General features: G+C 51.2%; 2 protein-coding genes across 3 annotated transcripts in view; one reads left to right on the top strand and one right to left on the bottom strand.

Moving 5' to 3' along the window:
• The first annotated feature begins 15144 nt into the window (after positions 1-15144).
• ssr1 (signal sequence receptor, alpha) lies at positions 15145-41585 on the top strand. Of its 2 annotated transcripts, XM_078413811.1 has the most exons (10): positions 15145-15331; positions 22083-22201; positions 24998-25103; positions 26675-26802; positions 28360-28494; positions 29435-29511; positions 30734-30812; positions 32931-33024; positions 35629-35643; positions 40548-41585. In XM_078413811.1, exons 1-10 carry the CDS (start codon positions 15250-15252, stop codon positions 40610-40612), a joined length of 900 nt encoding a protein of 299 aa, XP_078269937.1. In that variant the 5' UTR covers positions 15145-15249; the 3' UTR covers positions 40613-41585. The 2 variants fall into 2 exon arrangements, with proteins under 2 accessions (XP_078269937.1, XP_078269946.1); XM_078413820.1 differs by lacking the exon at positions 35629-35643 and having other exon boundaries at positions 15147-15331.
• A 26536-nt stretch (positions 41586-68121) lies between these two features.
• The window catches only part of rreb1a (ras responsive element binding protein 1a), a 61159-nt gene continuing 57900 nt past the window's right edge, over positions 68122-71380 (bottom strand). Inside the window, 1 exon segment of the mRNA XM_078413832.1 lies at positions 68122-71137. Within this exon segment, the coding sequence (XP_078269958.1) occupies positions 70740-71137 (398 nt within the window). The 3' untranslated portion in view covers positions 68122-70739.

Here is a 71380-nt window from a genome sequence, read left to right on the forward strand (position 1 = left end):
TGTGCTGGGTGGGTTGGCCATGTGCTGGGTGGGTTGGCCATGTGGTGGGTGGGGTGGCCATGTGGTGGGTGGGTTGGCCATGTGGTGGGTGGGGTGGCCATGTGGTGGGTGGGGTGGCCATGTGGTGGGTGGGTTGGCCATGTGGTGGGTGGGTTGGCCATGTGTGTGCTGGGTGGGGTGGCCATGTGTGTGGTGGGTGGGGTGGCCATGTGCTGGGTGGGGTGGCCATGTGGTGGGTGGGGTGGCCATGTGGTGGGTGGGTTGACCATGTGGTGGGTGGGGTGACCATGTGGTGGGTGGGTTGGCCATGTGCTGGGTGGGTTGGCCATGTGGTGGGTGGGTTGGCCATGTGCTGGGTGGGTTGGCCATGTGCTGGGTGGGTTGGCCATGTGGTGGGTGGGTTGGCCATGTGGTGGGTGGGGTGGCCATGTGGTGGGTGGGTTGGCCATGTGGTGGGTGGGTTGGCCATGTGGTGGGTGGGGTGGCCATGTGGTGGGTGGGGTGGCCATGTGGTGGGTGGGTTGGCCATGTGGTGGGTGGGTTGGCCATGTGGTGGGTGGGGTGGCCATGTGCTGGGTGGGTTGGCCATGTGGTGGGTGGGTTGGCCATGTGGTGGGTGGGTTGGCCATGTGGTGGGTGGGGTGGCCATGTGGTGGGTGGGTTGGCCATGTGGTGGGTGGGGTGGCCATGTGGTGGGTGGGTTGGCCATGTGGTGGGTGGGTTGGCCATGTGGTGGGTGGGGTGGCCATGTGCTGGGTGGGGTGGCCATGTGGTGGGTGGGGTGGCCATGTGCTGGGTGGGTTGGCCATGTGCTGGGTGGGTTGGCCATGTGGTGGGTGGGTTGGCCATGTGGTGGGTGGGGTGGCCATGTGCTGGGTGGGTTGGCCATGTGGTGGGTGCGTTGGCCATGTGGTGGGTGGGTTGGCCATGTGGTGGGTGGGGTGGCCATGTGCTGGGTGGGGTGGCCATGTGGTGGGTGGGGTGGCCATGTGCTGGGTGGGTTGGCCATGTGCTGGGTGGGTTGGCCATGTGGTGGGTGGGTTGGCCATGTGGTGGGTGGGGTGGCCATGTGCTGGGTGGGGTGGCCATGTGGTGGGTGGGGTGGCCATGTGCTGGGTGGGTTGGCCATGTGCTGGGTGGGTTGGCCATGTGGTGGGTGGGTTGGCCATGTGGTGGGTGGGTTGGCCATGTGGTGGGTGGGTTGGCCATGTGGTGGGTGGGGTGGCCATGTGCTGGGTGGGGTGGCCATGTGGTGGGTGGGGTGGCCATGTGCTGGGTGGGTTGGCCATGTGCTGGGTGGGTTGGCCATGTGCTGGGTGGGTTGGCCATGTGGTGGGTGGGGTGGCCATGTGCTGGGTGGGTTGGCCATGTGGTGGGTGGGGTGGCCATGTGCTGGGTGGGGTGGCCATGTGCTGGGTGGGGTGGCCATGTGGTGGGTGGGGTGGCCATGTGGTGGGTGGGTTGGCCATGTGGTGGGTGGGGTGGCCATGTGGTGGGTGGGGTGGCCATGTGGTGGGTGGGTTGGCCATGTGGTGGGTGGGTTGGCCATGTGGTGGGTGGGTTGGCCATGTGGTGGGTGGGGTGGCCATGTGGTGGGTGGGGTGGCCATGTGGTGGGTGGGGTGGCCATGTGGTGGGTGGGGTGGCCATGTGGTGGGTGGGGTGGCCATGTGCTGGGTGGGTTGGCCATGTGGTGGGTGGGGTGGCCATGTGGTGGGTGGGGTGGCCATGTGGTGGGTGGGTTGGCCATGTGGTGGGTGGGGTGGCCATGTGGTGGGTGGGGTGGCCATGTGGTGGGTGGGTTGGCCATGTGGTGGGTGGGTTGGCCATGTGGTGGGTGGGGTGGCCATGTGGTGGGTGGGGTGGCCATGTGCTGGGTGGGTTGGCCATGTGCTGGGTGGGTTGGCCATGTGCTGGGTGGGTTGGCCATGTGGTGGGTGGGGTGGCCATGTGGTGGGTGGGTTGGCCATGTGGTGGGTGGGGTGGCCATGTGGTGGGTGGGTTGGCCATGTGGTGGGTGGGTTGGCCATGTGTGTGCTGGGTGGGGTGGCCATGTGTGTGGTGGCCATGTGCTGGGTGGGGTGGCCATGTGGTGGGTGGGGTGGCCATGTGGTGGGTGGGGTGGCCATGTGGTGGGTGGGGTGGCCATGTGGTGGGTGGGGTGGCCATGTGGTGGGTGGGTTGGCCATGTGCTGGGTGGGTTGGCCATGTGCTGGGTGGGTTGGCCATGTGCTGGGTGGGTTGGCCATGTGGTGGGTGGGGTGGCCATGTGCTGGGTGGGTTGGCCATGTGGTGGGTGGGGTGGCCATGTGGTGGGTGGGGTGGCCATGTGGTGGGTGGGGTGGCCATGTGGTGGGTGGGGTGGCCATGTGGTGGGTGGGTTGGCCATGTGGTGGGTGGGGTGGCCATGTGGTGGGTGGGGTGGCCATGTGGTGGGTGGGGTGGCCATGTGGTGGGTGGGTTGGCCATGTGGTGGGTGGGGTGGCCATGTGCTGGGTGGGTTGGCCATGTGGTGGGTGGGGTGGCCATGTGGTGGTTGGGGTGGCCATGTGGTGGGTGGGTTGGCCATGTGGTGGGTGGGGTGGCCATGTGGTGGGTGGGGTGGCCATGTGGTGGGTGGGTTGGCCATGTGGTGGGTGGGTTGGCCATGTGGTGGGTGGGTTGGCCATGTGGTGGGTGGGGTGGCCATGTGGTGGGTGGGGTGGCCATGTGGTGGGTGGGGTGGCCATGTGGTGGGTGGGGTGGCCATGTGGTGGGTGGGGTGGCCATGTGCTGGGTGGGTTGGCCATGTGGTGGGTGGGGTGGCCATGTGGTGGGTGGGGTGGCCATGTGGTGGGTGGGTTGGCCATGTGGTGGGTGGGGTGGCCATGTGGTGGGTGGGGTGGCAATGTGGTGGGTGGGTTGGCCATGTGGTGGGTGGGTTGGCCATGTGGTGGGTGGGGTGGCCATGTGGTGGGTGGGGTGGCCATGTGCTGGGTGGGTTGGCCATGTGCTGGGTGGGTTGGCCATGTGCTGGGTGGGTTGGCCATGTGGTGGGTGGGGTGGCCATGTGGTGGGTGGGTTGGCCATGTGGTGGGTGGGGTGGCCATGTGGTGGGTGGGGTGGCCATGTGGTGGGTGGGTTGGCCATGTGGTGGGTGGGTTGGCCATGTGTGTGCTGGGTGGGGTGGCCATGTGTGTGGTGGGTGGGGTGGCCATGTGCTGGGTGGGGTGGCCATGTGGTGGGTGGGGTGGCCATGTGTTGGGTGGGGTGGCCATGTGGTGGGTGGGGTGGCCATGTGGTGGGTGGGGTGGCCATGTGGTGGGTGGGTTGGCCATGTGGTGGGTGGGTTGGCCATGTGCTGGGTGGGTTGGCCATGTGGTGGGTGGGTTGGCCATGTGGTGGGTGGGTTGGCCATGTGCTGGGTGGGTTGGCCATGTGCTGGGTGGGTTGGCCATGTGGTGGGTGGGTTGGCCATGTGGTGGGTGGGTTGGCCATGTGGTGGGTGGGTTGGCCATGTGCTGGGTGGGTTGGCCATGTGGTGGGTGGGTTGGCCATGTGGTGGGTGGGTTGGCCATGTGCTGGGTGGGTTGGCCATGTGGTGGGTGGGTTGGCCATGTGGTGGGTGGGTTGGCCATGTGGTGGGTGGGTTGGCCATGTGCTGGGTGGGGTGGCCATGTGCTGGGTGGGTTGGCCATGTGGTGGGTGGGGTGGCCATGTGGTGGGTGGGGTGGCCATGTGGTGGGTGGGGTGGCCATGTGGTGGGTGGGTTGGCCATGTGCTGGGTGGGTTGGCCATGTGGTGGGTGGGGTGGCCATGTGGTGGGTGGGGTGGCCATGTGGTGGGTGGGTTGGCCATGTGCTGGGTGGGTTGGCCATGTGGTGGGTGGGGTGGCCATGTGGTGGGTGGGGTGGCCATGTGGTGGGTGGGTTGGCCATGTGCTGGGTGGGTTGGCCATGTGGTGGGTGGGGTGGCCATGTGGTGGGTGGGTTGGCCATGTGGTGGGTGGGGTGGCCATGTGCTGGGTGGGTTGGCCATGTGGTGGGTGGGGTGGCCATGTGGTGGGTGGGTTGGCCATGTGGTGGGTGGGGTGGCCATGTGGTGGGTGGGTTGGCCATGTGGTGGGTGGGGTTGGCCATGTGGTGGGTGGGGTGGCCATGTGGTGGGTGGGTTGGCCATGTGGTGGGTGGGGTTGGCCATGTGGTGGGTGGGGTTGGCCATGTGGTGGGTGGGGTTGGCCATGTGGTGGGTGGGGTGGCCATGTGGTGGGTGGGGTGGCCATGTGGTGGGTGGGGTGGCCATGTGGTGGGTGGGGTGGCCATGTGGTGGGTGGGGTGGCCATGTGGTGGGTGGGTTGGCCACGTGGTGGGTGGGGTGGCCACGTGGTGGGTGGGTTGGCCATGTGGTGGGTGGGGGTGGCCATGTGGTGGGTGGGGTGGCCATGTGGTGGGTGGGTTGGCCATGTGGTGGGTGGGGTTGGCCATGTGGTGGGTGGGGTTGGCCATGTGGTGGGTGGGGTTGGCCATGTGGTGGGTGGGGTGGCCATGTGGTGGGTGGGGTGGCCATGTGGTGGGTGGGGTGGCCATGTGGTGGGTGGGGTGGCCATGTGGTGGGTGGGGTGGCCATGAGAGGAGATGAGGAAGGGCGGCGAGGAGTGTTGACAAAGAGATTCACAAAATCACGTCATCAAATCTTCCATCATCCAGGAGCACCAACCAATAGACAATAGACAATAGGTGTAGGAGGAGGCCATTCGGCCCTTCGAGCCAGCACTGCCATTCAATGTGATCATGGCTGATCATTCTCAATCAGTACCCCGTTCCTGCCTTCTCCCCATACCCCCTGACTCCGCTATCCTTAAGAGCTCTATCTAGCTCTCTCTTGAATGCATTCAGAGAATTGGCCTCCACTGCCTTCTGAGGCAGAGAATTCCACAGATTCACAACTCTCTGACTGAAAAAGTTTTTCCTCATCTCAGTTCTAAATGGCCTACCCCTTATTCTTAAACTGTGGCCCCTTGTTCTGGACTCCCCCAACATTGGCTCCGTCTGGGATAAGTGGATGAAGCCATGTCTCTGTTACTAAGAGAATGCAACAGTCCTCCACGAGTTTGTTTGCTGATATCTGTAGTTTTAGTTCGTCCATTTTGTTGATGATGGATCTGGCGTTGGTGAGAAACATGCTGGGTAGCGGTGGTTTGTGTGGCTGTCTCTTTAGCTTGGCAAGTATACCGGACCGGCATCCTCGCTTTTGCTTCCTGTTTCTCCTCCGCCTGTGACGCCTGTTCGCGCCGACAACTATTCACGGAGCGCCCGGTGTCCTGGCTATCTCTTCCGGTATATTTCGCGGGTGTGGAAATTCGCGCACAAGGTCCCGATTGTACTGGAATCCGATGATCAGAAGGTCCTTTCGGTTGTAGGTAGGATTTGCCTGGTTTTCCTGGTTTGCATGACTAAAATTGACTAACAGACATAACACAGATAACACACATAAAACGCACCGAAAGGGAGAGCTGTGAGCCGCTGCGTCCGTGCGCGCCGCCATCTTGGAAGGCCAAGGATGCCAAAGCGTCCTACAAGAGGAAGATTGAGGACCACTTTTCCAACAATGACCCACGGCGGGTATGGCAAGGCATCCAGCACATCACCAACTACAAGACCAGCAACCGCACGACTGCCGACGGCGACGCCTCGCTGGCTGAGGAACTTAACTGTTTCTTTGCTCGTTTCGAGGTGAAAGCTACAGTGGCAGACATAACACCCTCTCCAGCACCTGACAGCAACACCTTCACTGTGCAGGAGTATGATGTTAAGCGCGTGCTCAGAGCAGTGAATCCCAGGAAAGCTGCAGGCCCCGATGGTGTGACGGGCAGAGTGCTGAGGGAATGTGCAGACCAATTATCTGAGGTCTTCACAAAAATCTTCAACCTGTCCCTTTTAAAATCCACCATCCCTCCCTGCCTGAAGTCCGCCACAATCATCCCACTGCCGAAAAAGTCTGTCATCAGCGGTCTTAACGACTACCGTCCGGTAGCACTCACACCGGTCATCACAAAGTGCTTCGAGAGACTGGTCCTGCAGCACATCAAAGCCAGCCTCCCACCCACCTTCGACCCACACCAGTTTGCCTACAGAGCAAATAGGTCTACAGGGGATGCCATCGACACTGCTCTTCACACTGCACTGACCCACCTTGAACACCAGGGGAGCTATGTGAGGATGCTCTTCCTCGACTTCAGCTCTGCCTTTAACACGGTCATCCCGAGCAGACTGGTCACCAAACTTTCCGACCTTGGATTTTCCCAAACCATCTGCCAATGGATCAAGGACTTCCTGACCAACCGCCCCCAGACCGTCAAAATAGGCCCTCACCTCTCCTCCACCATTACACTGAGCACCGGCTCACCACAGGGCTGTGTGTTGAGCCCCATCCTTTACTCCCTCTACACTCACGACTGCGCCCCCACCCATCCCACCAACACCATCATCAAGTTCGCGGATGACACGACTGTGGTTGGACTCATCTCAGAAGGAGATGAGACAGCCTATAGGGATGAAATCCAAAGGCTGGCAGCATGGTGTTCAGTGAACAATCTGGTCCTGAACTCCTCCAAAACAAAGGAACTTATAATTGACTTTAGAAAAACCAGAGGAGATTACGACCCACTCTACATCAATGGGGTCTGTGTGGAAAGGGTACCAGCGTTCAGGTTCCTGGGTACGCACATCGCAGAGGATCTTACCTGGTCTACCAACACCATCACCACAGTAAAGAAGGCACAGCAGAGACTCCACTTCCTGAGGATCCTCAGGAAAACCAACCTGCAGGAGAAGCTCATGTTGTCCTTCTATCGTTGCTCCATCGAGAGTGTGCTGGCATACTGTATAACCACATGGTATGCCAGCTGTTCAGAAAAGGACAGGAAGGCCCTTCAGAGGGTCATCACGACGGCCCGAAGATCATCGGCTGCTCACTGCCCTCCCTGGAGCACCTGTTCAGCCTACACTGCCTCAGTAGAGCAGGCAAAATAATAAAAGATCCATCCCACCCCGGCCACCGTCTGTTTGTTCATCTGCCCTCTGGTCGACGTTTCAGGTCGATCAAATCCCGAACAAACAGACTTAAGAACAGTTTTTACCCCAGGGCCATACGAGAACTGAACACTACCTTTGCACTAGGCAACACCGTTAAAAAATCTTGTACTTAATATAATTGTATTTAATTGTATTTATGTATTTATTTGTTTTTGCATTTATTGCATATATGTTTGTACGCACCGTCAGGATTGGCTATTTTTTAAATTTCGTTGTACTCGTTGCAATGACAATAAATGAATATTATTATTATTATTATTATTATTGGGAACATGTTTCCTCCCTCTAATGTGTCCAACCCCTTAATAATCTTATACGTTTCGATAAGATCTCCTCTCATCCTTCTAAATTCCAGTGTATACAAGCCTAGTCGCTCCAGTCTTTCAACATATGACAGTCCTGCCATTCCGGGAATTAACTTAGTAAACCTACGCTGCACTCCCTCAATAGCAAGAATATCCTTCCTCATATTTTGAGACCAAAACTGCACACAGTACTCCAGGTGCGGTCTCACTAGGGCTCTGTACAACTGCAGAAGTCAAGTCAAGTCAAGTCAAGTCAATTTTATTTGTATAGCACATTTAAAAACAACCCACGTTGACCAAAGTGCTGTACATCTGATTAGGTACTAAGGAAAAAAATGAAACATACAGTAGCACGCAAACAGTTCACAGCGCCTCCTCAATGAGCCTCAAACGCTAGGGAGTAGAAATAGGTTTTGAGCCTGGACTTAAAGGAGTCGATGGAGGGGGCAGTTCTGATGGGGAGAGGGATGCTGTTCCACAGTCTAGGAGCTGCAACCGCAAAACCGCGGTCACCCCTGAGCTTAAGCCTAGACCGCGGGATAGTGAGTAGCCCCAAGTCGGCCGACCTGAGGGACCTGGAGTTAGAGAGGGGGGTTAGAAGATTTTTGATGTAGGGGGGGGGAATGTCCATTTAGGGCTTTATACGTGAATAGGAGGAGCTTGAAGTTGATTCTGTACCGTACAGGGAGCCAGTGGAGAGAGGCCAGAATCGGGGTGATGTGGTCCCTTTTACGGGTACCCGTCAGGAGTCTCGCTGCGACGTTTTGGACCAGTTGCAGGCGGGACAGGGAAGATTGGCTGATCCCAGTGTATAGGGAGTTGCAGTAGTCTAGGCGGGAGGAAATGAAAGCGTGAATGATTTTTTCTGTGTCGTCGAATTGGAGGAAAGGTTTGATTTTAGCTATGGTTCGAAGTTGGAAGAAGCTGGCTTTTACCACAGCGTTGACTTGCTTATCAAATTTTAATGCAGAGTCAAATATCATGCCGAGGTTTTTGACATGCGGTTTGACTAGGCAGGATAGACTTCCAAGATTGCCTGTTATCGATTTGATGGAGTCGGGGGGGCCGAATAGGATGACCTCAGACTTGCTCTCATTTAATTGGAGGAAGTTCTGTGCCATCCAACATTTTATGTCCTCAAGGCAGTGTAAGAGGCTGTTTAAATTTGACTGGTTGTTGGGTTTCAGGGGGAGGTAAAGCTGAGTGTCATCGGCATAGCAGTGGAAAGAAATGCCGTGCCTTTGAATGATTTGGCCAAGGGGGAGCATGTATAGAGAGAAGCGAATGGGGCCTAGGATGGAGCCTTGTGGAACTCCGCAGGAGAGGCTAGCTGGAGCAGAGGAATAACTGCCTATGTTGATGGCGAAACTCCTATCTTTGAGGTACGAAGCGAACCAGCTCAGGGCAGTGCCATCAATGCCAACCGCGTACCGGAGACGGTCAATAAGGATGGTGTGGTCCACTGTATCGAACGCTGCGCTGAGGTCGAGAAGGAGCAGGATTGCACAGTCGCCGGTGTCGATGGCGAGAAGCAGGTCGTTGTGTACCTTCAACAAGGCAGACTCTGTGCTGTGGTGGGCTCTGAAACCTGACTGGAAACTTTCCAGGATGGTGTATTGGTGCAGGTAGGGCACTAATTGGTTTAGAATTGCCTTTTCAAGGACTTTTGACAGGAATGGCAGTTTGGAAATGGGTCTGTAGTTGCTAGGCAAGGTGGGGTCTAAGTTAGGTTTATTCAGTAGGGGCTGGACCACCGCGTGCTTGAAACTGGTTGGAACAGTGCCAGTGGCCAGAGAACTGTTGATAATAGAGAGGATGCTGGGACCGGCTATTGCAATGACATCCTTCAGAAGGGCAGTGGGGGCAGGATCAAGGGGGCAGGTTGCAGGTTTCATAGCGGAGACAAGCTTTGCAAGGGAGGATAGAGTGACGGGTTGGAAGCAGTCCAATTTAGATGAACAGACTAGTGAGACAGCTAGGTCACGGGTGGGAGGGGAAATGTTCATTCTAATGTTCTCAACTTTGTTGGTGAAAAATTTAGCGAATTCTTCGCACTTAGCAGGGGACCCAACTAAGCTGGTACTGGGGGCGGGACATATGACAGAGGTAATTGTTCTAAATAGGACCTTGGAGTTATGAGAGTTTTTGGAAATAAGTTCGGAGAAGTATTGTGTTCTAGTAGACTTTACTGCTTCCTGGTATTTGAGAAGATTGTTTCTCAGAATTTCGACGGAAATTTGAAGCTTGTCACATTTCCACCTCCTTTCTGATTTTCTGCACTCCCTTCTTAGGGCTTTGGTGGTGTCATTGAGCCACGTCCGACCTTTGGGCTTACGCTTTTTCATTTTAAGGGGAGCGATAGAATCCAGGATGGGAGAGCAAGTGATATTAAATAAAGAGGCGAGATCTTCAGTGCTGAGATGGGGGGGAGAGGCCTCAATAGTGCAGATGTTGGGGGCAGCTGTGAGAGCCTCGGAGAATTTACTGGCAGTCAATGAATTTATGTCGCGGGAGTAGCGAACAGGGAGATGAGATTTAGCGGGAGATAAAGGCAGAGATGCGTCAAAAATGATAGCGCTGTGGTCCGATAGACAGGCCTCAGTAGTTTCAATGTTGTTGATTGGGAATCCGGACGATAACACTAGGTCGAGAGTATGGCCTAACTTGTGAGTGGGTCCCGTGGTGTGAAGAGTCAGATTGAAGGACTCAACCAGGTGCATAAATTCACTCACAAGAGGCTTAGTGGGACAGCAAACATGAATATTAAAGTCACCAAGAATCATGATCCGGTCAAATTTGGGCAAAATGCTAGAAATCAGATCAGCAAATTGGGTGATGAAGTCCTTATGCATTTCTGGTGGGCGATACACAAGAACAATTAAGAGGGGATAGGCTAGGCCTACTTTAATTAGTTGCACCTCGAAACTGGAGAAATGATCAGCGTTCAGGAGGCGGCAGTTGAAATGTTTCTTAAACACAGTGGCTAAGCCCCCACCGCGTCCGGAGAGCCGAGGCGAGGTGAAGAAGTTACAGTCATCAGGACAGAGTTCCACGAGTGGAGCAAGCTCACCAGGGTTAAGCCAGGATTCTGTGAGCAGTAAGAAGTCCAATCCATGGGTGGTGAAGTCGTTGAGGATGAAGGTCTTGTTCTGTAGGGATCTTACGTTGATCAGGGCCACTTTAGCAGGGACAGCAGGGACAGCAGGTGAGCTTCGGTCTGGTAGCGGCTCCCACGCCAGCGGGCGGAGGTTCAGGGAGACCACGCCGCTGCGCTTCACAGATGGCCTTGCTGCGAGCCCACGGGCTGGCAGTCCAGGGACCGGGATGATCGGTCGAAGAACGGCATACCTGAGCTCGAGGGAGCGCCGGTGGATGGAGCAGTAAGGTCGACCAGGTCCGACTTCGCAGCGCTGGGCGAGGTAGGCCGCTGTTGGATGAGCGCGGGCGAGGTTTTTTAAATTTTCGAATGTTCCCACGCGTTTACCCCGCCTCCTAGCGCGGTGCATGCGGCGGTGGATGTAAGGCTGGGCCCACACATCTACCGGGAGTTGATCGAGGAGCGATCGCTGGAAGAAACTTTATCCGGGACCTGGACTGAAGAAGTCGACGACGGAGGGTCGGATCAACAGGAGGGTTCGGCGGTCGTAAACCAAAGTGGCTCGAAGAACACTACGATCTCCAGGTGAGCGACGACAGGCAGCCAAACACAACGGCGCGGCCATCTTGGAGAGAAGGACCTCTTTGCTCCTATACTGAAATCATCATCATTGGTCCAAAAACGCTCACCAAATCCACCCAAAACTTCATCCTCAACATTGATGGTCTCCCAGTATCCACCTCACCTCACATCCGGAATCTTGGAATCATCCTTGATCAAACCCTCTCCTTCGACAAACACATCAAACACATCACAAAGACAGCCTTCTTCCACCTCAAAAACATTGCCCGTCTCCGTCCATCCCTCTCCTCCACAGCTGCAGAAACCCTCATCCACGCCTTCATCACCTCCCGTCTGGACTACTGCAACAGCCTCCTCTATGGCGCACCCTCAAAAATCATCAATAAACTTCAATACATTCAAAACTCCGCTGCCCGTCTACTCACACACACCTCGATCCGTGACCATATCACCCCCGTCCTTTATAAACTCCACTGGCTCCCCATCCCCCAGAGAATCCAGTACAAAATCCTCCTCATAACCTACAAAGCCCTCCATAACCTGGCCCCATCCTACCTGACCGACCTCCTCCACAGGCACACTCCCACCTGCACCCTCCGCTCTGCCGCTGCCAATCTCCTATCCCCCCACATCCGGACTAAACTCAGATCCTGGGGGGACAGGGCTTTCTCCATCGCTGCTCCCACCCTATGGAACTCACTACCCCAAACCGTTAGAGACTCCTCCACACTCACCACATTCAAAACATCGCTGAAGTCTTACCTGTTCAGTACTGCCTTCAACCACTGAAGGTCACCTCACCTTCTGTCTCCTTTCTCTGTTCATTTATTTATTTACTTATTTATCTATTTATTCATTTCCCTATGTTCTCAAAATCTCTGTAAAGCGTCTTTGAGTATATGAAAAGCGCTATATAAATAAAATGCATTATTATTATTATTATTATACTCAACTCCTCTTGTTATGAAGGCCAACATTCCATTGGCTTTCTTCACTGCCTGCTGTACCTGCGTGCTTCCTTTCAGTGACTGATGCACTAGGACACCCAGATCTCGTTGTACGTCCCCTTTTCCTAACTTGACACCATTCAGATAATACTCTGCCTTCCTATTCTTAGCACCAAAGTGGTTAACCTCAAACTTATCCACATTAAACTGCATCTGCCATGCATCCGCTCACCCACACAACCTGTCCAAGTCACCCTGCAACCTCATAGCATCTTCCTCACAGTTCACACTACCACCCAGCTTTGTATCATCTGCAAATTTGCTAATGGTACTTTTAATCCCTTCAACCAAGTCATTAATGTATATTGTAAATAGGTGCGGTCCCAGCACCGAGCCTTACGGTACCCCACTAGTCACTGCCTGCCATTCTGAAAGGGACCCATTTATCCCCACTCTTTGCTTTCTGTCTGTCAACCAATTTTCTATCCATGACAGTACCCTACCTCCAATACCACGTGCTCTAATTTTGCCCAGGAATCTCCTATGTGGAACCTTGTCAAAGGCTTTCTGAAAGTCAAGGTACACCACATCCACCGACTCTCCCCTGTCAATTTTCCTAGTTACATCCTCAAAGAATTCCAGAAGATTAGTCAAGCATGATTTCCCCTTCGTAAATCCATGCTGACTCGGAACGATCCTGTTACTGCGATCCAAATGCTCCAAAGACTCCAGCATCTTCCCCACCACTGATGTCAGACTAACTGGTCTATAATTTCCCATTTTCTCTCTCCCTCCTTTCTTAAAAAGTGGGACAACATTAGCTACCCTCCAATCCACAGGAACTGATCCTGAATCTATAGAACATTGGAAAATGATCACCAATGCGTCCACAATTTCTAGCGCCACCTCCTTAAGTACTCTGGGAGTATTTTAAACAGCCATAAAACAGGACAAAATAACGCTCCCTACATCCTCAACTCGCTAAATTTCAATAAACTTTGCTACCTACGCCTACAAGTCCTTGGTCAGGCCCAAATTGGAGTATCATGGAGCTGTATGGGATCCTTTCAACAACAACAAGATCAGCCTGGAGAAAGTACAACGCTGAGCAGCTTGCTTTGTATGTAATGACTACAAGCGCAAATCAAGCGTGAATAATATGCTGACTTCTCTCGGTTGGGATACCCTAGAGCTCCACAGAATCAGGCTAAGACATTGCAATTTACAAAGAGATTCACAAAATCACGCCTTCTAATTTCCCGTCATCCCAGAGCACCAACTGTCATGAAACAAGACAAAATACCCGTCCCTACATCATCAACTCGCTGAATTTCAATAGACTTTGCTGCCAATATTCCCTTTACCCGAGGACGATAAAGCAATGGAATATGTTACCACCCAACACACGCGCTGCTCCCGATGTTCAGTCATTTAAAAATGGGATTGAGCAACTAGATCTCCTCAACTTGGTCACAAAGGCCCACTTCAAAATGTAATCACTACTCTACTCACTCCGACCTGTGCGAGATCACCACTTATGAGGTGTTTGCGCAGTAATCAACCAGAACCAGACGTACAGGTACTGCAGCCGTGTGTGACGTGACGTGATGATGGCGGGCGTGAGGAGCACGTGACGTGACAACATGCTAAAGGCATGTTGGCCTTTATGACAAGAGGAGTTGAGTATAGGAGCAAAGAGGTCCTTCTGCAGATGTACAGGGCCCTGGTGAGACCGCACCTGGAGTACTGTGTGCAGTTTTGGTCTCCAAATTTGAGGAAGGATATTCTTGCTATTGAGGGCGTGCAGCGTAGGTTTACTAGGTTAATTCCCGGAATGGCGGGACTGTCGTATGTTGAAAGACTGGAGCGACTAGGCTTGTATACACTGGAATTTAGAAGGATGAGAGGGGATCTTATCGAAACGTATAAGATTATTAAGGGGTTGGACAAGTTAGAGGCAGGAAACATGTTCCCAATGTTGGGGGAGTTTAAGAATAAGGGGTAGGCCATTTAGAACGGAGATGAGGAAAAACTTTTTCAGTCAGAGAGTTGTGAATCTGTGGAATTCTCTGCCTCAGAAGGCAGTGGAGGCCAATTCTCTGAATGCATTCAAGAGAGAGCTGGATAGAGCTCTTAATAGCGGAGTCAGGGGGTATGGGGAGAAGGCAGGAACGGGGTACTGATTGAGAATGATCAGCCATGATCACATTGAATGGTGGTGCTGGCTCGAAGGGCAGAATGGCCTCCTCCTGCATTTATTGTCTATTGAGTCACATGGGGAGGGTGGTGAGGAGTGGACTGCAGCCGTGAGAGGCGCGTAACGTAACGACGGCTGGCGTGAGACTTGTGTGACGTAACGACGGCGGGCGTGCGGACGACGTGCTGCCGTTGAGAACGGCGTGTTGACGTTGAGGGCGACGTGTTGACGTTGAGGGCGACGTGTTGACGTTGACATGCTGCCGTTGAGGCCGGCGTGCTGCCGTTGAGGGCGGCGTGTTAACGTTGACGTGCTGCCGTTGAGGGCGGCGTGTTGACGTTGACTTGCTGCCGTTGAGGACGGGGTGTTGACGTGCTGCCGTTGAGGACGACGTGTTGACGTTGACGTGCTGCCGTTGAGGACGGTGTGTTTTCGTTGACGTTCTGCTGTGGAGGGCGGCGTGCTGCCGTTGAGGACGGGGTGTTGACGTTGACGTGCTGCCGTTGAGGACGACGTGCTGCCGTTGAGGACGACTTGTTGACGTTGACGTGCTGCCGTTGAGGACGGGGTGTTGACGTTGACGTGCTGCTGTTGAGGGCGGCGTGCTGCCGTTGAGGACGGGGTGTTGACGTTGACGTTGACGTGCTGCCGTTGAGGGCGACGTGCTGCCGTTGAGGACGGGGTGTTGACGTTGACGTGCTGCCGTTGACGTTGACGTGCTGCCTTTGACGTTGACGTGCTGCCGTTGAGGACGACTTGTTGACGTGCTGCCGTTTGAGGACGGCTTGCTTCGTTGAGGGCGGCGTGTTGACGTTGACATGAGGTGACGTGTTGACGTTGACGTGCTGCCGTTGAGGACGGGGTGTTGACGTTGACGTGCTGCCGTTGAGGACGGGGTGTTGACGTTGACGGCGGGCGTGGGACATGAGGTGACGTGTTGACGTGCTGACGGCGGGCGTGAGACGTGAGGCGACGTGCTGCCACTGACGGCGGGTCTCCTCCTCCTCTCTCCCCCGATCACCGCCATCGCCGGTCCCGCCGCCGCCGCCATGTTCCGCCCGCCGTCGCTGCTGCTGCTCCTTACCCTCCTCCTGGCCGGGCCACTCACCCTGCTGCTGCAGCGGGGACCAGGTAAACCCACCCACAGCCCAGGCCGCCGGGCCCGCTGCCTCCTGCCGCCACCACCAGGCCCCGCACTGTCTGGGCCTGACTGACTGACTGAGGCCGCGGCCTGTCGTGGCGGGCGGGAGGGAGGGAGGGAGGGAGGGAAGGAAGGGGGAGGGGGCTCTCCCCCCGGACTGTCGTGGCTGGGGGTGGGGGTGTGTGTAGGGTAGGGAGGGGGGTGAGTGTGGTTGTGGAGGGGGTGGGGATGTATGGAGTTGTGCGGGGAGAGGGGGGTGTGGGGTGAGGGTGTTGGCATGGGGGGAGTGTTGTGTTGTGTTGTGTGGGGGACCCCGGCCAACACAGGCCGGCCTGTCTGTGTCTTCTCACCCGGGTTACGCTGACGTGTCAGTGGGCCGGGCCCAGCAGCAGCAGCTCACTGCCCCCCTCCCCCCCTCCCTCACTGTACTCTCTATCATCCCCCCCCCCCCCCCCCCCCACTGTACTCTCTATCCTCACCCCCCACTGTACTCTCTATCCTCCCCCCCACTGTACTCTCTATCCTCACCCCCCCACTGTACTCTCTATCCTCCCCCCCACTGTACTCTCTATCCTCACCCCCCACTGTACTCTCTATCCTCCCCCCCCCCACACACACACACACTCATTCCCCCCTCACTGTATTCTCCATCTGCCCCCCGCCACACACACACACATTCATCACCCCCTCCCTCACTGTATTCTCTATCTTCCCCCCACTCCACCATCTCCCCATTCATCCCCCCCCCCACACACACATTCATTCCCCCCCCCACACTCACACTGACTCCCCCTTGCCAATTCCCCCACACTCACTCTCTCCCTCTCCTGCCTTCCCCCCCTCACTGTATTCTCTATCCCCCTCCCTTCCATCATCACTGTTCTCCTCCCCACTCTTCCCTGCTCCCCTCCCTCATCTGTGGAACTGCACCCGTGGCAGTCTGCAGTTAATTTTGGGTTTGCAGGCTTTTGCTCGCTTTAGAGAGTCAGAGTGATACAGCATGGAAACAGGCCCCTCTGCCCAACTTGCCCACGTGTCCCATCTAAATGTGTGCAAAGGAACTGCGGATGCTGGTTAAACTACAGATAGACACAATATTTTGTGTCTGTCCCATCTGAACCTACCTGACCTCCTGGTTGCCAGAGAGTTGTGAATCTGTGGAATTCTCTGCCACAGAAGGCAGTGGAGGCCGATTCACTGGATGTTTTCAAGAGAGAGTTGGATTTAGCTCTTAGGGCTAACGGAATCAAGGGATATGGGGAGAAGGCAGGAACGGGGTACTGATTTTGGATGATCAGCCATGATCACAATGAATGGCGGTGCTGGCTCGAAGGGCCGAATGGCCTCCTCCTCTACCTATTTTCTATGTAAACACTTTAACCTCCCTCTCCCATTCCACACTGACCTTTCTGTCCTGGGCCTCCTCCATTGTCAGAGTGAGGCCCAGCGCAAATTGGAGGAACAGCACCCTCAAGTACCCCTTGCATTCCCTCTCTCTCCATCCCTCCCCCTTCCTAGTTCTCCAGCCAGTCTGACTGACCTCGATTACATTTTATCTCTGTTTGCTTTGTTGTTACCTTCCAGCTACAATTCTACGTTTTCCTTGATCTCCATCCCCTTTGCCTCGCTTCCTTATCTCTGTATCTCCCTCTCCCCTGACTCAGTCTGAAGAAGGGTCTCGACCCGAAACGTTACCCATTCCTTGTCTCCAGAGATGCTGCCTGACCCGCTGAGTTACTCCAGCACTCTGTGAAACGTCACCTATCCATGTTCTCCACAGATGCTGCCTGACCCGCTGAGTTACTCCAGCACTCTGTGAAATGTCACCTATCGTTGTTCTCCAGAGATGCTGCCTGACCCGCTGAGTTACTCCAGCACTCTGTGAAACGTCACCTATCCATGTTCTCCACAGATGCTGCCTGACCCGCTGAGTTACTCCAGCACTCTGTGAAACGTCACCTATCCATGTTCTCCACAGATGCTGCCTGACCCGCTGAGTTACTCCAGCACTCTGTGGAATGTCACCTATCGTTGTTCTCCAGAGATGCTGCCTGACCCGCTGAGTTACTCCAGCACTCTGTGAAATGTCACCTATCGTTGTTCTCCAGAGATGCTGCCTGACCCGCTGAGTTACTCCAGCACTCTGTGAAATGTCACCTATCGTTGTTCTCCACAGATGTTGCCTGATCAGTTGAATTACTCCAGCATTGTGTGTCTATCTGCGTCCCATCTACACTAGTCCTACCTTATGCGTTTGGTCCATATCCCTCTAAACCTATCCTATCCATGTACCTTTTTAAAACTGCGGTGAGAAAAAACGTTTTCACCCAGAGAGTTGTGAATTTGTGGAATTCCCTGCCACAGAGGGCAGTGGAGGCCAATTCACTGGATGGATTTAAGGGAGATAGAGCTCTCGGGGCTAGTGGAATCAAGGGATATGGGGAGAAGGCAGGCACGGGTCATTGATTGGGGACGATCAGCCATGATCACAATGAATGGCGGTGCTGGCTCGAAGGGCCGAATGGCCTCCTCCTGCACCTATTTTCTATGTTTCTATGCCTAACTTTCTTAAATATTGCAATGGTCATGTTGCAAGCAGTACGAAGCTTTGTTGTGCAAACTTCAGTCCTTTGCACCTAAACTGCTTTTGATTTACGTTATTTTGAATTCAGATTGAGAATGATCAGCCATGATCACATTGAATGGCGGTGCTGGCTCGAAGGGCCGAATGGCCTCCTCCTGCACCTATTATCTATTATCTATTCTGGAACGTCTTAAACCAGCATCTGCAGTTTTCATCCCACATATGATCTTCTACAGTTGCCTTTGATTGCACACACTACTTCTTGCTTGCACTAATACTATGGTTATTAATTAATTGAATTTCTGTTTAATATAGATTTTATCAGTGTGCATTGTGGCTACAGGCCTGTTATGCTGCTGCAGGAGTGCTCCGTTTTCACACACGTGACAATGAAACTCAGACGCAACTCTTGAAATAAGGTGCAAAAAGGTGACCTTTCAGAATAAAATATTAGTCAACCCACAAAATTAAAAATACTTGAGGTTTACAACTAAACTCAAAGTGACAAGAATCGGCAAGGTGAACATCGATTACCTTTGACGCACGGAGTCTCTTGCCCAGAGTAGGGGAATCGATGACCAGAGGACATAGTTTCAAGGTGAAGGGAAAAGATTTAATAGGAATCTGAGGGGTAACTTTTTCACACAGAGGGTGGTGGGTGTATGGAACGAGCTGCTGGAGGAGGTATTTGAGGCTGGGACTATCCCATCATTTAAGAAACAGTTGGACAGGTACATGGATAGGACAGGTCGTGCAGCGTAGGTTTATTAGGTTAATTCCCGGAATGGCGGGACTTTCATATGTTGAAAGACTGGAGCGACTAGGCTTATATACACTGGAATTTAGAAGGATGAGAGGAGATCTAATCGAAACATATAAGATTATTAAGGGGTTGGACACGTTAGAGGCAGGAAACATGTTCCCAATGTTGGGGGAGTCCAGAACAAGGGGCCACAGTTTAAGAATAAGGGGTAGGCCATTTAGAACTGAGATGAGGAAAAACTTTTTCAGTCAGAGAGTTGTGAATCTGTGGAATTCTCTGCCTCAGAAGGCAGTGGAGGCCAATTCTCTGAATGCATTCAAGAGAGAGCTAGATAGAGCTCTTAAGGATAGCGGAGTCAGGGGGTATGGGGAGAAGGCAGGAACGGGGTACTGATTAAGAATGATCAGCCATGGTCACATTGAATGGCGGTGCTGGCTCGAAGGGCCGAATGGCCTCCTCCTGCACCTATTTTCTATGTTTCTATGCCTAACTTTCTTAAATATTGCAATGGTCATGTTGCAAGCAGTACGAAGCTTTGTTGTGCAAACTTCAGTCCTTTGCACCTAAACTGCTTTTGATTTACGTTATTTTGAATTCAGATTGAGAATGATCAGCCATGATCACATTGAATGGCGGTGCTGGCTCGAAGGGCCGAATGGCCTCCTCCTGCACCTATTATCTATTATCTATTCTGGAACGTCTTAAACCAGCATCTGCAGTTTTCATCCCACATATGATCTTCTACAGTTGCCTTTGATTGCACACACTACTTCTTGCTTGCACTAATACTATGGTTATTAATTAATTGAATTTCTGTTTAATATAGATTTTATCAGTGTGCATTGTGGCTACAGGCCTGTTATGCTGCTGCAGGAGTGCTCCGTTTTCACACACGTGACAATGAAACTCAGACGCAACTCTTGAAATAAGGTGCAAAAAGGTGACCTTTCAGAATAAAATATTAGTCAACCCACAAAATTAAAAATACTTGAGGTTTACAACTAAACTCAAAGTGACAAGAATCGGCAAGGTGAACATCGATTACCTTTGACGCACGGAGTCTCTTGCCCAGAGTAGGGGAATCGATGACCAGAGGACATAGTTTCAAGGTGAAGGGAAAAGATTTAATAGGAATCTGAGGGGTAACTTTTTCACACAGAGGGTGGTGGGTGTATGGAACGAGCTGCTGGAGGAGGTATTTGAGGCTGGGACTATCCCATCATTTAAGAAACAGTTGGACAGGTACATGGATAGGACAGGTCGTGCAGCGTAGGTTTATTAGGTTAATTCCCGGAATGGCGGGACTTTCATATGTTGAAAGACTGGAGCGACTAGGCTTATATACACTGGAATTTAGAAGGATGAGAGGAGATCTAATCGAAACATATAAGATTATTAAGGGGTTGGACACGTTAGAGGCAGGAAACATGTTCCCAATGTTGGGGGAGTCCAGAACAAGGGGCCACAGTTTAAGAATAAGGGGTAGGCCATTTAGAACTGAGATGAGGAAAAACTTTTTCAGTCAGAGAGTTGTGAATCTGTGGAATTCTCTGCCTCAGAAGGCAGTGGAGGCCAATTCTCTGAATGCATTCAAGAGAGAGCTAGATAGAGCTCTTAAGGATAGCGGAGTCAGGGGGTATGGGGAGAAGGCAGGAACGGGGTACTGATTAAGAATGATCAGCCATGGTCACATTGAATGGCGGTGCTGGCTCGAAGGGCCGAATGGCCTCCTCCTGCACCTATTGTTTATTGTCTATTGTTTGAAGGGATATGGACCAAGTGCAGGCAGGTGGGACATTGTTGGCCGGTTTGGGTCAGTTGGGCCGAAGGGCCTGTTTGCACACTGTATCACTCTATGGACCGACCAGGCAGTGTCCACCACTCTCTGTAGATGCCTGCATTCCTGGGCAAACAAGTTACCAAACCAGTCCATGATGCAACCAGTCAATACACCGTCTACCCTACTACACCCGTATCCATATCCTGAAGAAGGTTCTAGCCTGTCTATGTCTGCCAGAGATGCTGCCTGACCTGCTGATTTACTCCAACACCTGAAGGTTTACCAGGATGTTGCCAGGACTTGTGGGCCTGAGCTATGGGGAGAGGTTGGGCGGGCTGGGACTTTATTCCTTGGAGTGCAGGACGACAAGAGGTGATCTTAAAGAAGTGAATAAAACCTTTTGGGAAGTAGATAGAGCGAAGACCAGGGTAAAACAAGACGACAAATGTTTAAGGTGAAGGGGGAAAGATTTATGATTTAAATGTATTTTGAATGTTGTAGTATCTGCCTCAACAACTTCCTCTGGCAGCTAATTGAAACACAGAAACATAGTAAATAGGTGCAGGAGGAGGCCATTTGGCCCTTCGAGTCAGCACCGCCATTCATTGTGATCATGGCTGATCATCCACAATCAGTAACTCATGCCTGCCTTCTCCCCATATCCCTTGATTGCACTAGCCCCTAGAGCTCTATCTAACTCTCTCTTAAATTCATCCAGTGAATCGGCCTCCACTGCCCTCTGTGGCAGAGAATTCCACAAATGCACAATTCTCTGGGTGGAAAAGTTTCTTCTCACCTCAGTTTTAAATGGCCTCCCCTTTATTCTTAGACTGTGTGCCCCCTGGTTCTGGACTCCCCCAACATTGGGAACATTTTTCCTGCATTGTCCAGTCCATTCATAATTTGTTACGTCTCTATAAGATCCCCTCTCATCCTTCTAAACTCAAGTGAACAAAAGCCCAGTCTTTCCAATCTTTCCTCGTATGACAGTCCCGCCATCCCAGGGATTTACCTGGTGAACCTAACCTGCACTGCCTCAATAGCAAGGACGTCCTGACTCCGCTATCACTAAGAGCTCTATCTAACTCAGTGGAGTCAGGCAGTGGAGGCCAATTCACTGGATAAATTTAAGAGAGAGTTAGATAGAGCTCTAGGGGCTAGTGGAATCAAGGGATATGGGGAGAAGGCAGGCACGGGTTACTGATTGTGGATGATCAGCCATGATCACAATGAATGGCGGTGCTGGCTCGATGGGCCAAATGGCCTCCTCCTGCACCTATTGTCTATGTTTCTCTGGATAGGACAGGTTTAAAGGGATATGGATCAAATGTGGCACGTGGGAGATGGTGTGGATGGGGCATGTTGGTGGGCATGGCTGAGGGGCCTGTTTATGGACGTACTGAAATGTCCCCCGTCCCTTTCCCATTTCCTTCCGCGGCTGCTGCCTGACCCACGCAGTTACTCCAGCACTTTGCACCAGGCAAGAGTCCATTATCTGCAGTTCCTTGCGTCTACTTATTTGTGTCTTCTGGTCACATCTAAACCTTCAGGGGGAGCAGTTCCCATCGTGTGAATGGGAGAGTTGCCGTGATTTAAAGTCTTTGTCTGCCGCAGGTTCAGGGCTGTTAGTTGCTGCCGATGACCCCACTGAGGATGAAGAAGGAATCGATGATTCTGTGGTGGAGGATGAAGATGATGAAGCAGAAATAGAGGAAGATGATACGACAGACATTGTGAGTTTCATTATTCTGCTGAGCCGACGGTCGATTGTCAGGCACAGCCATGAAAAATAGAAACATAGAAAACAGGTGCAGGAGTAGTCCATTTGGCCGTTCGAGCCAGCACTGCCATTCAATATGATCATCCAAAATCAGTACCCCGTTCCGGCTTTTACCCCATATCCCTTGATTCCCTTAGCCCTAAGAGCTAAGCCTGGTTCGGATGCAAGTTCCCAACTTGCCTTGGATCTGATGATATTTACCTTTTGGTCCTTGTCAAAGATCCACAGAAACGGACCATTATTTGTTTATTTATTTATTTTTTATATACAAATACTTTATTCCAAAACAAAAACAAACATACAAAGTAGTAACGCGATCAAATCAAAGGCTGCCTGTATCGGCAGCTTACAAACAAAACTGTTATCAAATTAATATTTTGCCAACTTTGTCAACAATACATTCGGCCTCCCGCGGCGACCGGCGTTCACGGAAGGCGTCCAGCATCCCCGTGGACACCACGTGTTCCCTTTCCAGGGACACGCGAGCATGGATGTAACCCTGGAAAAGGGTCGGGCAGCCGACCCCTGTGTGGCCGTCGACTATCCGCTGCCTGGACCCGTGAGCGGCCATCTTGGCCAGGCCCAGGAGCAGACCCACAGGGAGACTCCCTCCCGACCCTCCCCCCTCTGTACTGGGCTCTTCAGCCCACCGAGTCCACACCGATCACCCGTTCACACCAATTCTACTTTCTCATCCACTTACCCACCTACACACCAGGGGACATTTACAGAGGGCCAGTTAACCATCAGACCTGCCCATCTTGTGGATGTGGGAGGAAACCCACACAGTCACAGAGAGAACGTGCAGACTCCACACGGAGAGCAGCTGGGGTCAGGATTGAACCCGAGTCTCTGGCGTTGAGGCAGCATCTCTACCAGCTGAGCGTAAAATGTTCGAAGAAATATTCTTTCCCAAATTTCCACACTTAATGAACTTTCTCTTTATATTTTTACCCTGCACTGATTGCGGTTATTGAATATTGACCTTGATCTGTGAATGTGATCTTGACAGAGAATGAAAGCTTATCACACCTCATCATCGTACTATCTGATTCTGTGGTTTTAGTGGTGTAGGTTTTGGTGGAGAAATCTCTTAAGATTCAAATCATTGTGCTTTAACGTTTAATTCAATCACAGGAGCATTTCTATTAAATATTTGCATCACTTATGAACTGGTATTTCATAAAAGGCTATATTACCCATTGCCTGCCACAATTCTCCCTGCCCTTGCAGCTCTCCATACCCCCCCCCCCCCCCCCTACACCACAATCAGTTTGAAGAAACATCACCTATCCACGTTCTCCAGAGATGCTCCCTGTCCCGCTGAGTTACTCCAGCACTCTGTGAAACGTCACCTATCCATGTTCTCCACAGATGCTGCCTGACCCGCTGAGTTACTCCAGCACTCTGTGAAACGTCACCTATCCATGTTCTCCACAGATGCTGCCTGACCCACTGAGTTACTCCAGCACTCTGTGAAACATCACCTATCCATGTTCTCCACAGATGCTGCCTGACCCGCTGAGTTACTCCAGCACTCTGTGAAACGTCACCTATCCATGTTCTCCACAGATGCTGCCTGACCCGCTGAGTTACTCCAGCACTCTGTGAAACGTCACCTATCCATGTTCTCCACAGATGCTGCCTGACCCGCTGAGTTACTCCAGCACTCTGAAACGTCACCTATCCATGTTCTCCACAGATGCTGCCTGACCCGCTGAGTTACTTCACTTTGAACATTAAATTCTCTAAATTTAGGGAACTTCAAACAAGCAAGCCCACCCCTTCGCTCATGGCCCATTGTTGAATTCTAAGCTTCACTATGGTTAGTGCACCATAGAAAGCATTTTATCAGGATGCATCACAGCTTGGTTTGGGAACAGCTCCACCCAATAAATTGCAGAGTATTGTGGACGCAGCCCAGACCATCACACAAACCAACCTCCCTTCCATCACCTTCATCTACACCTCACGCTGCCTCGGCAAGGCCAGCAGCATAATCAAGGACCAGTCTCACCCCGGCCATTCCCTCTTCTCCCCTCTCCCATCAGGCAAGAGGTACAGAAGTGTGAAAACGCACACCTCCAGATTCAGGGACAGTTTCTTCCCAGCTGTTATCAGGCAACTGAACCATCCTATCACCAACTAGAATGCAGTCTTGAGCTACTGTCTACCTCTTTGGAGACATTGGTCTATCTTTAATGAGACTTGACTGGACTTTATTTTGCACTCTAGGTTATTCCCTTTATCATGTATCTACGCTACAGACGGCCTGCTTGTAATCATGTATAGTATTTTCACTGACTGGATAGCATGCAACAACACCCTTTCCCTGTACCTCAGGGCGGTCACAGTGGCGCAGCGGTAGAGTTGCTGCCTTACAGCAAACGAAGCGCCGGAGACCCGGGTTCCATCCCGACTACGGGCGCTGTCTGTACGTTCTCCCCGTGACCTGCGTGGGTTTTCTCCGAGATCTTCGGTTTCCTCCCACACCCCAAGGACTTGCGGGTTTGTAGGTTAATTGGCTTGGTAAATGTAAAAATTGTCCCTAGAGGGTGTAGGATAGTGTATGTGTGCGGGGATCGCTGGTTGGTGCGGACCCGGTGGGCTGAAAGAGCCTGTTTCCGCCCTGTATCTCTAAACTAAACTAAACATGACAATAAACGAATCTAAATGTGTACATATTGTTGCATCTAATCAGTCCCAGTGTATTGTGCAAGTTTGTTGTGACTTTGTTCACCTGTTGCAGATGGAAGATGAAAAGGAAGAGGAAGAGGAGGAAGAAGATTCGGCCTTTGGGGAACCGAAGGCTTCTCCCAGCGCTGACACGACCATCTTGTTCGTGAGGGGAGACGGTAGGGAAACTCACTGAGGCACAGCTTCATTGTGCCTTCTAATCCAATTGCCCACAAATGTTTAGGAAAGAACTGCAGACGCTGGTTTAAATCGAAGGTAGACACAAAATGCTGGAGTAATTCAGCGGGTCAGGCAGCATCTCGGGAGAGAAGGAATGGGTGACGTTTCGGGTCGAGACCCTTCTTCAGACTGATGTCGGGAGGGGGTGGGACAAAGATAGGATGTAGTTGGAGACAGTAAGACTGATGGGAGAACTGGGGAGGGGATGGAGAGAGAGGGAAAGCAAAGGCTATCTGAAGTTAGAGAAGTCAATCTTCATACTGCTGGGGTGTAAACTACCCAAGCGAAATATGAGGTGCTGTTCCTCCAATTTGCGCTGGGCCTCACTCTGACAATGGAGGAGGCCCAGGACAGAAAGGTCAGACTGGGAGGGGGAGTTGAAGTGCTGAGCAATAGGGTGGTCAAGTAGATTAAGACGGACTGAGCGGAGGTGTTGAGCGGAACGATCGCCGAGCCTGCGCTTGGTCCCCAAATATTGTTTGTATTCTGCACTACACAAAGAGCTGGAGAAGTTCTTGTGGGTCGGGCAGCATCTGGGGAGGGAATGGACAGGTGAAGTTTTGGGTCGGGACTCTCTTGTTCGGCTGGAGAAGGGTTCCCAAATCGAAACGTTGCCTGTCCGTTCCCTCCCCAGGTACTGCCCCACCCGCTGAGTTCCTCCAGCACTCTGTGTTTTGCTCAGATTGCTGGCGTCTGCAGTTCTTTGTGTTTGTGTTGTTCACTTCACGGATTCATCATAGGTTATATTTATCTCCCTGTGATTTAACATTTCTGTTGTCACTTATCATTTTCTACCTCGCTAACTGTTATTAGTCACTAGACGACACGTGGACCCGTTGGGTTCCTGTCATGACGCGACTGTTATCAAGCAACTGAACTATCCTCAAGTCAAGTCTATTTGTCACATACACATACAAGATGTGCAGTGAAATGAAAGGTCACCCACAGTCCAGCAATAGAGCAATAAAAATAAACAATTTCACACACAATCACAACCAACACAAAACAAAAACCAGAAACATCCATCACAGTGAGTGTCCTCTAGTCCCCTCCTCACTGTGACGGAAGGCCAAAATGTCTTTTCTCTTCCCCTGCCATCTTCTCCCGCGGACAGGCTGTTGTAGTTGCCTCATTCCAGGCCGCGCCGGACGGTGAAAGGTCTGACACAAGCCCCGCGATCCGGGGCGGGCGAAGACACGGCCGCTGCACGTCGGGGCGGGCGGTCGGTCGGTCGATCCTATCACCACGTTCAGTTATTCTCATCGATGTGCGAGGGCAACGTGGGCTATCCCGTCTGGTCCGAACCGACAGAAGGTTGACTGTGGCACAAGTCACAGAAAATGTTAATGGTGGTGACGGGAGGAATGTGTCACAATACACAGTGAATCACACCCTGCTGCGTATGGGGCTGCACACGGAGGACCAACAGCATGCTAGGCAGGTGGGCATAATGATTTGGCTCATCAGGTGATTATGTTTTGGCTGATGTTTATGTTTCATTGCCCCTCAGATTTCCCCGCCAACAACATCGTGAAATTCTTGGTTGGATTCACGAACAAGGGCAACGAAGAATTTGTTGTGGAATCGTTGGATGCTTCATTCCGTTATCCTCAGGATTACCAGTTCTACATTCAGAATGTGAGTGCTTATTTATTTAGTACATCTAATTATGTAGCATAGCAAGAGTTTGAGTTAACGTCGCGTTCAAGATACTTTTAGGCTGCCACATGGATATGGATCACGTGCAGGCAGAGGAGATTAGTTTAACTCGGCATCATGTTCAGCACGGACATTGTGGGCCGAAGGGCCTGTTCCTGTGCTCCACTGTTCTATGTAGTAAATCATCTTGGTGAGTAACACATTTGTCTCCTTGAAATTCAAAATGTTTCAGAGATTCCAAATTTATCTAATCCACTTCAACTGTGTCGCACTAAAGATTCCCATATCGTCAGTTCCTTATCTCAATTACGAATAAATGAATAAGTTTATTGGCCATGTATCATCTTCTTGTGTATGACTTGCACATCCTAAAGTTGTAGGTCAGGGTAGAGGTCCAGGCCAGGGCAGCAGCAGTTGCTGGGTGGATGGCCTTGATGCCATTGGCCAAGTATGTGCACATACAAGGAATGTGCCTTGGTGCTCCGCTCGTAAGTAACAACACGAACATACAGTAAACAATTAAGAATAAAGCATAAAACATTAAAACATTACGAATACAACATTACAGTTTAAACATGTGAGTGTAAATAAACCAGAGCAAAAAGTGACCGCAGACTTTGGTTGTTGAGTAGAACTACCACTCGTGGGAAAAATAGCTGTTTTTATGTCCGGCTGTGGCTGCTTTGACAGTCCGGAGTCGCCTTCCAGAGGGAAGTGCTTCCAGGAGTTTGTGGCCAGGGTGAGAGGGGTCAGAGATGATCTTGCCCGCTCGCTTCCTGGCCCTTGCAGTGTACAGTTCGTCAATGGGGGGAAGGTTGCAGCCAACAACCTTCTCAGCTGATCGAAGGTTGACCATCTTCGAGACCATCTGCTGAGTTAACTACTTTTTGTCAAAGATTTAAACTTCACTCCCAAAACTGGTTTTAAGCTTGCTCCTGGAGATGATTGGGTTAACACATAATGAGCGTTTGAAGGCCTGTAATTCAGCATCTCATGCATCATAGAACATAGAACAGTACAGCAGGGAACAGGCCCTTCAGCCCACAGTGTCCGTGCCCAACATGAACATGATGAGTTTGGAAGGAGGAGGGGGGACCTCATCGAAGCTTCCCGAATAGTGAAAGGCCCGGATAGAGTGGATGTGTAGAGGATGTTTCCACTAGTGGGAGTGTCTAGGACCAGAGGGCACAGCCTCAGAATTAAAGGGTGGACCTTGAGAAAGATGAGGAGGAATTTCATTAGCTAGCGGGCGGTGAATCTGTGGAATTCATTGCTGCAGACAGCTGTGGAGGCCAATTTTAATGGTTATTTTAAAGACAGAAATTGGCAGATTTTTGATTAGTGCGGGCTTCAGGGGTTATGGGGAGAAGGCAGGAGAATGGGGTTGCGAGGGAGAGATAGACCAGCCATGATTGAATGGCGGAGTAGACTGGATGGGCCACATGGCCTACATCTGCTCCTGTGTCTTGTGGTCTTGCTGTCTTGCTCAGTATGTGTGTTGCAGAATAACGCCAGTGTTTGTTTCTCTCCTGGCAGTTCACTGCACTGCAGCTGAACACGCTGGTACCGTCTCAACGTCAGGCAACGTTTGAGTATTCCTTCATCCCCGCCGAGCCCATGGGAGGGCGGCCATTTGGATTAGTCATCAACCTCAACTACAAGGACGCCAATGTAAGCAATCTCCTCCTCTACTGAGGGCGTGCAGCGCAGGTTCACCAGGTTAATCCTCGGGATGGCCGGACGGTTATTTGTTGAAAGAATGGAGCGACTGGGATGAGACTAGAAGGATGAGAGGGGGTCTTATTGAAACATATAAGATTATTAAGGGATTGGACACGCTAGAGACAGGAAACATGTTCCCAATGTTGGGGGAGTCCAGAACCAGGGGCCACAGTTTAAGAATAAGGGGTAGGCCATTTAGAACTGAGATGAGGAAAAACCTTTTCAGTCAGAGTTGTGAATCTGTGGAATTCTCTGCCTCAGAAGGCAGTGGGGGCCAATTCATTGAATATATTCAAGAGAGAGCTAGATAGAGCTCTTAAGGATAGCGGAGTCAGGGGGTATGGGGAGAGGGCAGGAACGGGGTACTGATTGAGAATGATCAGCCATGATCACTTTGAATGGCAGTGCTGGCTCGAAGGGCCGAATGGCCTCCTCCTGCACATATTGTCTATTGTCCCATGCACGTCATTCGACACTCTCAGACTATCTTTCATCAGACGTTTCTACACTTTATTCTCACTAAGCATTACTCCCTTTTATCCTGCACACTGTGGAGGGCTTGATTGTAATCATGTAGAGTCTTTCCACTGACTGGATAAGATGCAACAAAACAGCCTTTCACTGCACTGGTTGTGAAGGGTTATGGGGAGAAGGCAGGAGAATGGGATTGAGAGGGAAAGATAGACCAGCCATGATTTAATAGCGGAGCAGACTTGATGGGCTGAATGGCCGAATTCTGCTCCTGAAGTTATGACCTTACCTCGGTACATGTGACAATAAACTAAAGAAAAATAAATGCGGACAAGTGGGACTAGCTGAGATGAGGCAGGAGTGGTGGCAGTTGCCGTAAACTCTGATACCGTGCAACTCTGATCCTTTCTCTTTTCAGGCCAATATTTTCCGTGATGCAGTTTTCAACCAGACTGTTACAATAACAGAACGTGAGGATGGGATGGATGGGGAGACGTAAGTGATCAAAGTGGATTGCTTTAGATTCGTGTAAAAGGACTATGCAATTTGATGAAATGCTTGTCCAGTTGTGTTCCGTTTAGTTATCTGTTTTAATTATGCTGCTTTTTAATACTTGCCACTGTGGGGACAATCTAAACATTTATCTTCGCTGTTCTTCACCGTTGATCAATTTAGTTTAGTTTAGAGAAGAGCACAGAAACGGGTCCATCGGCCCATCGAGTCTGTGTCAACTCAGACTGAGGAAGGGTCCAATCCAAAATGTCAACTCATCCTTTTGCAAATTCAGTTAGTTATCAAAAATTGGCCTGTCCTCCCCTCCACTCCTCCATGGGATCAGTCTGAAGAAGGGTTCTGACCAGAAACGTCACCTATCCATTTTTCTCCAGAGATGCTGCCTGACCCGCTGAGTTACTCCAGCACTCTGTGAAACGTCACCTATCCATGTTCTCCACAGATGCAGCCTGTCCCGCTGAGTTACTCCAGCACTCTTGTGAAACATCACCTATCCATGTTCTCCACAGATGCTGCCTGACCCGCTGAGTTACTCCAGCACTCTGTGAAACGTCACCCGTCCATGTTCTCCAGAGATGCTGCCTGACCCACTGAGTTACTCCAGCACTGTAACTATTCAGAGTATCTCCAAGTGTGGTCTCACCAACCACTTGTACAAACTTCATGCATCATGATGTCCCAGGCAGTCTGTGTCTGGTGTTGAGTTTGTGTATGTGTTTTTCTATTCATGCTGATGATCTTTTTCTGCTTCATTTCTCGACACGAGGTCATGATAAATCTATTTTGTTACTAAAACTCTCCTGATGTATGTATGTATGTTCCCGAAATACAGCCCAAACGGCACATGATAGCGCAACAACTTTAGGCCCACCTTACTCACCATTTGCCCGTGGTGTGCAGTATCAAGTTTTGTTCAAATTGTTGCGCTATCGTGTACCGTTTTGGCTGTATTTCGGACACATATCCCATAATATAAACATCGCCATTTTGATCTAATACCTCCGTGTTCGATGTTGTCGTTTAACGCGTGCTTCGTTGAACGATGACTCCTGAGGTAAATGCTCAAATTTTCTTCAAGTTAAAGTTTGACCACTCAATAATATTAAAATTGTGGGGGGTTTTTTCCATCGACCGTGGTCACAGTGGGAACCCAACGGGTCCACGGGTCGTCTAGTTGTTTTAATAAAACCATTTTGACTTGCAGCATCTTCTTGTACATGTTCCTGACGGGCCTGGGCTTGCTGGTCGTGGTCGGGATTCACCAGCTCCGGGAGTCGAGAAAAGTAAGTCCAGCTTTCTTGAGAATAAGGGGTCGGCCATTTAGGAATGAGACCAGGAAAAACTTTTCCACCCAGATAGTTGTGAATCTGTGGAATGCTCTGCCACAGAAGGCAGTGGAGGCCAATTCACTGGATGTATACAAAATCTTGAGAGGAATAGATCGGGTAGATGCACAGAGTCTCTTGCCCAGAGTAGGGGAATCGAGGACCAGAGGACATAGGTTCAAGGTGAAGGGGAAAGATTTAATAGGAATCCGAGGGGTAGCTTTTTCACACAGAGGGTGGTGGGTGTATGGAACAAGCTGCCAGAGGAGGTAGTTGAGGCTGGGACTATCCCATTGTTTAAGGAACAGTTGGATAGGTACATGGATAGGACAGGTTTAGAGGGATATGGACCAAACGCAGGCAGGTGGGACTAGTGTAGCTGGGACATTGTTGGCCGGTGTGGGTGAGTTGGGCCGAAGGGCCTGTTTCCACACTGTGTCACTCTATGACTCAATGGTTATAAGGAGAGGTTGAACGGACTTGAATTGCTTTCTCTGGAGCGTCGGAGGTTGAGGTGTGACCTGGTAGAAGTCAAAATTGTGAGGCATGGATTGGGTTGACATTCAGCACCCTTTTCCCAGAGTGGAAATGTAAAAAACCAGAGGGCATAGCTTTAAGATGAGACTGAAGTTATGTACCAGCCCGTGCCTGGAAAGCCCTACCAGGAACCACACATCACGGTGAAGGGGCAGAACCTACAGGCAGTCGACTGCTTTACCTATCTGGGTAGTACACTCTCGCGAGTGGGAAACATTGACGCTGTGGTCAACAACAGGATTGCCAAGGCCAGCGCTGCCTTTGGGCGACTCCGTGGGAATGTTTGGGAGCGGAGAGTACTCAGCCTTACCACCAAGCTGAAGGTCTACCGTGCAGTGGTACTCACCACTCTTCTCTATGCCAGTGAGACCTGGACTGTCTACGGCAGACATGCCAAACAGCTCAACCACTTTCACTTGAGCTGCCTACGCAGACTCCTTCACATCAGGTGGCAGGACAAAATTCCCGACACAGAGGTCTTGGAACGGGCCGGAATCCCCAGCGTCCACACCCTCCTACGGAAAGCCCAAGCCAGATGGGCAGGCCATGTCATCAGAATGCCCGAGAGTCGACTGCCAAAACAGCTTCTGTATGGAGAACTGTGTCAGGGCAAGCGCTCAGTAGGAGGACAGAAGAAACTGTTTACGGACTGCCTCAAAGTGTCCCTCAAAGACTTGGACATCAACCTCAGCACTTGGGAGTCTCTTGCTCTGGACCGTCCCACCTGGCGTAGCAAGCTCACCACAGGAGCCCGTGCAGCAGAGAACAGACGCACTGCAGAGGCCCAGAGGAAACGCACCGCGCGCACGGCCCGGGCTATCTCCACTTCCACTGCAGCAGCCATCCACTTGTGTCCTACGAGTGGGCGTGCCTTCCGGGCCCGGATTGGCCTCACCAGTCACTTCCGGACCCACAGTCACCAATCCTCCAACTGAAAGTGAAGTCACGGTCATCTTCCAACCCAAAGGACGAACAACAAGATGAGAACAGCAAACTTAAAAGGAGATGTGCACAGAGTGGAACAGTGTGGAAACAGGCCCTTCAGCTCAACTTACAGAGACGTATAAAGTTATGAAAGGACTGGACACGCTAGATGCAGGAAAAATGTTCCTAAAGTTGGGGGAAGTCCAGAACCAGGGGCCACACAGTCTTAGAATAAAGGGGAGGCCATTTAAAACTGAGATGAGAAGAAACTTTTTCACCCAGAGAGTTGTGAATTTGTGGAATTCTCTGCCACAGAGGGCAGTGGAGGCCAATTCACTGGATGGATTTAAGAGAGAGTTAGATAGACCTCTAGGGCCTAGTGGAATTAAGGGATATGGGGAGAAGGCAGGCACGGGTTACTGATTGTGGATGATCAGCCATGATCACAATGAATGGCGGTGCTGGCTTGAAGGGCCAAAAGGCCTCCACCTGCACCTATTTTCTATGTTCTTCCAAATTGCTTCTAGTCCTGCTGCACTGGTGTGGGTTGTTAAACTGCTTTGTTGTACTCTTGTTTTTGCCTTACCTTTGCTTTGTTTTTTCTCCCTCAATCAGAGGAGGCGGCCAAGCTCTAAGGTGGAGATGGGGACGTCTACCCACAACAATGTGGACATGAGCTGGATTCCGCAGGAGACCCTCAATCAGATCAGTAAGTCGCCTCCGTGGCCACAGTCCCATTCACATCTAACCCGCACTGCTGCCTTGCCTGTATCGGTGGCGACGTTGGTGTGTGTGTTAAAGCCCGTCCGCTCTCTGAAATAACAAACACCATCAGACGCTGATAGTCACAACACACAGCGCGAGTGGGAGAGCCACTGCGAGTATGGTCACGTACTTGCCGGCTCCTCGCTGCGGCCCCACTCCATTATTCTGTGCCCCGGCGGTATATTTATACACGAGTGGTCACGGGTCCAGCTAGTCACACAATCAGCACATTTCTGCACCGGTTCCCATTGTCTAGAACACACTTGTTGTTCTCTGCAGAACGACTTGGTATCAGGCCTCTCTCCTCTAGTCACAACACCCTCTGCAGTTCTGAAAAACAACCTGTTGTACTTTAGCTAGCAGTTCTAAGTAAGTAAAGCAGACTCACCAGGCGCAACACGCAATCCGTCACGTACACGCTAACTCTTAAACCCCCATCCTCCTCTACATTTGCTCCTGTTAAAGTTGAATCTCTCAGATGCCAGCTCTGGTCGACATAAAACCGTCAACACTTAGAGATGATGAGCATCAGTCGTTTGTGGAAAATCTAACTATGCAATTAACTTGCAGAAACTTTATCATAAGCTAACAGTCTTTAAAGACTCAAAGAGTTGAGAAACTCTGAGTTAGGCAACATCTCTGGAGAACATGGGCAGGTGGCAATTTTGGGTTCGGAGCCAAAACGTCACCTATCCATGTTCTCCAGAGATGCCACCTGACCCGCTGAGTTACTCCAGCACTCTGAAACGTCACCTATCCATGTTCTCCACAGATGCTGCCTGACCCGCTGAGTTACTCCAGCACTCTGTGAAACGTCACCTATCCATGTTCTCCACAGATGCCACCTGACCCGCTGAGTTACTCCAGCACTCTGTGAAACGTCACCTATCCATGTTCTCCACAGATGCTGCCTGACCCGCTGAGTTACTCCAGCACTCTGTGAAACGTCACCTATCCATGTTCTCCACAGATGCTGCCTGACCCGCTGAGTTACTCCAGCACTAGCTATGCCTCTCAGAATTTGATTTGCCTCCATGAGTTCTCCCCCCCCCCCCCCCACCCGACCTCTGGCGTTCCTGAGAAAACAGTCTAGAAAATCTTCCGGCACCTCAACCGTGCCTTGCAATGATCCACATATCTCAGCCAATACTCCTGCCATTCCCTCTCTGGGACAACTAGCCTGTTCTTAGGAAGTTCTTGAAATATTCCTCGTAGTTTGCAGCACCCCAGTGATACTCTGGAGGGGCAAGATTTTTTTAATTCAAATCTGTATCAGGATTCACCAGTCTTCGGACAAGGCGTTTGAAATAAGTTTAGGAACCTGAGGGGCAATTTTTTCTCAGAGGGTGGTGGGTGAATGGAACGAGCTGCCAGAGATAGTTGAGGCAGGGACTATCACTTCACTTAAAAGACACTTGGATAGGACAGGTTTTGAGGGATTTGGGCCAAACGCGGGCATGTGGGACTAGCGTAGATGGGGCATGTTGGTCGGTGTGGGCAAGTTCTGCTGAAGGGCCTGTTTCTCTCTGACTCTACGCTGGCTCTTTCTAGCTTTTGCTGCTTTGTTTGATTGTTATTGATTATATGTGGGTGAACTTTAGTGAAAGAGTGCACTCTAAATTCACGAGCCACTTTGGCAAACTCTTCCTCACTGACGAGTGCTTTAGCTAATTTTAACCTGTTGTATCAGGGTTCAGCAGACTTCTGACAACAAGGCTTTTTAAATAAGGGTTTAAATAGGGGCGGCATGGTGGCGCAGCGGTAGAGTTGCTGCCTCACGGCACCAGGGTCCCGGGTTCTATCCTGACTACGGGTGCTGTTTGTACGTTCTCCCCGTGACCTGCGTGGGTTTTCTCCGGGTGCTCCGGTTTCCTCCCACACTCCAAAGACGTACAGGCTTGTAGGTTAATTGGCTTGGTATATATGTAAAAAATTGTCCCTAGTGTAGGAAAGTGTTAGTGTTCGGGGATCACTGGTCAGCACGGACCCGTTGGGCCGAAGGGCCTGTTTCTGCGCTGTATCTCGTAACTAAACTAAATTCTGATTTTGGATGTGCTTTCAATTTAGTTTTTTAGTTTCAGTTTTGGAGATACAGTGCGGAAACAGACTCTTCGGCCCACGATCCCAGCATACTAATATATATCCTAGACACTCGGGACAATTTTATTTACATTTATATCAAGCCAATTAACCTACAAACCTGTACGTCTTTGGAGTGTGGGAGGAAACCGAAGATGTCGGAGAAAACCCACGCAGGTCACGGGGAGAACGTACAAACTCTGTACAGACGGCGCCCTTAGTCGGGATGGAACCCGGGTCTCCGGCGCTGCATTCGCTGTAAGGCAGCAACTCTACCGCTGCGCCACCGTGACTGCCCCAATTGTGAATGGCATTGTGACTGAAATGGCTTTTGTGCATGTTGAGCTGAAGAAATGTCGGCCTGCTTTCAAACAGGCCCCTGCACGGCTCTCTATCGAAAGAACACTGTTTCTAAGCCTTTGATTCTAACGTTTGCTATCTTTTGCTTTGCCTTTTCTTGTACCTTCAGTGCAGAGTAGACGAGGTGAGATCACCATTTCCATTGTTCATGTGTATATATTTTACTAAAATTAAGCTAAATAATTGAGGTTGTGATACTGTTACTGTTTCTTTTCCGAACAAAAAAATGTGCGTGGATCGCTGGTCGGCGCGGACCCGGTGGGCCGAAATGGCCTGTTTCTGCGCTGTATCTTGAAACTAAACTTAACTAAATTACCTTAAAAACTTGGGCGTAATATTAAAGGGGGGAGGGGTCCAATTGTACGACCAAATGTTAAAAGTGTTTTAATTTTTGCCATGCCAATATGTATAAGATCCTGAGAGGAATAGATAGGGTGAATGGGCCAGTCTTTTACCCAGAGTTAGAGAATCAAGAACAATCCAGAGGACATAGGTTTAAGGTGAGGGGGGGAAAGATTTAATAGGAGCTTTGGGGGGGGAGGGGGGGCTTGTTTACTCCATGGTTGGTGGTTGTATGGAACAAGCTGCTGAAAGAGGTAGTTGAGGCAGGTACTGTGACAGAATTCAAAAGACAATTGTGTAGGAAGGAACGACAGATGCTGGTTACAAAAGATAGAAGCATAGACAATAGGTGCAGGAGGAGGCCATTTGGCCCTTCGAGCCAACACCGCCATTCATTGTGATCACGGCTGATCATCCACAATCAGTAACCCATGCCTGCCTTCTCACCATATCCCTTGATTCCACTAGCCCCTAGAGCTCTATCTAAAACTCTCTTGTAAATCCATCCAGTGAATTGGCCTCCACTGCCCTCTGTGGCAGAGAATTCCACAAATTCACAACTCTGGGTGAAAAAGTTCCTTCTCATCTCAGTTTTAAATGGCCTCCCCTTAATTCTTAGACTTTGGCCCCTGGTTCTGGACTCCCCCAACATTGGGAACATTTTTCCTGCATCTAGCTTGTCCAGTCCTTTTATAATTTTATACGTCTCTATAAGATCCCCTCTCGTATTCACTGGAGTTTAGAAGGACAAGCTCAGTCTTTCCAATCTTTCCTCATATGACAGTCCCGCCATCCCGGGGATTAACCTGGTGAACCTACACTGCACTGCCTCAATAACAAGGACGTCCTTCCTCAAATTAGGAGACCAAAACTGCACACAGTACTCCAGATGTGGTCTCACCAAGGCCGTGTACAACTGCAGGAGGACCTCTTTGCTCCTCTACTCAAATCCTCTCATTATGAAGGCCAACATGCCATTAGTTGAGGCAGGTACTGTGGCAGAGCTCAAAAGACAAATGTGTGGGAAGGAACTGCCAGAGTAGGGGAATCGAGGACCAGAGGACATAGGTTCAAGGTGAAGGGGAAAGATTTAATAGGAATCTGAGGGGTAACTTGTTCCACACAGAGAGTGGTGGGTGTATGGAACAAGCTGCCAGAGGAGGTAGTTGAGGCTGGGACTATCTCATCCTTTAAGAAACAGCTGAACAGGTACATGGATAGGACAGATTTGGAGGGATAGACAATAGGTGCAGGAGTAGGCCATTCGGCCCTTCGAGCCAGCACCGCCATTCAATGTGATCATGGCTGATCATTCTCAATCAGTACCCTGTTCCCCCCATACCCCATGACTCCGCTATCTTTAAGAGTATCTAGCTCTCTCTTGAATGTATTCAGAGAATTGGCCTCCACTGCCCTCTGAGGCAGAGAATTCCACAGATTCACAACTCCCTGATTGAAAAAGTTTTTCCTCATCTCTGTTCTAAATGGCCTAACCCTTATTCTTAAACTGTGGCCCCTGGTTCTGGACTCCCCCAACATTGGGAACATGTTTCCTGCCTCTAATGTGTCCAACCCCTTAATAATCTTATACGTTTCGATAAAATCCCCTCTCATCCTTCTAAATTCCAGTTTATACAAGCCTAGTCACTCCAGTCTTTCAACTAAGACAGTCCCGCCATTCCGGGAATTAACCTAGTAAACCTACGCTGTACGCCCTCAATAGCAAGAACCAAGATATGGACCAAACACAGGCAGGTGAGACTAGGGTAGCTGGGACATTGTTGGCCGGTGTGGGCGAGTGGGGCCGAAGGGCCTGTTTCCACGCTGTATCACTCTATGACTCTTTTACTAAATAATTAGTGGGTCTCATTATATTTTGCATATTTCAATCCAGTATTGTAACCTTAATTTTGTCAAATTCCATCTGACAAATGGTTTTTATTTTTATACAGCTGTTCAATGCTGGTTGAAAATCCTTGGTCTAAGTTTGAGATTTGATAGTAGATCTCTGACATTTTTTCTACTAATGCACTTGTTATAAAGTAGGAAAAAAACTGCAGATGCTGGTTAAAATCGAAGGTAGACACAAAATGCTGGAGTAACTCAGCGGGTCAGGCAGCATCTCGAGAGAGAAGGAATGGGTGATGTTTCGGGTTGAGATCCTCCTCTCCCGAGATGCTGCCTGACCCGCTGAGTTACTCCACCATTTTGTGTCTCCCCGCTTGTTATAAAGATTCTCTTTCTCATCCTACTGTGACATTCTAAAAAGATTGAAAGCTGTTTTCAATGTGATGCAGGTTATTATGGGGTAATGTTGAACATGGTAACAATTGATTTGTCTACCGTTATCCAAATTTTCTCTGATTGAATTTATACATGTTTGCTGTGGATTGAATTGACATTCAACAAATAGCCTTTTGGTCTAAATTTATGTTTCTCTTCTCAGTGAAGATAAGAAATTGTTTCAGAAGCAAAAGATCTGTGGAGACAGAAAAATACATGTCAGGAGAGGAAAGATTGGAAAGACAGGGCTTGTATTCACTGGATGAGAGGGGATCTTATAGAGACATAAAATTATGAAAGGACTGGACAAGCTAGATGCAGGAAAAATGTTCCCAATGTTGGGGGAGTCCAGAACCAGGGGCCACACAGTCTAAGAATAAAGGGGAGGACTTTTAGAACGGAGATGAGAAAAAACCTTTTCACCCAGAGAGTTGGGAATTTGTGGAATTCTCTGCTGCAGGAGGCCAATTCACTGGATGAATTTAAAAGATAGTTAGATAGAGCTCTAGAGGCTAGCGGAATCAAGGGATATGGGGAGAAGGCAGGCACGGGTTACTGATTGTGGATGATCACAATGAATGGTGGTGCTGGCTCGAAGGGCCAAATGGCCTCCTCCTGCGCCTATTTTCTATGTCTATGTTTCTACGAGAGGATCCAGAGGAGGTTTACAAGAATGATCCCAGTGATGTGTGGATTAACATACGATGAGCGATTGTCGGCACTGGGCCTGTACTCACTGGAGTTTAGAAGGATGAGGGGGGACCTCATTGAAACTTACCAAATAGTGAGCGGCCTGGATAGAGTGGACGTGGAGAGGATGTTTCCACTAGTGGGAGAGTCTAGGACCAGAGGGCACAGCCTCAGAATTAAAGGACGTTCCTTTAGGAAGGAGATGAGAAATTTCTTTAGTCAGAGGGTGGTGAATCTGTGGGATTCTTTGCCACAAACAGCTGTGGAGGCCACAAGTCAGTGGATATTTCTAAGGCAGAGATAGATAGATTGTTGATTAGTGTGGGTATCAGGGGTTATGGGGAGAAGGCAGGAGAATGGGGTTAGGAGGGAGAGATAGATCAGCCATGATTGAATGGTGGTTAATGGGCCGAATGGCCTCATTCTGCTCCTATCACTTGCGAACATAAAATTTCAGGTTAATGAACAGAAATTACAAAACGTTACCTTATTTAAAAATATATCAGCTTTGATTTCCTTATTTTATTATTCCAGTTTTGGGACTCAAGGATATAGGTTTAAGATGAGAAGGGTTAGATTTAAGGTATAAAATTTAATAGGAAACTGAGGGGCCACATTTTAACACAAAGGATGGTAGGTATTTTGAATGAACTGCTGGAGGAGGTAGTTGAGACAAGTACTATCATGATATTTACGAGACATTTGGACAGGTACACGGATAGGACAGGTTTAGAGAGTTATGGGCCAAACGCTGGCAGGTGGGACTAGTGTAGATGGGGCATGCTGGTCAGTGTGGGTGGGTGGGACTAGTGTAGATGGGGCATGTTGGTCGGTGTGGGTGGGTGGGACTAGTGTAGATTGGGCATGTTGGTCGGTGTGGGTGGGTGGGACTAGTGTAGATGGGGCATGTTGGTCGGTGTGGGCGGGTGGGACTAGTGTAGATGGGGCATGTTGGTCAGTGTGGGTGGGTACGACTAGTGTAGATGGGGCATGTTGGTCGGTGTGGGTGGGTGGGACTAGTGTAGATGGGGCATGTTGGTCGGTGTGGGTGGGTGGGACTAGTGTAGATGGGGCATGTTGGTCGGTGTGGGTGGGTGGGACTAGTGTAGATGGGGCATGTTGGTCGGTGTGGGTGGGTGCGACTAGTGTAGATGGGGCATGTTGGTCGGTGTGGGTGGGTGGGACTAGTGTAGATGGGACATGTTGGTCGGTGTGGGCTGGTGGGACTAGTGTAGATGGGGCATGTTGGTCGGTGTGGGCTGGCGGGACTAGTGTAGATGGGGCATGTTGGTCGGTGTGGGTGGGTGGGACTAGTGTAGATGGGGCATGTTGGTCGGTGTGGGTGGGTGGGACTAGTGTAGATGGGGCATGTTGGTCGGTGTGGGCAGGTGGGACTAGTGTAGATGGGACATGTTGGTCGGTGTGGGTGGGTGGGACTAGTGTAGATGGGGCATGTTGGTCGGTGTGGGTGGGTGGGACTAGTGTAGATGGGGCATGTTGGTTGGTGTGGGTGGGTGGGACTAGTGTAGATGGGGCATGTTGGTCGGTGTGGGTGGGTGGGACTAGTGTAGATGGGGTATGTTGGTCGGTGTGGGTGGGTGGGACTAGTGTAGATGGGGCATGTTGGTCGGTGTGGGTGGTTAGTTGTGAACGGTCTGTTTCTGCACTGTACCGTATGTTCTAACGATGTTTTTAACTTTCATTCCTTCACAGACAAAACCTCCCCCAGGAGGTCCCCCCGTAAGCGAGCAAAGAGAACGGTGGGTTCAGACGAGTAGCGGCCACAGTTGTTCCCCCGACTTTCAGTGTTGAATCCTGCCCACACTTCCACCGACCGAGTGGCTGGTGGACATAGACACAGAGATGCCATCCAACAATATGCAACCTAATCAACGGACTGAGTGCAGCAGAGTGTTTATAAACACATTTTCTTTGGGGAAAACTTTCTAATGAAACGGCACGCGGGGTTTTGAAAGTTGCTGACTTTTGCCATCTCAACATGTTTTATGTACTTGTTTTTTTTTCTCTCTCCCAGTTTTTAAAAAAAAATTGTGTTTTAACGTGAACGGTGTCACGAGACAAATCGTATTTTTTTGTCTGATGTGCGGCTCTTGGGTTCCTCTGGCCCTACAGAGAGACCTGGCCACCACGGTCCAGTTCTTGCCAGCTCAGATTGGAGATGTGGGGGAGAGAAGAGTCTTTAGTTCACGTGTGGAACAGTCCATGGAAACATGTTGACATGTCATGACTTGGCACGCCTACACAATCGTGGCATCAACTTCTTCTTTTGTTTGTTTGTTATTTGTTTAATCCTGTTTTAGTTCCCGAGTGTTTGCACTGTGGGATCACCGCTCTGAACCAGTGTGCAGTCAAGGCGGTTTAAGTACGATAAACCACCGCACAGGAATGGCCAACGTAGTATCATAGTAACGAGTGAAAACGTATGGAAGACCGTCTGTATCCCTGGAAGCTAAATGAGTTTTGCAACCTTCCTGGGGCAGACAGCGAAACGAATGAGAATTTTATTCTTTTTTTTTTCTTTGGCAAACTTGGATTTTTTTTTCGGGGGGTGGGGGGGGGGGGAGTGTAAAATTAATTAATTGCAAAGGGACATCTTCCTCTTTATTTGGAGACCATTCGGCACAAGTTACGCACGGGCGGAGTTTCAGAAACTCCCGCGTTGAGAAGTTGGATTTGCCTGAAACGAGCTGTTTTTAAGTGGATTAGACCTCATTAAAGTCAACAAACCTGCGTTTCCGTGTTCATTCTCATTTTTGCATCCAGCGCTGTTTGCAATTGTCTCTTTTGCAATCCAGGGTGATTTCAGTTTAGTTCTACAAGCACAGTAGTTCGGTTCAGTTTATCGTCTCGCGTACCGAGGTGCAGTGAAAAGTTTTTGGTCGCGTGAAAGACGACACATGATTACAATCGAGCTATTCTCAGCATACAGATACATGACAAAGGGAATAACGTTTAGTGCAAGGTAAAGCCAGCAAAGTCCGATCAAGGATAGTCCGAGTGGTAAATAGTAGATAGTAGCGGTCACGGTGGGGCAGCGGTAGAGTTGCTGCCTTACAGCGAATGCAGCGCCGGAGACCCGGGTTCCATCCTGACTATGGGTGCTGTCTGTACGGAGTTTGTACGTTCTCCCCGTGACCTGCGTGGGTTTCTTCCAAGATCTTTGGTTTCCTCCCGCACTCCAAAGACGTGCATGTATGTAGGTACGTGCATGTATGTAGGTTAATTGGCTTGGTAAAATGTAAAACTTGTCCCTGGTGTGTGCAGGTCAGTGTTGATCGGCGATAGCAGGGATCGCTGGTCGGCGCAGGCCCAGTGGGGCGAAAGGGCCTGTTTTTGCGCTGTATCTCTAAATTACACTAAAGTAGTTCAGGGCTGAGAGGAGTTTAACAAGATCCTAATTAAACGTTGCTGCAGGAGTGGAGATGTAAGAGTGTGTTGCGATTGTAATATGTGATTGTCGATCTGTTTCTGTGGTGAGCACGCAGACACAGACGTTCCCCGACTTACCTTCCATATATCTCAACTTTACAACGGTGCAAAAGCTGGGGACAGGGGACTTCCGGCCACGTCATCCGGTGTATTGAACGCATTTTTTGACGTGCGATATTTTGGATTTACGATGGGTTTAACGGAACGTAATCCCATCGTAAGCGGACGGCCACCTGTGAAGTCGCCTGGGCTGGGCTTGTGACCGTCCGTCAGCTACACTGGCCACTTTTACTGGGGTCCTTTAATTGACATGGGGTGTTTCTGGAATCTGTGTTATGAATAGTTGTCGTGATAATTAACCTGCCTGATGTTTTTTCCTGTGCATTCATTTTTCTTTTTGGTTGCAGATAACGTCCGGATTGCCTCCATTTTGATATTTCAGAAAATATATATTGTTTTTATGTAATCATGATTTTAACAAATAAACTACGGCTGAAAACCTTTCCACAATGTCCGGGGCAGGTGTGAATTAAAAGTGCAAAGTCAATTAGGATTAATACTTGCAAGTAAGTGTTCTATCTGTTATTTTCACCTTTAGAAGTAACATTAGCAAATTTGTGGATGACACAAAGCTGGGTGGCAGTGTGAACTGTGAAGAGGATGTTAGGAGGTTGCAGGGTGACCTGGACAGGTTGAGTGAGTGGGCGGATGCGTAGCAGATGCAGTATAATGTAGATAAATGTGAGGTTATCCACTTTGGCGGCAAGAACAAGGAGGCAGATTGTTAGCTCAATGGTGTCAGATTAGGTAAAGGGGAAGTGCAACGAGACCTGGGTGTCCTTGTACACCAGACACTGAAAGTAAGCGTGAAGGTACAGCAGGCAGTGAAGAAAGCTGATGGCATGCTGGCCTTCATGATGGGAGGATTTGAGTACAGGAATACCGAAAAGAGGTCCTCCTGCAGTTGTATCTGGAGTATCGTGTGCAGTTTTGGTCCTAATTTGAGGAACGACATCCTTGCCATTGAGGCAGTGCAGCATAGGTTCATGAGGTTAGTCTCCGGGATGGCTGGACTGTCATATGAGGAAAGATTGGAAAGACTGGGCTTGTATTCACTGGAGTTTAGAAGGATGAGAGGGGATCTTATAGAGATATATAAAATTATAAAAGGACTGGACAAGCTAGATGCAGGAAAAATGTTCCCAATGTTGGGGGAGTCCAGAACCAGGGGCCACACAGTCAAAGAATAAAGGGGAGGCCATTTAAAACTGAGGTGAGAAGAAACTTGTGAATTTGTGGAATTCTCTGCCACAGAGGGCAGTGGAGACCAATTCACTGGATGAATTTAAAAGAGAGTTAGATAGAGCTCTAGGGGCTAGTGGAATCAAGGGATTTGTGGAGAAGGCAGGCACGGGTTACTGATTGTGGATGATCACGATGAATGGCGGTGCTGGCTCGAAGGGCCAAATGGCCTCCTCCTGCACCTATTTTCTATGTAGTTCCTCACTAGCGAATCTATTCGTAAATGTAGGATTTTCATGTTATTTTCAGGCAGTTTGTTTTTCAGGGACATGACTTAAAGGTTTGCAGGAGAATTTGGTTGGGATGGAAAAATAGATCGGCCATGATCGAATGGTAGAGTAGAATCGATGGGCCGAACGGTATAATTCTGCTCCTATGACTTATGAACTTGTAGAAATAAAGTGGGTGTGTAAGAAGTGCAGCAACATCAATTTGTCAAGCTGGGAATGTCGAATACTCGAGGGCACAGCTTTAAGGTCGAGGGGAGCAAAGTTTAAAGGAGACGTGTGGAACATGCTCTGCACATCTGTTGACCACGGTGGTGCAGCGGTAGAGTTGCTGCCTTACAGTGGATGCAGTGCCGGAGACCCGGGTTCCATCCCGACTACAGGCGCTGTCTGTACGGAGTTTGTACGTTCTCCCTGTGACCTGTGTGGGTTTTCTGAGATCTTCGGTTTCCTCCCACACTCCAAAGACGTGCAGGTTTCGAAACATAGAAAATAGGTGCAGGAGGAGGCCAATCGGCCCTTCGAGCCAGCACCGCCATTCATTGTGATCATGGCTGATCATCCACAATCAGTAACCCGTGCCTGCCTTCTCCCCATATCCCTTGATTCCACTAGCCCCTAGAGCTCTATCTAACTCTCTTTTAAATTCATCCAGTGATTTGGCCTCTGGTTGAATGTAAGAGAGAGTTAGATAGAGCTCCGGGGGTTTGTAGGTTAGCTCTAGGTTTGTAAGTTAATTGGCTTGGTAAATGTAGACATTGTCCCTAGTGTGTGTAGGATAGTGTTAATGTGTGGGGATCGCTGGTCAGCACAGACCCGGTGGGCCGAAGGGCCTGTTTCCGCGCTGTATCTATCTCGCGTTCAAAGTTGGCAGGGCCTTCTTCAGACACAGGACACAAAACTGCTCACAAAATTTACAAGCTTCAAATGGCAGATTGTAGATAACAATAACACAGTAATTGAACCTAATTGTGTAATCATGTCCAGCTGTAAACCACCAGCTTATGCCACACACAAGCTGCACACTTCAGGGTGAGCAACTGTATTCAGAATAAACCTCGCTCGCCACAATGGAACAACGTCCACATAACTTGTCACACACTGTTTTATTATCAAAGGCTAGGTAGGCACAGAGTGCTGGAGTAACTCAGCGGGTCAGGCAGCATCTGTGGAGAACATGGATAGGTGACGTTTCACAGAGTGCTGGAGTAACTCAGTGGGTCAGGCAGCATCTGTGGAGAACATGGATAGGTGACGTTTCACAGAGTGCTGGAGTAACTCAGTGGGTCAGGCAGCATCTGTGGAGAACATGGATAGGTGACGTTTCGGGTCGAGACCTTACAGACCGGTCAAACGTCCCAAAACGGAAGAATGAAATTCTTACTTACAGAAGCGCAACAGATATGTAACATAGTACACTGTAAAACCCATAATAAACCACAAGAGAGCTGTGTGTATATATAAATATGTGTGTAGATATACAGTGATGTATATGTGTACATATACCGTCACCCCAAGCCGTGGGATCAGCTACAGGACTACCCCCCCCCCCCCGCCCCCATGATGTCTCCACTGTTGTGTGCATGCCACATGTACAGTCGGCAAGTCGTTGGTCCCAGCGGCTTTAGGGCTTGTCTACCTAGCATGTGAAGCCTGGGTTTGGCGGATTGTGCGGAGGAAACCACCAGAAGGTTCAACGGGCAGAAAGACGATCCCAGCAAAGCGTCGTGGAGCGCAAACAGGGCAGAGTGAGTGAGATACGTAGCACACTTCTGAACATCCACTGCATCCTGACTCGTCCCCAGCCGGGAGTCCCGACTATGTCTTGCTGCTGGAACCCAATAGGCCGGGACGAGAGAGTGAGGCCAACTATCTGTGCAACTCCCCCTCACTTACATCCAAGTCAAGCACAAGTCATGGCTTCAACCTCGGCCAGTGTACACACCAATCAGCGGTCAAAATAATAACATTGAAAGTGAAGTCATCGTCATCTTCCAACTCAAAGGACCAACAACATATGTGTACATACATGTATAATATATACACACACACACACACACACATATATACACACACACACACATGTGTGTGAGTGTGTACATATATATATATATATATATGTGCATGTGTATATATAGAGAGCTTTTTGTTATGCGTTTTACTGAGTACTATATACATGTCACAGTGTGCAGATACAGGATAAAGGGAATAACGTTTAGTGCAAGATAAAGTCCTGTGCAGTCCGATTAAAGATAGTCCGATGGTCTCCAATGAGGTAGATGGGAGGTCAGGACCGCTCTAGTTGGTGAGAGGACGGTTCTTTTGCCAGATTAGTTTAGATTAGAGATACTCAGCCTACCGAGTCCGCACCGACCAGCGATCCCCACAGAGTAACGCTGTCCTACACACACACACACACACACACACACACACAGAGCCATGGAGTGATACAGTGTGGAAACAGGCCCTTCAGCCACTGAAAGGAAGCATGCAGGTACAGCACGCAGTGAAGAAAGCTAATGGCATGTTGGCCTTCATAACAAGAGGAGTTGAGTATAGGAGCAGTTGTACAGGGCCCTAGTGAGACCGCACCTGGAGTACTGTGTGCAGTTGTACAGGGCCCTAGTGAGACCGCACCTGGAGTACTGTGTGCAGTTGTACAGGGCCCTAGTGAGACCGCACCTGGAGTACTGTGTGCAGTTGTACAGGGCCCTAGTGAGACCGCACCTGGAGTACTGTGTGCAGTTTTGGTCTCCTAATTTGAGGAAGGACATCTTTGCTATTGAGGCAGTGCAGCGTAGGTTCATGAAGTTAATCAACACGGTGGCGGGACTGCAATATTAGTTTAGTTTAGTTTAGTTTAGTTTAGAGATACAGCGCGTAAACAGGCCCTTTTGGCCCACCAGGTCCGCGCCGACCAGCGATCCCCGCACATTAACACCATGCTATACCTATTGCGGACAACTTTTTACATTTACCAAGCCAATTAACCTACAAACCCGCACGACTTTGGAGTGTGGGAGGAAACCGAAGATCTCGGAGAAAACCCACGCAGGTCACGGGGAGAACGTACAAACTCTGTACAGACAGCGCCCGTAGTCGGGATGGAACCCGGGTCTCCGGTGCTGCATTCACTGTAAGGCGGCAACTCTACCACTGCACCACCGTGCCGAGGAAAGATTGGAAAGACTGGGCTTGTATTCGCCCACACCGGCCAACAATGTCCCAGCTACACTAGTCCCGCCTGACTGCGCTTGGTCCATATCCCTCCAAACCTGTCCTATCCATGCACCTGTCCAACTGTTTCTTAAACGATGGGATAGTCCCAGCCACAACTACCTCCTCTGGCAGCTTGTTCCATACACCCACCACCCTCTGGGTGAAAAAGTTACCCCTCGGATTCCTTTTAAATCTTTTCCCCTTCACTTTGAACCAGGGACTATTTTACATTTATATCAGATTACTAGATACAGATTACTGATTGTGGATGATCAGCCATGATCACAATGAATGGTGGTGCTGGCTTGAAGGGTCGAATGGCCTCCTCCTGCACCTATTTTCCGAGTTTCTATGGTCTGATAGGATGGATTAATTGGGTAGCGGGGCCTGTTTCTGTGTTCTACGACTATGTCTCACTGACAGTTCTGTTCCATTCCACCTCTGACTGCTCTTCATAGAAACATAGACAATAGGTGCAGGAGGAGGCCATTCGGCCCTTCGAGCCAGCACCGCCATTCACTGTAATCATGGCTGATCATTCTCAATCAGTAACCCCTGCCTGCCTTCTCTCCATATCCCTTGATTCCTAGAGCTCCATCTAACTCTCTTTTAAATCCATCCAGTGAATTGGCCTCCACTGCCCTCTGTGGAAGAGAATTCCACAAATTCACAACTCTCTGGGTGTTTTAAATGGCCTCCCCTTTATTCTTAGACTGTGGCCCCTGGTTCTGGACTCCCCCAACATTGGGAACATTTTTCCTGTATCTAGCTTGTCCAGTCCAGTCCTTTTATAATTTTATACGTCTCTATAAGGTCCCCTCTCACCTCTGAACGTTGAAAGCCACACTTGGCCATTCAGCGTGTGGGATTGTGATAACAGTGCTGTGTGTGGCGTGGGTTTGGCCGAAGGCGAGCACTGTGTTTACGTCAGTGCTGCAGTAACAAAGACGTGGATTTCACGGCACCTTTCATCTAATCCGATCTCCCACACAATCTTCACGCTACCTGAGAATGAAGGGTTCAGGAAACATTTACGGGGATGTTGCCAGGACTAGAGGGTGTGAGCTACAGGGAGAGCTTGAGTAGGCTGGGTCTCTATTCCATGGAGCGCAGGAGGATGAGGGGAGATCTTATAGAGGTGTATAAAATCATGAGAGGAATAGATCGGGTAGATGCACAGAGTCTCTTGCCCAGAGTAGGGGAATCGAGGACCAGAGGACATAGGTTCAAGGTGAAGGGGAAAGATTTAATAGGAATCCGAGGGGCAACTTTTTCACACAGAGGGTGGTGGGTGTATGGAACAAGCTGCCAGAGGAGGTAGTTGAGGCTGGGACTATCCCATCGTTTAAGAAACAGTTGGACAGGTACATGGATAGGACAGGTTTGGAGGGATATGGACCAAGCGCAGGCAGGTGGGACTAGTGTAGCTGGGACATTGTTTGCCGGTGTGGGCGAGTTGGGCCAAAGGGCCTGTTTCCACACTGTATCACTCTGTGACTCTAATATTTTGACTTTATGATGTAGAGTTGTTTTATGGCACCTGTAACAGTGGTGCAGTGGGTAGAGCTGCTGCCTCACAGCTCCAGAGACCCGGGCGCTGTCTGTACCGAGTTTGTACGTTCTCCCCGTGACCTACGTGTGTTTTCTCCGGGTGCTCCAGTTTCCTCCACACTCCATAGACGGTAGACACAAAATGCTGGAGTAACTCAGCGGGTCAGGCAGCATCTCTGGAGAGAAGGAATGGGTGACGTTTCAGGTCGAGACCCTTCTTCAGACTGATGTCAGGGGAGGGGGCGGGACAGGGATAGGATGTAGTCGGAGACAGGAAGACTGGTGGGCAAACTGGGAAGGGGGAGGGGATGGAGAGAGAGGGAAAGCAGGGACTATCTGAAGTTAGAGAAGTCAATGTCCATGCCGCTGGGGTGTAAACTACCCAAGGGACACTACAAACACGTACAGGTTTATAGGTTATAAGAAAATAACTGCAGATGCTGGTACAAATCGAAGGTATTTATTCACAAAATGCTGGAGTAACTCAGCGGGTCAGGCAGCATCTCTGGAGAGAAGGAATGGGTGACGTTTCGGGTCGAGACCCTTCTTCAGTCTGAAGAAACGTCACCCATTCCTTCTCTCCTGAGATGCTGCCTGACCTGCTGAGTTACTCCAGCATTTTGTGAATAAATACCACAGGTTGAAAGGTTAATTGGCTTCGGTATAAATGAAAATTGACCCTAGTGTGTGTAGGATGGTGTTAATGTGTGGGATGATCGCCGGTCAGCATGGTCTCAGTGGGCCAAAGGGCCTGTTCCCGCACTCTATCTCTAAACTAGACGTGACATTTATCCCTGAGGAAAAAGAAGATAGATCAGAGTCATACAGTGTGGAAACAGGCCCTTCAGCCCGACTCTTCCTGCCGACCAGAATTTAGAAGACTGAGGGGGGATCTTATAGAAACATATAAAATTCTTAAGGGGTTGGAGAGGCTAGATGCGGGAAGATTGTTCCCGATGTTGGGGGAGTCCAGAACCAGGGGTCACAGCTTAAGGATAAGGGGGAAGTCTTTTAGGACCGAGATGAGAAAACATTTCTTCACACAGAGAGTGGTGAGTCTGTGGAATTCTCTGCCACAGAAGGTAGTTGAGGCCAGTTCATTGGCTATATTTAAGAGGGAGTTAGATGTGGCCCTTTTTGCTAAAGGGATCAGGGGGTATGGAGAGAAGGCAGGTACAGGTTACTGAGGCGGCACGGTGGCGTAGCGGTAGAGTTGCTGCTTTACAGCGAATGCAACGCCGAAGACTCAGGTTCGATCCTGACTACGGGTGCTGCACTGTACGGAGTTTGTACGTTCTCCCCGCGACCTGCGTGGGTTTTCTCCGAGATCTTCGGTTTCCTCCCACACTCCAAAGACGTACAGGTATGTAGGTTAATTGGCTGGGTAAATGTAAAAATTGTCCCTAGTGGGTGTAGGATAGTGTTAATGTATGGGGATCGCTGGGCGGCACGGACTTGGTGGGCCGAAGGGCCTGTTTCCGGCTGTATATATATGATATGATATGATGATCACATTGAATGGCGGTGCAGGCTCGAAGGGCCGAATGGCCTACTCCTGCACCTATTTTCTATGTTTCTATGACCAACATATCCCGTCTACACCAGCCCTACCTGTCCGCCTTTGGCCCACAGCCAATCTGATCTCCCAGTTGCTGGACACTAATTCCCCTTCCCATTCCCACACTGACCTTTCTGTCCTCGGTCTCCTCCATTGTCAGAGCGAGACAAATTGGAGGAACAGCATCTCATATTGTGCTTGGGCAGCTTATACTCCAGTGGTGTGAATATTGACTTCTCTCACTTCAGGTAGCCCCGACATTCCCTCTCTCTCTATCCCTCCCCCACCCAAGTCACACCAGCTTCTCGTTCTCACCCAACAAACAGCTTACAATGGCCTGTTTCCTTTATCATCGATTCCTTTTTTGCGTGTCTTTCATTCATTGTTCTTTATCTCTCCACATCACCGTCTGTATCTCTTGTCTCCCTTATCCCTGACCAGTCTGAAGAAGAGTCTCGACCCGAAACGTCACCCATTCCTTCTCTCCACAGATGCTGCCTGACCCGCTGAGTTACTCCAGCACTCTGTGAAACGTCACCTATCCATGTTCTCCACTGATGCTGCCTGACCCGCTGAGTTACTCCAGCACTCTGTGTCTATCTAGGAATAAAGGAACAATGTGCTGGAATTGGAGATGAGGTTTACGAGAATGATCCCAGGAATGAGTGGGTTAACATATGATGAGCGTTTGTCAGCACTGGGCCTGTACTCACTGGAGTTTAGAAGGATGAGGGGGGACCTCATTGAAACTTACAGAATAGTGAGCGGCCTGGCTAGAGTGGACGTGGAGAGGATGTTTCCACTAGTGGGAGAGTCTAGGACCAGAGGGCACAGCCTCAGAATTAAAGGACGTTCCTTTAGGATGGAGATGAGGAGGACTTTCTTTAGCCAGAGGGTGGTGAATCTGTGGAATTCGGGATTGCGGTTGGCCCAGGTAGCGTGCGGCCCCACAGGTACCACACTTTGGTGCGACGTTTACCTTCCCCGCCCTTGCCCGGTGGTGCCGACCGCCCTGTGGCGTAAGGTTTTTGAGGCCATTCATGGCCTGGCACACCCGTCCATTCGGGCGACCTCGGCCATGGTTGCCGCCCGATTTGTCTGGCACGGCCTGCGGAAGCAGGTGGCCGCCTGGGCCCACGCCTGTGTCCCGTGCCAGACCTCCAAGGTTCACCGCCACGTCCAGCCCCCGTACCAGAATTTTGTGGTTCCGCCCGTCCGTTTTTACCACATCCATGTGAATTTGGTTGGTCCATTGCCTTGCTCTAGGGGCTACACTCATCTACTAACGGTGGTCGACCGTTTTACTCCTTGGCCGGAGGCTCTTCTGTTGTCGGATACCTCGGCGGCCACCTGTGCACGGGCCCTGGCGATACATTGGGTTGCCCGTTTCGGCGTCCCGGCTATCATCACTACCGACCGCGGCGCCCAGTTCACCTCGTCCCTCTGGGCCGCGCTTGCGCAGCTGTATGGGTCCCGCTTGCAGCAGACCACTGCCTATCATCCCCAAGCTAACGGGATGGTAGAGCGCTTCCACCGACAGCTGAAGGCGTCCCTTTGTGCCCGCCTGACCGGCCCTGACTGGGCCGACCAGCTGCCTTGGGTCCTCCTCGGTATTCGCACGGCCCCTAAGTCTGAACTGGGCACCTCCTCGGCGGAACTCGTCTACGGATCGCCCCTGCGGGTGCCGGGTGACATTCTTCCCTTTGTCCTCCCTCTTGCCGTCGTCCATCCCGTCAATTTTGGCTTCTCTCCGGGCGCGGGTAGGTTCCCTGGCCCCAGTCCCGGCCTCCAGTCACGGGAGTACAGCAGTGCACGTGCCGGCGGACTTGCAGGACTGCCAGTTCGTTTTCCTCCGGCGGGATTCCCACCGCCCCCCTCTACAGCCGGTCTACCAGGGCCCGTTCCAGGTGCTGAAAAGGGGGACGGTCACCTTCACTTTACAGGTAGGAACCCGTCAGGAGCTCGTCTCTGTCTCCCGGCTCAAACCGGCCCACTTGGACCAGGACCAGGACCGTCCCGTGCTGGTGGCCCAACCTCCTCTGGCCGACCCACCTGTTTCCCCAGCTTCGTCTCGTCCCTCACCTCTCGGGCCTCCGTCGCCCACGGCTGTGTTTACTCTGCCCTTTCCAGCCACGCCCCCATCGCCCACACCGGCAGGTTCCCCCCTCCAGCCACGCCCCCATCGCCTACACCTGCAGGGTCCCCCCTCCAGCCACGCCCCCATCGCCTACACCTGCAGGTTCCCCCCTCCCTCCCCCTCCAGCCACGCCCCCATCACCCACACCGGTAGGGCCCTCCCCCTCCAGCGGCTCCCCCATCACCCACACCTGCAGGTTCCTCCCTCCCCCTCCAGCCATGCCCCCATCGCCCACACCTGCAGGGTCCCCCCTCCAGCCACGCCCACACCTGCAGGTTCCCCCCTCCAGCCACGCCCCCATCGTCTTCACCGGCAGGGTCCCCCCTCCCTCCCCCTCCAGCCACGTCCCCATCGTCTCCACCGGCAGGGTCCCCCCTCCCTCCCCCTCCAGCCATGCCCCCATCGCCCACACCTGCAGGTTCCCCCCTCCCTCCCCCTCCAGCCACGCCCCCATCGCCCACACCGGCAGGGCCCTCCCCCTCCAACGGCTCCCCCATCACCCACACCTGCAGGTTCCCCCCTCCCTCCCCCTCCAGCCACGCCCCCATCACCCACACCTGCAGGTTCCCCCCTCCAGCCACGCCCCCATCGTCTACACCTGCAGGTTCCCCCCTCCCTCCCCCTCCAGCCACGCCCCCATCACCCACACCTGCAGGTTCCCCCCTCCCTCCCCCTCCAGCCACGCCCCCATCGCCCACACCTGCAGGTTCCCCCCTCCCTCCCCCTCCAGCCACGCCCCCATCACCCACACCTGCAGGTTCCCCCCTCCCTCCCCCTCCAGCCACGCCCCCATCGTCTCCACCGGCAGGGTCCCCCCTCCCTCCCCCTCCAGCCACGCCCCCATCGTCTCCACCGGCAGGGCCCTCCCCGCCTCCTTCGTCGCTGGCAGTACCGGCCTCCCCTCTCCGTACGCGTTCAGGTCGGGCGGTCCGGGCGCCCGTGAGGTACGGTACCGAGGGTTCTGGGGGGGGTCATGTAGGGACATAGGGATTGGCTGGGAGAGTTCGAACCCTCGGATTGGCTAGCGATGTCACCAGGTGTGCCAGCACGGGACAGATAGTCAGTCTAGCGTTGAACTCCACATAGGTAAGACGTTAGGTAGTTGTCTACAGTTTGAGTGTTGCGATTGTCACGGAGTTTTTGGATCATGCAATAAACTTCGTCTGCAACACCCATCCGCTATCAGACTCGCTACAAGCTAATGTTGTCCCACTTTTGAAGAAAGGAGCGAATTACAGACCAGTTAGCCTGACATCGATGGTGGGGAAGATGCTGAAGTCAATTATTAAAGAGGTAATAACGGTGCATTTGGATAGCAGTTAAAGGATAAGTCCAAGTCAGCATGGATTTATGAAAGGGAAATCATGCTTGACTAATCTTCTGGATTTTTTTGAGGATGTGACAAGTAAAATGGATGAAGGGGAGCCAGTGGATGTAGTGTATCTAGACTTTCAGAAAGCCTTTGATAAGATCCCACACGGGAGACTGGTGAGCAAAATTAGAGCACATGGTATTGGGGGTAGGGTGTTGACATGGATAGAGAATTGGTTGGCAGACAGGAAGCAAAGAGTAGGAATAAACGAGTCCTTTTCAGAATGGCAGGCAATGGCGAGTAGAGTGCCACAAGGCTCGGTGTTGGGGCCACAACTGTTTACCATATATATTAATGATTTGGATGAAGGAATTAGAAGCAACACTAGCAAGTTTGCAGATGACACAAAGCTGGGTGGCAGTGTGAACTGTGAAGAGGATGTTAGGAGGTTGCAGGGTGACCTGGACAGGTTGAGTGAGTGGGCAGATGCATGGCAGATGCAGTATAATATAGATAAATGTGAGGTTATCCACTTTGGCGGCAAAAACAAGGAGGCAGATTATTATCTCAATGGTGCCACGTTAGGTAAGGGGGAAGTGCAGCGAGACCTGGGTGTCCTTGTACACGAGTCACTGAAAGTAAACGTGCAGGTACAGCAGGCAGTGAAGAAAGCTAATGGCATGTTGGCCTTCATAACGAGAGGGTTTCAGTATAGGAGTAAAGAGGTTCTTCTGCAGTTGTAAAGGGCCCTGGTAAGACCACATCTGGAGTATTGTGTACAGTTTTGGTCTCCTAATTTGAGGAAGGACATCCTTGTCATTGAGGCAGTGCAGCGTAGGTTCACGAGATTGACCCCTGGGATGGCGGGACTGTCATATGAGGAAAGATTGGAAAGACTGGGCTTGTATTCACTGGAGTTTAGAAGGATGAGAGGGGATCTTATAGAGACATAAAATTATAAAAGGACTGGACAAGCAAGATGCAGGAAAAATGTTCCCAATGTTGGGGGAGTCCAGAACCAGGGGCCACAGTCTAAGAATAAAGGGGAGGACATTTAAAACTGAGGTGAGAAGAAACTTTTCCACCCAGAGAGTTGTGAATTTGTGGAATTCTCTGCCACAGAGGGCAGTGGAGGCCAATTTAAAAGAGAGTTGGATAGAGCTCTAGGGGCTAGTGGAATCAAGGGATATGGGGAGAAGGCAGGCACGGGTTACTGATTGTGGATGATCAGCCATGATCACAATGAATGGCGGTGCTGGTTCGAAGGGCCGAATGGCCTCCTCCAGCACCTATTTTCTATGTTTCTAAAAAGTTTATTTTCCGTTTTTTAAATGGGCTTTCATTACAGACTGCAGGAAAAATGAAACCCATTTTCATAAAAGGTCACTTTATAGAGTATTTATACTCACAGTATCTTTATAGACTTTATAGAGATAGACCGTGGAAACAAGCCCTCTCGGCCCGCCAAATCCACGCCGACTGTCATATGTTGACAGGCTGGAGTGGCTAGGCTTGTATACACTGGAATTTAGAAGGATGAGAGGGAATCTTATCGAAACGTATAAGATTATTAAGGGGTTGGACACATTAGAGGCAGGAAACATGTTCCCAATGTTGGGGGAGTCCAGAACCAGGGGCCACAGTTTAAGAATAAGGGGGAGGCCACTTAGAACTGAGATGAGGAAAACCTTTTTCAGTCAGAGAGTTGTGAATCTGTGGAATTCTCTGCCTCAGAAGGCAGTGGAGGCCAATTCTCTGAATGCATTCAAGAGAGAGCTAGATAGAGCTCTTAAGGATAGCGGAGTCAGGGGGTATGGGGAGAAGGCAGGAACGGGGTACTGATTGAGAATGATCAGCCATGATCACATTGAATGGTGGTGCTGGCTCGAAGGGCCGAATGGCTTCCTCCTGCACCTAATGTCTATTGTCTATTGACCAGCGATCTCCCCGTACACTAGCACTATCCTGCACACTTGACGGGCTGAATGGCCTAGTTCTGCCTGTAGAACGTGTGTGGAAAGATACGGTGAGACGTGACTTTGTGTCGGTGCAGCTGTGAGCCCACTACACTGGTGCTTTGATTGGGGGGGAGCGGGGTGGTCTGGTAGCGCCGGGAGTTTATTTTCCTTTGGCAGGCAGATGTGAATGTGAGTCTGTGCCTGCCCTCTCCACGCACAGCCTCCGCTGATGTTGACACAGATTGGCAGCTTGGCTCAGCTCCCCACGGTGACTGCGTTTCCCACCCTCCCTCCGTGCCGGCAGTCAGACCATTCTTCAAAGGCGGCATCTAAATGCGGACCTTTCTTTCCGCCCGCAAACTGCAGCTGATCCAACACATCTTGCTGCCTCTTTTCCTTCAGCTTCCCATTAAAGTAACGTCCGATTTACCCTTCGTTCTACATTCCACACTCCATGTTCAAAGCGGGCCCTAACTCACACGTCACAGAACTGGGATGAACTTGCAGATGATACAAAGCTGGGTGGTAGTGTGAACTGTGAGGAAGATGCTATGAGGTTGCAGGGTGACTTGGACAGGTTGTGTGAGTGGGCGGATGCATGGCAGATGCAGTTTAATGTGGATAAGTGTGAGGTTATTCACTTTGGTGGTAAGAATGGGAAGGCAGATTATTATCTGAATGGTGTCAAGTTAGGAAAAAGGGATGTCCAATGAGATCTGGGTGTCCTAGTGCATCAGTCACTGAAAGGAAGCATGCAGGTACAGCAGGCAGTGAAGAAAGCCAATGGAATGTTGGCCTTCATAACAAGAGGAGTTGAGTACAGGAGCAAAGAGGTCCTTCTGCAGTTGTACAGGGCCCTGGTGAGACCGCACCTGGAGTATTGTGCACAGTTTTGGTCTCCAAATTTGAGGAAGGACATCCTTGTAATTGAGGCAGTGCAGCGTAGGTTCACGAGATTGATCCCCGGGATGGCGGGACTGTCATATGAGGAAAGATTGGAAAGACTGGGGTTGTATTCACTGGAGTTTAGAAGGATGAGAGGGGATCTTATAGAGACATATAAAATTATAAAAGGACTGGACAAGCTGGATGCAGGAAAAATGTTCCCAATGTTGGGGGAGTCCAGAACCAGGGGCCACAGTCTAAGATTAAAGGGGAGGCAGAGGTTATGGTGGTTTTGGTTTTGTAGGAAAATAACTGCAGATGCTGGAATAAATCGAAGGTATCACAAAATGCTGGAGTAACTCAGCGGGTCAGGCACCAACCTGATCTCCCGGTGGCTCAGCACTTCAACTCCCCCTCCCACTCCCAGTCTGACCTTTCTGTCCTGGGCCTCCTCCATTGTCAGAGTGAGGCCCAGCGGTATGAACATTGACTTCTCCAACTTTAGTTCCTCTGTCCCTCTCCTCCCCATCTCTTTCCCAGATCTCCCACTGTCTTCCTGTCTCCGACTACATCCTATCTTTGTCCCGCCCCCTCCCGACATCAGTCTGAAGAAGGGTCTCGACCCGAAACGTCACCCATTCCTTCTCACCGAGATGCTGCCTGACCCGCTGAGTTACTCCAGCATTTTGTGATACCGTAGTTTTAGTTTAGTTTCGAATAAGAGGAGGAATTTCTTTAGCCAGAGGGTGGTGAATCTGTGGAATTCTTTGCCACAGACGGCTGTGGAGGCCAAGTGCAAGAACAAGCCCTTTGAGAAGACCGAGTACTGTACCGACCAGCGATCCCCGCACACTAACACTATCCCACACACACTAGGGACAATTTTTACACATACACCAAGCCAATTAACCTACAAACCTGCACGTCTTTGGAGTGTGGGAGAAAACCGGAGCACCCGGAGAAATCCCACGCAGGTCACGGGGAGAACGTGCAAACTCCGTACAGACAGCACCCGTAGTCGGGATGGAACCCGGGTCTCCGGCGCTGTGAGGCAGCCACCGTCACGCCCCTAAAGATTCTACTGGAGAGACTATTCTGCTGCAGCAGAATGATGCCTGGATTAGCGGATATAAACCACAGGGAGAGAGAGGTTGGACAGACTTGCATCGTTTTCTCTGGAGCGTCGGATTGAGAGGAGAAATGATAGAAGTATTTATGGGCGGGTCACGGTGGCGCAGTGGTAGAGTTGCTGCCTTACAGCGAATGCAGCGCCGGAGACCTGGGTTCCATCCCGACTACGGGTGCCCTCTGTACGGAGTTTGTACGTTCTCCCGGTGGGCTGAAAGTCCTGTTTCAGCGCTGTATCTCTAAACTAAACTAAATTTAAAATTATGAGAGGCGTAGATAGGGTAGACAGTCAGAAGCTTTTCCCCAGGGTGGAGATATCCAAGACTAGAGGGTGCAGGTTTAAGGTGAGATGGGCAAAGTTTAAAGGAGGTGTGTGGGGCAAGTGTTTTACACAGAGGGGGGTTGGGGGCCTGGAACGCACTGCCAGGGGTGGGGGTGGAGGCAGATACGATAGTGGTGTTTAAGAGGCTTTTGGACAGGCACATGGATACGCAGGGAATGGAGGGATATGGATCACGTGCAGGGAGAGGAGAGATGGTCTTGGCATCATGTACAGCACGGACATTATGGGCTGAAGGGCCTGTTCCTGTGCTGTACTGTTCTATGGTAGACACAAAATGCTGCAGTAACTCAGCGGGTCAGGCAGCATCTGTGGAGAGAAGGAATGGGTGACGTTTCAGGTCGAGCGAGACCCTTCTTCAGACTGCTTCAGTCTCATTTTGTGTCTACCTTCGGTTTTTACCAGCATCTGCAGTGTTTTTCCTACACACTGGACTATTCTATGTCCTACACAGCACATGATGTTATCTGGTCTACTGGTTCATTGTTGTCACGTGTACCGAGATACAGGGAAAAGCTTTGTTTTTCTGATCTGTCCAATCCGATCAGATAATACCGCACATAAATACAATCAGACCAATCTCCAGTCCAACAGGTGGAGCAAAGGGGAAGATACAGAGTGCAGAATATAGTCTCAGCATTGTAGTGCACCAGTTCCACAGACAAAGTACAATGTCCACAATGGGGTAGAGGTAGGGGTTGGCAACTTCCTCACTCCCAAATACAGGACAAGGTGACGTCACTGCCCCGCGCCCCACGTGACCTCACCCAGCCAGCGGCCACGATCTCCCGCTCCACCAATGGCGGCCGCCCGGGCCGGGAGGCGGGTTGCTACGCAACCTCCGTTTGGCAGCACCCGGGCCTACACTGTCCGCACCTACAGTGTCTAGGCCTACAGCTAAAATGTCGGAAACCTAGAGTGTCAGGACCTAAACTGTTGGGGCCTACAGCGTCGAAGCCTACAGTGTCCGGGCCTATAGTGTCCGGAGCTACAGTGTCCGGGCCTACAGTGTCCGGGCCTACAATATCCGGGCCTACAATATCCGGGCCTACACTGTCTGGGCCTACAGTGTCCGGGCCTACAGTGTCCGGGGCTACAGTGTCTGGGCCTACAGTGTCCGGGCCTACACTGTCCGGGCCTACAGTGTCCGGGCCTACAGTGTCCGGGCCTACAGTGTCCGGGCCTACAGTGTCCGGGCCTATAGTGTCCGGAGCTACAGTGTCCGGGCCTAGTGTCCGGGCCTACAGTGTCCGGGCCTACAGTGTCCGGGCCTACAGCGTCCGGGCCTACAGTGTCCGGGCCTATAGTGTCCGGAGCTACAGTGTCCGGGCCTACAGCGTCCGGAGCTACAGTGTCCGGGCCTACAGTGTCCGGGGCTACAATATCCGGGCCTACACTGTCCAGGCCTACAGTGTCTGGGCCTACAGTGTCCGGGCCTACACTGTCCGGGCCTACAGTGTCCGGGCCTGCAGTGTCCGGGGCTACAGTGTCCGGGCCTACAGTGTCCGGGCCTACAATATCCGGGCCTACACTGTCCGGGCCTACAGTGTCCGGGCCTACAGTGTCCGGGGCTACCGTGTCCGGGCCTACAGTGTCCGGGCCTACAATATCCGGGCCTACACTGTCCGGGCCTACAGTGTCCGGGCCTACAGTGTCCGGGCCTACAATATCCGGGCCTACACTGTCCAGGCCTACACTGTCCGGGCCTACAATATCCGGGCCTACAGTGTCCGGGCCTACAGCGTCCGGGCCTACAGTGTCCGGGCCTATAGTGTCCGGAGCTACAGTGTCCGGGGCTACAGTGTCCGGGCCTACAGTGTCCGGGCCTACAATATCCGGGCCTACACTGTCCGGGCCTACAGTGTCCGGGCCTACAACGTCCGGGGCTACAGTGTCCGGGCCTACAGTGTCCGGGGCTACAATATCCGGGCCTACACTGTCCAGGCCTACAGTGTCTGGGCCTACAGTGTCCGGGCCTACACTGTCCGGGCCTACAGTGTCCGGGCCTACAGTGTCCGGGCCTACAATATCCGGGCCTACACTGTCCGGGCCTACAGTGTCCGGGCCTACAATATCCGGGCCTACACTGTCCGGGCCTACAATATCCGGGCCTACACTGTCCGGGCCTACAATATCCGGGCCTACACTGTCCGGGCCTACAGTGTCCGGGCCTACAGTGTCCGGGGCTACAGTGTCCGGGCCTACAGTGTCCGGGCCTACAATATCCGGGCCTACACTGTCCGGGCCTACAGTGTCCGGGCCTACAATATCCGGGCCTACACTGTCCAGGCCTACACTGTCCGGGCCTACAATATCCGGGCCTACAGTGTCCGGGCCTACAGTGTCCGGGCCTACAATATCCGGGCCTACACTGTCCAGGCCTACACTGTCCGGGCCTACAATATCCGGGCCTACACTGTCCAGGCCTACAATATCCGGGCCTACAGTGTCCGGGCCTACAGTATCCGGGCCTACAATATCCGGGCCTAGTGTCCGGGCCTACAATATCCGGGCCTACAGTGTCCGGGCCTACAATATCCGGGCCTACACTGTCCGGGCCTACAATATCCGGGCCTACAGTGTCCGGGCCTACAGTGTCCGGGCCTACAATATCCGGGCCTACACTATCCAGGCCTACAGTGTCCGGGCCTACAATATCCGGGCCTACACTGTCCAGGCCTACAGTGTCCGGGCCTACACTGTCCGGGCCTACAATATCCGGGCCTACACTGTCCAGGCCTAATACAGGACAAGGGCGGTCCCGTACGGGACAAACCAATTTAGCCCAAAATACGGGCTGTCCCGGCTAATACGGGACAGTTGGCGACCCTGGGTAGAGGTGAATCGGACAGTACTCTAGCTTATGGAAGGGCCATTCAGAAGCCTGATAACAGAGGGGCAGAAGCTGTTCCTGAGTCTGGTGGTGCGCACTGTCAAGCTTCTGCACCTTCTGCCAGAGGGGAGCGGGGATTCGCTGGGCTGCACGTTAACAAGTTAAACTGGCCCCCTCTGCCTGCACGTGATCCATAACCCTCCATTCCCTGCGTATCCATGTGCCTGTCCAAAAGCCTCGTAAACACCACTATGGTATCTGCCTCCACCCCCACCCCTGGCAGCACGTTCCAGGCCCCCACCCCCCTCTGTGTAAAACACTTGCCCCACACACATCCCAGGGAGTCACAGTCTTACCATGTCTGCTGCACGTGTTGGCAGATTGAAGAGTTCAGACTGAAAGTGGATGACTGCAAGTCTCAGTTTCAAACGCTGACGCACATCAGAAACATAGACAATAGGTGCAGCAGGAGGCCATTCAGCCCTTCGAGCCAGCCCCGTACCGTCATTCATTGTGATCATGGCTGATCATCTACAATCAGTACCCCGTGCCTGCCTTCTCCCCATATCCCTTGATTCCGTTAGCCCCAAAAGCTAAATCTAACTCTCTCTTGAAAACATCCAGAGAATTGGTCTCCACTGCCCTCTGTGGCAGAGAATTCCACAGATTCACAACTCTCTGGGTGAAAAGGTTTTTCCTCATCCCCGTTCTAAATGGCCTACAGGGATAATGAGCTGGACGTTGTGTAACTGAAGATGGACACACAATGCTGGAGTAACTCAGCGGGACAGGCAGCATCTGTGGAGAGAAGGAACGGGTGATGTTTTGGGTCGAGACCCTTCTAGTTTGCGGATGACACGAAGCTGGGTGGCAGTGTTAGCTGCGAGGAGGATGCTAGGAGGCTGCAGAGTGACTTGGATAGATTAGGTGAGTGGGCAAATGCATGGCAGATGCAATATAATGTGGATAAATGTGAGGTTATCCACTTTGGCGGCAAGAACAGGAAAGCAGAGTATTACCTGAATGGTGACCGATTGGGAGAAGGGGAGATGCAACGTGACCTGGGTGTCATGGTGCACCAGTCATTGAAAGCAAGCATGCAGGTGCAGCAGGCAGTGAAGAAAGCGAATGGTATGTTGGCATTCATAGCAAGAGGATTTGAGTATAGGAGCAGGGAGGTTCTGCTGCAGTTGTACAGGGCCTTGGTGAGACCGCACCTGGAGTATTGTGTGCAGTTTTGGTCTCCTAACCTGAGGAAAGACGTTCTTGCCTTAGAGGGAGTACAGAGAAGGTTCACTAGATTGATCCCTGGGATGACGGGACTTTCATATGAGGAAAGACTGGATAGACTGGGCTTGTACTCGCTGGAATTTAGAAGACTGAGGGGGGATCTTATAGAAACATATAAAATTCTTAAGGAGTTGGACAGGCTAGATGCGGGAAGATTGTTCCCGATGTTGGGGGAGTCCAGAACCAGGGGTCACAGCTTAAGGATAAGGGGGAAGTCTTTTAGGACCAAGATGAGAAAACATTTCTTCACACAGAGAGTGGTGAGTCTGTGGAATTCTCTGCCACAGAAGGTAGTTGAGGCCAGTTCATTGGCTATATTTAAGAGGGAGTTAGATGTGGCCCTTGTGGCTAAAGGGATCAGGGGGTATGGAGAGAAGGCAGGTACAGGTTACTGAGCTGGATGATCAGCCATGATCATATTGAATGGCGGTGCAGGCTCGAAGGGCCGAATGGCCTACTCCTGCACCTATTTTCTATGTTTCTATGTTTCTTCAGACTGGTTAGGGATAAGGGAAACGAGAGATATAGACGGTGATGTGGAGAAATGAAGAACAATGAATGAAAGATGGCAGGAGGAATCAGATGGGGAGCAGCGAGAGAGGATGTTCGTTGGAGAGAGGAGGAGACCCTCTTCAAAGTAGATATACCTTGAGCAGTGGAGCGGATAGGCTCGCTGGACTAACTGCCCCCTGTAGTAACTGCTTCCTAGGTGGTCCGTGGTGATCTGGAGGGCGTGACTGCTAGTGAGGCAGGCAAGGGAACAGAGGTGAGGACTGAGTTGGAGCAACCTCTTGCTCCCTGTACGTGATGGGCTGAATGGCCTAAATCTGCTCCTATCACTTATGAACCTGTAATCAGGCCCTTCGGCCCAACTCGCCCACACTGGCCAACAATGTCCCAGCTACACTAGCCCCACCTGCCTGTGCGTGGTCCATATCCCTCCAAACCTGTCCTATCCATGTACCTGTCTAACTGTTTCTTAAAAAATAGTCCCAGCCTCAACTACCTCCTCTGGCAGCTTGTTCCATACACCCACCACCCTCTGTGTGAAAAAGTTACCCCTCGGATTCCAATTAAATCTTTCCCCCTTCACCTTGAACCTATGTCCTCTGGTCCTCGATTCCCCTACTCTGGGCAAGAGACTCTGTGCATCTACCCGATCTATTCCTCTCATGATTTTGTACACCTCTATAAGATCTCCCCTCATCCTCCTGCGCTCCATGGAATAGAGACCCAGCCTGCTCAACCTCTCCCTGTAGCTCACACCCTCTAGTCCTGTCAACATCCTCTGTATCAGCTTAACAACTTTCCTTTTAATATGATGCTCAGAATTGAACTGAACACAATATTCTAAATGCGGCCTTACCCACATCTTACACTGAAGGTAGACACAGAGTGCAGGAGTAACTCAGCGGATCAGGCAGCATCTCTGGGTGACGTTTCTTCAGACTGAAGAAGGGTCTCGACCCGAAACGTCACCCATTCCTTCTCTCCCGAGATGCTGCCTGACCCGCTGAGTTACTCCAGCACTCTGTGAAACATCACCTATCCATGTTCTCCACAGATGCTGCCTGACCCGTTGAGTTACTCCAGCATTTTGTGTCTACCTTCGATTTGAACCAGCATCTGCAGGTATTTTCCTAAACATCTTACACCACCGATGTGCCAAAACATTCAGATAGCTCCTCTGTCCCTCCCTTCCCCTCCTCCTTCCCAGAGCTCCCTCTATCTTCCTGTCTCCACCTATATCCTTCCTTTGTCCCACCCCCGACATCAGTCTGAAGAAGGGTCTCGACCCGAAACGTCACCCATTCCTTCTCTCCCGAGATGCTGCCTGACCCGCTGAGTTACTCCAGCATTTTGTGAATAAATGGCCACCTGCCTAATATGCTGTTGGTCCTCCGTGTGCAGCCCCATACGCAGCAGGGTGCGATGCACTGTGTATTGTGACACATTCCTCCCGTGACCACCATTAAAGTTTTCTGTGACTTGTGCCACAGTCGACCTTCTGTCGGTTCGGACCAGACGGGATAGCGTTCGTTGCCCTCCAGCACCCTGTGTGTTTTTTTTGTAGGTCCATTTAGAACGGAGATGAGGAAGAACTTTTTCAGTCAGAGAGTGGTGAAGGTGTGGAATTCTCTGCCTCAGAAGGCAGTGGAGGCCAGTTCGTTGGATGCTTTCAAGAGAGAGCTGGATAGAGCTCTTAAGGACAGCGGAGTGAGGGGGTATGGGGAGAAGGCAGGAACGGGGTACTGATTGAGAGTGATCAGCCATGATCGCATTGAATGGCGGTGCTGGCTCGAAGGGCTGAATGGCCTACTCCTGCACCTATTGTCTATTGTCTATAAAATGATTTATTACTTGCAATGTTTTAATACAAAAGTCCTGAGAAATAACGGGAGAGGCAGAACAGTGCAAAAAGACCAATAAAGGTCTCAAGGGAGATATGGGGAGAAGGCAGGAGATTGGGGTTAGGAGGGAGGGAGGGATATATCAGCAGGCATGTGGATTTTCTGTGGATTTCCGCGTTTTTAAAATCCGTTTTCCGCGTTTTTCACTTTGCCAAAGAAATCAGATCGAGAAAAAGAAAAAAATGATGTACGGACTTGTAATGAACACTGGGGTTCTGCTAGACCTCAATAGACAATAGACAATAGGTGCAGGAGGAGGCCATTCAGCCTTTCAAGCCGGCACCGCCATTCAATGTGATCATGGCTGATCATTCTCAATCAGTACCCCGTTCCTGCCTTCTCCCCATACCCCCTGACTCCGCTATCCTTAAGAGCTCTATCTAGCTCTCTCTTGAATGCATTCAGAGAATTGGCCTCCACTGCCTTCTGAGGCAGTGAATTCCACAGATTTACAACTCTGACTGAAAAAGTTTTTCCTCATCTCCGTTCTAAATGGCCTACCCCTTATTCTTAAACTGTGGCCCCTGGTTCTGGACTCCCCCAACATTGGGAACATGTTTCCTACCTCTAACGTGTCCAACTCCTTAATGATCCTTAATAACTCCTTAATAACTCCTTAATAACTCCTTAAAGAGGCGTAGCTATGGGCACTCGCATGGGCCCTAGCTACGCCTGCCTCTTTGTCGGGTACGTCGAAAGAGGCGTAGCTATGGGCACTCGCATGGGCCCTAGCTACGCCTGCCTCTTTGTCGGGTACGTCGAAAGAGGCGTAGCTATGGGCACTCGCATGGGCCCTAGCTACGCCTGCCTCTTTGTCGGGTACGTCGAACAATCCCTGTTCCAGACGTACACTGGCCCCATCCCCGAACTCTACCTCCGCTACATCGACGACTGCATTGGTGCTACCTCTTGCACCCATGCAGAACTCACTGACTTTATACACTTCACCTCCAATTTCCATCCTGCCCTTAAATATACCTGGACTATCTCTGACATCTCCCTCCCGTTTCTGGACCTCACCATCTCCATCACAGGAGAAAAATTAGTGACGGACATTTATTACAAGCCCACCGACTCGCACAGCTATCTGGACTACACTTCTTCCCACCCGGTCCCCTGCAAAAAGTCTATCCCCTACTCCCAATTCCTCCGTCTATGCCGCATCTGTGCCCGGGATGAGGTGTTTCAGACTAGGGCTTCCGAGATGTCCTCGTTTTTCAGAAAACGGGGCTTCCCCTCCTCCATTATAGATGAGGCTCTCACTAGGGTCTCTTCTACATCCCGCAGCTCCGCTCTTGCTCCCCATCCCCCCACTCGCAACAAGGACAGGATCCCCCTCGTTCTCACCTTCCACCCCACCAGCCAGCGGATCCAACATATCATCCACCAACATTTCCGTCACCTACAACAGGACCCCACCACTGGCCATATCTTCCCATCCCCTCCCCTCTCTGCATTCCGCAGAGACCGTTCCCTCCGCAACTCCCTGGTCCACTCGTCCCTTCCTACCCAAACCACCCTAACCCCGGGCACTTTCCCTTGCAACCGCACGAGATGCAACACCTGTCCCTTTACCTCCCCCCTCAACTCCATCAAAGGACCCAAACATTCTTTCCAGGTGAGACAGAGGTTCACCTGCACCTCCTCCAACCTCATCTATTGCATCCGCTGCTCTAGATGTCAACTCATCTATATCGGCGAAACCAAGCGCAGGCTCGGCGATCGCTTCGCTGAACACCTGCGCTCGGTCCGCATTAACGCCACTGATCTCCCGGTGGCCCAGCACTTCAACTCCCCCTCCCATTCCCAGTCTGACCTCTCTGTCATGGGCCTCCTCCAGTGCCATAGTGAGGCCCGCCGGAAATTGGAGGAGCAGCACCTCATATTTCGCCTGGGCAGTTTGCGGCCCGGTGGTATGAACGTCGACTTCTCCAACTTCAGATAGCTCCTCTGTCCCTCCCTTCCCCTCCTCCTTCCCAGATCTCCCTCTATCTTCCTGTCTCCACCTATATCCTTCCTTTGTCCCACCCCCGACATCAGTCTGAAGAAGGGTCTCGACCCGAAACGTCACCCATTCCTTCTCTCCCGAGATGCTGCCTGACCTGCTGAGTTACTCCAGCATTTTGTGAATAAATCCTTAATGATCTTATATGTTTCGATAAGATCTCCTCTCATCCGTCTAAATTCCAGTGTATACAAGCCTAGTCGCTCCAGTCTTTCAACATATGACAGTCCCCCCATTCCGGGAATTAACCTAGTAAACCTACGCTGCAAGCCCTCAATAGCAAGAATATCCTTCCTCAGATTTGGAGACCAAAACTGCACACAGTACTCCAGGTGCGGTCTCCCTATACAACTGCAGAAGAACCTCTTTACTCCTATACTGAAATCCTCTCGTCATGAAGGCCAATTTTTAGGTTGATTATCAATTAATGCGCGAATTTACTTCAAAATTTTATTAGTGTACAGTGACATATTCACATTATTTTGTAATGTCTGTTTTCATAACGAGAGAATTTCAGTATAGGGGTAAAGATGTTCTTCTGCAGTTGTACAGGGCCCTGGTAAGACCACATCTGGAGTATTGTGTACAGTTTTGGTCTCCTAATTTGAGGAAGGACATCCTTGTAATTGAGGCAGTGCAGCGTAGGTTCACGAGATTGATCCCTGGGATGGCGTGACTGTCATATGAGGAAAGATTGAAAAGACTGGGCTTGTATTCACTGGAGTTTAAAAGGATGAGAGGGGATCTTATAGAAACATAAAATTATAAAAGGACTGGACAAGCTAGATGCTGGAAAAATGTTCCCAATGTTGGGCGAGTCCAGAAGCAGGGGCCACAGTCTTAGAATAAAGGGGAGGCCATTTAGATTTTGATTTAGAGATACAGCGCGGAAACAGGCCCTTCAGCCCACCGGGTCCACGCCGCCCAGCGATCCCCGCACATTAACACTATCCTACACACACTAGGGACAATGTTTTTTTTAACATTTGCCCAGCCAATTAACCTACATACCTGTACGTCTTTGGAGTTTGGGAGGAAACCGAAGATCTCTGAGAAAACCCATGCAGGTCACGGGGAGAACGTACAAACTTTAAAACTGAGGTGAGAAGGAACTTTTTCACCCAGAGAGTTGTGAATTTGTGGAATTCTCTGCCACTGAGGGCAGTGGAGGCCAATTCACTGGATGGATTTAAGAGAGTTATTTAGAGCTCTAGGGGCTAGCGGAATCAAGGGATATGGGGAGAAGGCAGGCACGGGTTACTGATTGTGGACGATCAGCCATGATCACAGTGAATGGCGGTGTTGGCTCGAAGGGCCAAATGGCCTCCTCCTGCAGGAGAAGGCAGGCACGGGTTACTGATTGTGGACGATCAGCCATGATCACAGTGAATGGCTTGAAGGGCCGAATGGCCTACTCCTGCACCTATTTTCTATGTTTCTATGTTTGAAATGCACTAAAAAGAGGCTTGAAACTGGTTATTTTGTGTGTAAATTTTGCAAAACTTTCCAAGCATTTGTCTCTTTTCCTCTTTATTGTTGTAACCTCACTCACGTGCCGATTGAATGGCGGAGTAGACTAGACTGGATGGGCCGACAATGGTCTGAGTCTACCTCTGGTCTACCTACCCCTGGTGAAAGAGAGACAGTCCAGCAGGTAACAAGTATAACATTTTATTGTGTAGATGGTTTTATACAGAACAGCTATCAATCTTGTATTGGAAGTACCCAGACATTGTGATTCTGTGTGTGTGTATGACGTACACTAGTTGTGTACGTGTCACTTAGCAGCAGTAAAGGATTCCTTTACATGGACAAAATATGGATTCTGGATTTTTTTGATTTTTTTTGTTTAAAAAAATTGTTTTCTGGGTTAATGCATTCATTTTTCTCACTTCCCCATTGAAGTTAAATGTTTTTTCCTTTCTGAAAATAAGACAGAAATTCACTAAATCTCGGATAATTAAAAAAAAAGCTTTATAATTTCAGTGAAGTGGCTATTTCTCCCTCTCCCTCTCTCCCTCTCCCTCCCTCTCTCACTCTCTCCCTCCCTCTCTCACTCTCTCCCTCCCTCTCTCCCTCTGTCTAAACGGGTTGTAAACCATTTCTAGACTCTTTCCCACACTGCCCAAAGTGCCTTCTGTAGTGATTCAAATGTGTCTATTGAAAGTGGAAGTAAAAGAAAAAAGGGTTAGTAAATGTAACGCAACGAAACAAAAAAACTCATCATGTAAGAAGCCCCTGAGAGAGATGGTGAAAAATGACAAATAACTGAGAGACAAATTAATTTCGACATGCAAAGCTAATCTACGATTCACCCGGTCATTACAAAGGGGAAGATCTTCTCCTTTTCACAGTTTCCAAAGAGGACGTGAACCAAAAATCCACAATCAAACATCAAAAATAATCGGCTAATAGAAATATCAATAAAATGTGGCAAGGCGATATAAAAGCTCTGGTTGGTACGGACAAGGGGGTTACCTACTGCAAGCGCCAAATCAAGGCAACATTGGCCAGCTCACACCCACCCGCACCTCTGTGTGTGGGGGTGTGTGTGGGGGTGTGTGTGTGTGGGGGTGTGTGTGTGTTTCCCATCTGTGTTGAAGAGTTAGACCATGGCTTGTTCACAGTTGGTCACTGGGGGGAGAGAGGGGCAGGGGGAGGGAGAGGAGGGGAGGGGGGGGGAGGGAAGAGGGAGGGAGGGGAGGGGGGGGAAGGGAGGGGAGAGGGGAAGGGAAGTTCAGGGATTGAGAGAGGAGGGTGGGAGGGGAGAGGGGTTGGGGAGGGAGGGGAGAGGAGGGGGGAGGGGGAAGAGAGGAAGGGGAAGGGAAGTTCAGGGGTTGAGAGGAGGGAAGTGGGGGAGGGAATGGAGTGGGGAGAGGGGCAGGGAGAAGGAGGGGAAGGGGGGAGTGGGGGATGGAGGGAGGGGAGTGGGGCAGGGAGAGGGGGAGAGGGGAGAGAGGGGGAGGGGAGGGAGGGGGAGGGGGAGGGGAGGGGGAGGTCAATATTAAAACGTAAAGAGCACTCATTTTAAAAATAAATTGAATGTTACAATGATATGAGATTCACCGAGAGAATAACCAGACAGTTGGTGATGGTCAGACGTTGTGGGTCGCTGGGCTGGGCTGGGCTGGGCTGGGCTGGGGTGGGCTGGGGTGGGCTGGGCTGGGCTGGGGTGGGCTGGGCTGGGGTGGGCTGGGGGTGGGCTGGAGGGGGAGGGGGTGGAAGGGGTGGGGTGGGGGGGGGTGGGGGGGGGAGGGTGACCGCTCAGTTTTGTTCTTCAGCTTCAGGTCCACAATCACATGAGAGGGCAGCACTGGCCCAGACCAGACTGGACTAAGACCGGACCGGACCGGACTAGAGCAGACTGGACAGGTCGGGACCGGACCGGACCAGACCAGACCGGAGCGGACAGGACCAAGACTAGACCAGACTTGACCCGGACCAGACCAGACCGGGCTGGACAGGACCAGAGCAGGGTGGACTGGACTGGAACGGACCGGACAAGATCAGGCCAGGCCAGCAGATCAGACTGGACTGGACAGGACCAGACCGGACAGGACCAGACCGGACAGGACCAGACCGGACAGGACCAGACCAGACCGGACTGGACTAGACCGCACCGGAAAGGACTGGACAGGACCAGACCAGACCAGGTCCAGCACCGGGACCAGATGCCGACTGGCAAGGAAGCGCTGGGATTGCGACTTTGTGCCCAAAGTTCATTCCACACCGAAAATAAAACTCGTCCCCCTCCCCCCTCCCTGGAAAGACTGTCAGTGTTGGCTGCATGATGGCTGGGGGAAGACGGCTCAGTAGTTGTTGGCTGGATGTTGCTGGATGTCCACCTGTCCTTGTTCTGGCCAAGGGGGCGGCCGACGATCCTCAAAACAACACGCTTCTCTCTTTAAAAAACAATGTTTCTATTGTACATGAAGCTCCCAACAGTCCACAGGGTTGTTGCTCGTGAGGCCGTGTGTTCCCGTGGCGGGCGGGCTTGGCGTGGCCGTGTGTTCCCGTGGCGCGGCGCGGCGTGGCGGGCGGGCGGTTATGTAGTAAGGCACTTTAAAGGTACAAATATTTCAGTCTGAGTCAAACTCACTGGATTCTTCCTGCTGCCTTCTCCAGTGTTTGTAGGAAGTTGGGCGGGCGGTGCCAGCATCGAACTCTCTCTCTCTCTCTCTCTCCTCCTCTCTCCCTCCCTCTCTCTCTCCACACTGGTGCAGAGGGAGGGGAGGGGAGGGGAGGAGAGGACAGCTCGGTGCTGGGATATCCCAGGGATGGAGGGATGGAGAGGGGAGGTCAGGCCGTGACCGGCGTCTCAGCCGACGAGATAGTCAGGGGTTTTTCCTCCTCCTCCTCCTCCTCCTCCTCCTCCTCTTCCTCGTTCCCTCTCTCCGTCCCGTCCGCCGCTGGAGGGGAGGAGGGGGGATGTGGCGGGGGCGGCGTGCGTCCACTCGGCCCGTCGCTCTCCTCCTCGGCCGACCCGTCGGTGTCGCTCCTCCACAGCTCCTCGTCGGTGCTGCCCGTGGCGGCGTTGGCGTTGGCGTTGACGTTGGCGGAGGCGGTGGCCGTGACCGCGGCGGACACGGGCTTGCGGGGCGCCGCGCTCTCTTTCTGGTGGATGCGCTGGTGGCGAACCAGGCTGTGTTTCAGTGTGAAGGTGCGCTCACACGTCACGCACTTGTACGGCCTCTCACCTGCGGTAAAACACACGGGGAGCGGTCAGTCTAGCGACACGCACAACACGGTCACACTCCAGATCACAGACGCACGCACGCACGCACGCACACACAGAGTGCTGGAGTAACTCAGCGGGTCGGGCAGCATCTCTGGAGAGAAGGGTGACTTTTTGGGTCGAGACCTTTCTTCAGACTTTAGTTTAGTTTAGATCGGGATGCATCACAGCTTGGTGTGGGAACAGCTCCATCCAAGACCGCAAG

Source organism: Rhinoraja longicauda, chromosome 2 (assembly GCF_053455715.1).
Source record: "Rhinoraja longicauda isolate Sanriku21f chromosome 2, sRhiLon1.1, whole genome shotgun sequence".
Lineage (NCBI taxonomy): Eukaryota > Metazoa > Chordata > Chondrichthyes > Rajiformes > Arhynchobatidae > Rhinoraja > Rhinoraja longicauda.

What these genes read in the sequence shown, in the direction of transcription:
- ssr1 (XM_078413811.1), top strand. Translation starts at nt 15,250, where the DNA reads ATGTTCCGCCCGCCGTCGCTGCTGCTGCTCCTTACCCTCCTCCTGGCC. An exon ending in TCAACTACAAGGACGCCAAT is followed by an intron (nt 28,495 to 29,434) that starts GTAAGCAATCTC and finishes TTCTCTTTTCAG; the next exon opens with GCCAATATTTTCCGTGATGC. An exon ending in GATGGGATGGATGGGGAGAC is followed by an intron (nt 29,512 to 30,733) that starts GTAAGTGATCAA and finishes TTTGACTTGCAG; the next exon opens with CATCTTCTTGTACATGTTCC.